At 37.4% G+C, this 72089-nt stretch overlaps 4 protein-coding genes across 6 annotated transcripts; 1 reads left to right on the forward strand and 3 right to left on the reverse strand.

The window, feature by feature from the left end:
• Window positions 1–6584: 6584 nt before the first annotated feature.
• LOC104088018 (uncharacterized) lies at window positions 6585–24860 on the forward strand. 3 transcript variants are annotated; one of them, XM_070175103.1, is made up of 7 exons: window positions 6585–6992; window positions 8901–9371; window positions 9492–9593; window positions 19843–21692; window positions 22007–23468; window positions 24097–24460; window positions 24615–24860. In XM_070175103.1, exons 4-5 carry the CDS (start codon window positions 21338–21340, stop codon window positions 22051–22053), a joined length of 402 nt encoding a protein of 133 aa, XP_070031204.1. In that variant the 5' UTR covers window positions 6585–6992; window positions 8901–9371; window positions 9492–9593; window positions 19843–21337; the 3' UTR covers window positions 22054–23468; window positions 24097–24460; window positions 24615–24860. The 3 variants fall into 3 exon arrangements, 2 of the variants coding, with proteins under 2 accessions (XP_070031204.1, XP_070031203.1); XR_011407950.1 differs by lacking the exons at window positions 19843–21692; window positions 22007–23468 and having other exon boundaries at window positions 6612–6992; XM_070175102.1 differs by lacking the exons at window positions 6585–6992; window positions 8901–9371; window positions 9492–9593; window positions 19843–21692 and having other exon boundaries at window positions 21757–23468.
• Window positions 10573–11385, reverse strand: LOC108944235 (uncharacterized). The gene is made up of 2 exons (XM_070176542.1): window positions 11153–11385; window positions 10573–11058 (listed from the first exon to the last, which is right to left on the reverse strand). Exons 1-2 carry the CDS (start codon window positions 11294–11296, stop codon window positions 10573–10575), a joined length of 630 nt encoding a protein of 209 aa, XP_070032643.1. The 5' UTR covers window positions 11297–11385.
• On the reverse strand, window positions 11384–12133 carry LOC138892802 (uncharacterized). Its single transcript, XM_070176544.1, has one exon. The coding sequence runs from the start codon at window positions 12131–12133 to the stop codon at window positions 11384–11386; it is 750 nt and encodes a 249-aa protein (XP_070032645.1).
• An 866-nt stretch (window positions 24861–25726) lies between the features above and the next one.
• LOC104088015 (defensin-like protein 1) lies at window positions 25727–26889 on the reverse strand. Its single transcript, XM_009592617.4, has 2 exons — window positions 26733–26889; window positions 25727–26088 (listed from the first exon to the last, which is right to left on the reverse strand). The coding sequence occupies exons 1-2, from the start codon at window positions 26785–26787 to the stop codon at window positions 25919–25921; spliced, it is 225 nt and encodes a 74-aa protein (XP_009590912.1). The 5' UTR covers window positions 26788–26889; the 3' UTR covers window positions 25727–25918.
• Window positions 26890–72089: the final 45200 nt, after the last annotated feature.

The following is a 72089-nucleotide window of genomic DNA, read 5'->3' on the forward strand; positions in this document are numbered from 1 at the left end:
CTGGGTATAACGCCCATATTTAAAGAGCTATTCCTCAAATAATTGTACCCCTTGGAATGGTTTTTGCCTTATTTAAAGAGGTTAAGAATTTTGTAAAGATCCATCCATAAATATTCTCAAGTCTTCTGAAATATTTCTTCGTTAAGTTATTTTGTATTTTTGTCATAATGTTTGAAGAACGAAGAATTAGGGTTTCATTATATTGGGAAGGTGAGGTTGTGGTGGTGAATAACTCAGTAAGCTATAGTTTATCTCTACAGTGTCATGTTAAGTTTCAACTTACAATGGAGTACAATACATTGGTATTGTTGTTATGTAAAAAAATGAGTTTGAGCAAACGTTCGGTGAATAATAAAGTAACCGGAAGATATCCGTATTCTGTCATTCCGCAAGGGGTTGCTTGTTCTGCTGAGTTTAACATCGAAGACGATGAAACTCTGAGATATTTTTTGAGGACTCCAGATGAATACCGAGAATTTCTTATGATAAAAATGTTGGAAATGTTCGTCAAGGCTGAAAATGTTCGCAATAATAAGGTTGCACAAAGTAGGGATATCCCTCAGTCATCAGGTGGTTATTTTGGAGCAGTTTTAGCCGAACAGGTTCCGGTGAAAGAGTTTGGCCTGATCTAAACTTATCTCCACGGTCGAATGAGGAGCGAGGAAATACTTTCTTCCCCAGTTTACATAATCCACAAGCCGAGTGGTAAACTTCAATTTTCCTTTATGTTACGATATTTATTTTTGATGTATTGAATTTGTATTAACACTCACATATTTCAGAGGGGGTACCGGCCACATATGAATTTTACAAGTTATGAACCAACACCCAGTTGGAATATGCCTAGTTTTGGTGTATTGGATCATGGTCCATCCGGGAGTCATCTCCAACAGGATAATTTCATCATGGGATATCAACACGTTATGATTTGTAAGTGAAGTGATAAAGCTATATGTAAAGTTTGGATCAATTTGAGTAACTCATTATTTTGTTGGTTGTGTAGTGAAAATGAGCTACTTGAAGGTCATGTCCTTACTCAATTGCCCGAAGACGATATATTTAATCGGGATCTAGCACATACGCAGAGTCAGGAAGAGAATAGTGTTTATGACAATAATGCCGATGTGTCTGGAGATGACACACCTTTCCCCGATGAGGGTGATGATGAGGAGGAAGAGAATGCTGAACCTGATTTGACGAGGGAGCATGCTCCACCTCCCATTAGACCAAGAGTGTGCAAGCCCCACATGTCGTTTCATTCAAGGGAGATTCCCTACTTTGATCATTTGCCAAGTATGCACGATGTGGATGCCCTCACAGGGGATATTGACGAAATTCGGACAACAATGTAGGATGAATCTAGAGCAACAATGCTTTCAAAGGGCATGCTTTTTCCTGATAAAGCGCGCCTAAGCAGGGCGATGTGAATGTACAATGTAAAAGAGTGTCGTGAGATCACGGTAGCAAAGTCATCTCCGGATATATACAAGGTTATTTGCCGTAGTTGGTTTACGGGTTGTAATTGGATGCTGCATGAGAGGAAGAAGAAAACAAATATGTGGGTTGTGGGTAAATACATTGGCACCCATAATTGTGAAATAAACATATTTAGTGAGAATCGTATTAACTTGAATGTTGACTTGATTTATCTTGTCTTGATTCCACACATTGAAGCGTCCATAAGGTACAAGATCAAATAGTGTATAACATTTGTCCACCAACAGTATTCTCTTTTTAGTACACAGGATGTGAATGCCCTCATAAGGGATATTGACGAAATTCAGACAACAATGTGGGATGAATCTAGAGCAACGATGCTGTAAAAGGGCATGCTTTTTTCTGATAAAGCACGCCTAAGCAGGGCAGTGCGAATGTACATCATAAAAGAGTGTCGTGAGATCACAATAGCAGAGTCATCTTCGGATGTATACAAGGTTATTTGCCATAGATGGTTTATGGGTTGTAATTGGATGCTGCATGAGAGGAAGAAGAAAACAAATATGTGGGTTGTGGGTAAATACATTGGCACCCATAATTGTGAAATGAACACATTTAGTGAGAATCATATTAACTTGAATGTTGACTTGATTTATCTTGTCTTGATTCCACACATTGAAGCGTCCATAAGGTACACGATCAAATAGTGTATAACATCTGTCCACCAGGAATATGGGTGTTCCATTACCAAAAGAAAGGCATTTTTCGGGCGCAAACGTGCGTTTGAAATTATTTATGGTAGCTGGGATAAGTCCTTTGCATCTCCACCCAGGTACATGGCCGCATTGCAACACCTTAACCCCGGGACTGTTGTTGAATGGAAGCTTGAGCGGAGTCCGGGAATACCGGAACATATATTCAAATATGTGTTCTGGGCATTTAAACCAGCAATTGAAGGTTTTGTGCATTGCTGCCCGGTAATATCCATAGACGACACTTATGTCTATGGAAAGTATGATATTAAGTTGTTGATCGTCGTTGCATTAGATGCTAATGGAAATATATTTCCCCTAGCTTTTGCTATTTGTGCCAATGAAAGCCAAGAGACGTGGACACTATTTTTGAACCACTTGAAGGCGCACGTTGTCAGACAACGTTCAGGTATTTGTCTAATATCTTATAGGCATGGCGGTATTTTAAGTTCTGTATAGAATTTGCATGCATGGCAGGAACCGTATGTATACCACTGTTACTGTGTGAGTCACCTGAAGGCCAATTTACAGAAGGCACATCCCAACAAAGATTTGCATGATTTAATATGGATGACTGCGACGGATCACAAAGAGTGTAAATTTAGGAGGCACATGGAATCGATCAGGCAGGAAGACCAAAGAACATATCGTTGGTTGATGCGACATGCGCTTGACAAGTGGACTTTGCATGCGGATGGTGGCAGAAGATGGGGAATTCTGACTACAAATGTGTTAGAGTCTTTCAACGGGTTATTGAAGTCTGCACGTGGATTGCATGTCACTGCCATGGTGTGTATGTCATTCAAGCTGATGTCGGAGAGGTTTGTTGAAAAGGATAGAGGTACATCGTCATTGATGGAAAGGGGTGTTGGATTTATGCCAATACCAATGAAAAGATTTGAGAAATACATGAGGCGAGCACATTGGCATTCATATTTACAATATTGCAACGAGAGAAATATTTTGGAAGTTTGCACCGCTATCTATCAAAATCGGGGGAATAATACACACACCATAAATGAAGCCAGAAGGTTATACTCTTGTGGGAAATGGTCCATCTACCACATGCCGTGCTCACATACCATGAAGTGCTTTCAACATACAGGTTTTACGGCAACCAGCTACGTTGATAAAAAATACAGTGTTGCTGCATACTTAAACATCTATAGTGGACAGTTGTAGCCAGTGAGTGCTTAGCATTATTGGTCGCTAGAACCATTTAAAATAGTGTGTAACAAGGAGTATTTGCGTCAACGACAAGTGTAAAAAAGAACGCATATATGGAATCAAATGGATGTTGGTAATATCGTTTATGCGTTTAAATGTGGCATATGCTCGCAAACAAGCCACGACCGTCATAAATGTCCTTCAGCTGGTTTGGGTAGCAGTAGTAATTTAGCTCCCGATGGAAGTTCATGCAATGTGCCCAATTATCAAGGATACCCGTAGTATTGTATTTCAATAATTTGTTGTAATAAATGTATGTACATGTTGATCTTGCAGAATGTATGAAATAAAATTATGTTTCCATTGGTGTTAAGTCTTATTGATATTTAGCATTAATACTTCAGTACAACAATTTAACATACACCTAAAGAAAAAAATAATAATTGGCATTCGCCATTATCGCCGATGTCTGGCACTATTTCATTGTCACTATCTTCATCTTCTCCGTTAACATCGTGTACGTACCCTTCGGGACCGAGGGCATCGTAATCTAGGCCCCAGTTGACACACATTTCTCGCATTTCATCGTTATCATCAAGAAGACCACTTACTTGATTTCTACAACAATATGAAACTCATACGTCTAACGTCTGTGGTAGAAACTTAGGTAGTCCCTCCCACTCGACAACTGTTGGGAAAACATGATAATCATTGTCCCTATGTATTTTTATCATTTTCTAATAAATCTTAGTACTGAGCCTCCGTTCCTCTCAGGAGTTAAGATCATCCATTGCATGATGAACAACTAGTGCCTTTTCCATCTCCAGAATCTCCTTCATCAAATGTCGAATCACTTCTGGTTCATCTTTGTGTGTGTTTGTTTGGAAGGTTGCAGACAGTGCTTGTGGCACAACAAGCCCATGCCAGCGACATAGTACTTCGTAATTACATTGTTTTGAGTAAAAGGGAACCCATTGTAGTTTTTCGCCCCTAATTCGCATATCTTCAGGCTTTGTAGAATGCGTTTCGCACTAAATAATGTGCCCTGCAACTTTGAGATTAGTGTGTATATTGATAGGCTTATTTTTCAAGGTACGCAAAACACCATACCACTTGTCATCAACCAAGTCAGTGTAGCAACCTAGCATATGTTTTTCAAGGTAGGGATCGATAGTGTTAAGACGTGTTCCATGGGGATCTATTAAACTACCTTCACCTTTTTGCCTCTTTTTGAACCACTTGTTAAATGTTAGTGACATTTTTTAAATGGATGTTGTAATGCTTATTCAAAAGGTCTTTGAAATACAGATGACTTGTTCAGTTTAAGAAGTTGTTTTATACCCGAAGGAATCATTATCACGCGAAACATAGCGCGGTGAAATGCCATGTTATGTGTATTGTCTTGTCGACCTAAAAACGCTGAAGGGGAAGGGACGATTATTTATGTAAGTATAGCGCCTTAGGTAAAGGCATTATACTATAGCGCCTTAAGTGAGGACGTTATACCTTTCTGCCCGTTTGAGTTCAAATATAACGCCTTAAAAAATGGCGCTATACTTAACTGGTCAAATGGCCGTTAAGGTATAACACCTTATAAAAGGGATAAATTGTAAAGACTACAAACAAGGATAAATATATATAAGCTATGAAGTACAATCTATCGAAGGTGAATCGCGTAAAATACCGATTCTAAGCAAATTCTAGACCCTCATGTGGGCAGAGGTTGCAATCCATGCGTAGAATGTACTTTACTTTATTAGACTAGTAAACCAAAATATATAAAAATTAATCCATACTTGAGGGCATAAGATAATTTTCAAACTTAAATGTTTACTATCTTATTCCAATTAATCTAACCAAAATGATTACTTTCCTGTGGGGTCGGATTACCATTGTAATAAGATAACTTGGCTAAATAGATGTCATCATAATATTTAATCACTAAACTTTAGGTGATTAAATAACTTAATTTCTTTTATATCAACTAATCAAAATACCGTGGCTATTCCTAAGTATATAAAAGAAAACTCAAAAATGATATCTAAGAGTAATTTCCTTAAATAATCAAACTTCTACGAATGTAGATTAGTATCAAAATGGGCACAACAATCAAATAAGCATAATGGTTATAAATTCCAAAGACAGAATTGATTCTTATAAATATAATCTGAATATCGTAAGAATAGTTTTAAACAGTAGTAAAGCAAATAGAATTTAAACACGATATTTACAAAGATAGTTTCAATTTACATGCACATCACTGTGTCTCTTCATCTTTATCTTATAAACTTGAAACAATTAAAACCCATCAAATTAAGTGTCCAATGCACCTTTAGACGGAAAAAAAGATCTTTAAACCAATCAATTGATAAACAACTTCGAGGATCCCGACAGTAGCTAGATCAAACTTTTTAAAGGAATCACAAGAAAGTTACATAAGAAAACAAGTATTGCAATTTAAAAGTAAGTGATTTGTGAACCAATTCCATCTAACGAATTTAATTCCATTGTCCACAAATCAAAGACGGTGGGTATTATATATAAAACTAAAAAGACGGATTTGTCCAAAACGAGATTTGCATCGTCACGAACACAATCTCGACCGGTGACGAATCCAGGATTTTGTGCAAGCAAGTTCAATCTTAAAAGTACATAACTTTAGTCGTAAAATAATAGTTGTCAAGTGAGTTCAAATAAAATATTTATACAAAATTTATGCAGCTTTATTCGTAATTTAGACATATACACAATCTTATTCTTTGACGAAGCGTGTTCAGTTGAACCCGCTTTTCACCATGTGTATCCGCCACTTATCTCGACACCTAACAACACGACTAAATACATACTCAACGAAATATTAAAAGGAACATACCTTCGGTCATGATTATTCAAGTGTTATAGAGTTATATTATAAATCTTTGACAGAAAACCTAGGAGTCTTCTAGCGTGTGCCTATCGTAGGGATACTAACCTGATAAAGTAACATGCGTTTATATACGTAAACTAGAAACTCTAGGTCATTACTTTAGTTCTAAGGACTTCTTCGTAAATTTCGATTGTCCGAGAGACTCCTAATAAAATATTTATTTCCATCAAAGAAACTGATATATGCATAACTATAAAATAATATATGATAGATAAAGTAAATAATTAATTATCAAATATATGGGCCACGTTAAATTTAAAGTATCTAGAGAGACGTTAACATTTTAACAGGAATACCCATTTTTGACTTGTCTTTGAAGGAAAAGTGACAATCGAGTTTGTACTTCAAGGTTAAGAACATAGAGTAATTGATAATCTATCTATAGCTGAAATTTTACCATAATTAGCATGTTTCCAATTGAATTTACATAATTTAGAAATTCTGAATACTGTATGGAACCTTGCATGTTTAATAAAAAGTGTTAAGAAATGAAAAATATTGACAGTTCTATTGAGGAGGTTAGGTTATTATTAAATCTAACAAATTGAAGAAAGTTTTACTAATCGAAAGTTAATATCCGAAAAAGAAAAGGCGCCAGTTTTCCTCCTTTTTTGTCTGTTACATTCGACCAAAAAAAAGCAGCAACAAAGCAACAAAAGAAACAAAGCAATTTATTTTGTGGAAATCACAGCTTACGGCGATTACTAAAGGTACAGTTTCATCATGTCACTGAAGATCCCCTTCTATTAATCTTGAACTGTGGTTCGTGAATTGCAATTTGTCTGTTATGTGTTGCATGTTACCTGTTCGATGTTACTTCACTAAGAACTTTGTGAATCTATTCCCACTTATAATCGGTGTTAATTGAGTATTTATTCCAATGGAAATTTCATGTGTTGATTATTCCGCTAAGGTAAAGTCCAGCATGTAACTTTCTTCTATTGATCCCTTTCTATGCTACGTTATTTTGTTAAATAGTAACATGGACTTGACGGGTTTCATTAATCTGTCAGCAATTTTCTGTTTCTTTTCTGGAGTGTTAATGGAATGAGTCTAGCAATAGAAACATGTTGCTTTGTTTAGTTTTCTCTTCAGTTTCTACTAATTTTTTTCTTCTACTTTATATCAATGCTTCTGTTGTAAGCCAACCTGGTACCTACCTATTTAAGTTTCTCCACCTTTAATTCTTTGATTTCATAGTGTAGTATAAGCAGCACCATAGTTACCTTGTTAGTAGCATAACCTCCGATTTTTCCCATTTAAAAAATCAATTTGAAACTTATGATTGTTCTTCGGACAGTTTTCATGATGTTTTGCTTCTGTTTCCATCCTTCTGAATGTTCTGTAGACAACTCTTATGATGTTCAGTGTTTGATGTTGCACGTGTGAATCTTTAATTCATGCAAGCACTCCTTCCCTCTCCTTAGAATTATACTAATCTTTGGTAGTACATCGTAACCTTTGATATTGCATGTGTAAGTGCAACAAACTGAGAGAAAAGAGCTATTGGAGTCAGATGTGGGGTTTCAGAGAAGAAGAACAAACATGGTGAGACAAACAAATTGGGTTTAAGCAAAACATTATGCGATTAAAAAAAGGATATGCAGCTTAGTAAGTACCAAAAGTAGTGCAGACCTTACAATTTCATTACCTCCCTCTCTTTTCTCAAGGCTGCTCTATCAACTCCTTTTCTTTGCTTTTGACCTTTCTAATTCCTCCAGTACCTCCCTCTCTTTCTCAAGGCTCCTTTATCAACTCATTTTCTTTGTTTTTGACCTTTCTAATTCCTCCAGTACCCAAATTACTAACTGAACACGCTTTGCATGAATAGGAATGCAGTAAAAAGACCGAACAAAAGGTTCTAGTTTCTACTTCTTATACTAGTTTCCAGGTGCACATTGTTGAATGGTTGATTAATTTTTCTTTTACAAATTAAATTCTGATATGCTTTGTTATTTTTATTTTTATACTGAAATGAATAATACTTGGTACAACCTTTCAGATTTCAACATGTTGAACCATGAAACTGTTGCTTATATCCCGCTTACAGTACATGATAATAATTATAATATCGTTGCACAACGAATATCTGTTTGACACTATCGAGATAGGGATCCTCCACCAAAAAGGCTAAAGTGCTCTTTTGTTTTACTCGCTGCTCAACTAGCAAGCTTGTTAATCACTGCAACATCACGTTGAGCTGCTCGCTTTACAATCACCTACTCTTCCGTGTAAATATATTATGTGCGATTTCTGCAATGTAATCCTGCAAAGAAAGAATTTATTTGACTACTGAGGCAAAAAACAAGTGAAGCAATGCTTTATATCTGTTGTTCAACATGTGTGAGTGTAGTGTATAACCCTTGATGTTGCATGTGTGAGTCTTCTTACTAACTTGAAGCTACTTCATAGAATTGGTCTTTCTTTCTGCTATAGGGAAGCAATGCTTTGTATATGTTCAGCATGTGAAAATTGTTAAATTATGAAAAATGAACATGTCTTTTTTTTTTTCTCTAGCCAAAACTTCAAGAGACAAATGTACATTTCTCTCCTTGCCTTCACGTTGTATTAGCTTATGAAATTGTTAGATGTGTCTCTAATCCTTATAACATTGACAGGTTACTGCATTCTCCCTCCTCATCAAAATCTTGTAGTTGATGTTGGAATATTGGATACTCTAGTTCTCTGAAGAGTCTTCATTGGTACACGCTAATTTGATGTTGGTTTATTAGCTCTGCTCTTGAAAAAAGATACTGTTCTTTAATACTTTACAATGGATAAATCCTGGATGGGAATGCCAAGAAACACAAAAATATTTGCTTGGTTTGAATCAATTTCTAGATTTTGCGTTTAAGAATGGGAGTGTACGAGATAGAATAAAATGTCCATGTCCGAAATGTGGTTTTGCAAAGTGGCAAACTAGAGATATAGTGTTCTGTCATTTGGTTTGCAAGCCATTCCCTAAAAATTATGTCACTTGGGTTATGCATGGTGAAAGGAATGTTTTGCATACTTCTAGAGGCGCTGAAATTCAGAAGAAACGGACAATTCCACACACTGGTGGCTCCAAACCTAACTTTAGAAGAAAGGTTGAAATGGTGGAAGTTGTTAATTATTTTATTTTTACTTTAATAATTAAACTTACTCATTATGTAACTATTTCTTGTAACTTAATTATTTTATTCATGAGTCATTCTTTCCATTTATAGACAGTGGAGACTGGAGAAAAGCCTGAGTGTGGACAGCTTTACCCTGCCACTCGTAAGAATCAAGATGAATCATATGTTAATGAGGAGACGAGAGGGATATGTGTAAGTTGTTATTTGTCAATGCTTCAACATGTTTTCTTTCTAGGGTCATATTCTTGTTTAATCTTTCTTTTGAAAGTATGTAACCTGTTTTGGTTTCATTAAAGTGAACAATTCTTATTGTTGAATGAGTATATGCTTAACAATGCCAATGTTCTCTTCGAACAAATTTTTTTCAATAGTATCTCAGCTGTGCAAATTATAGTTGCTGCTAAGAACAAATGATTTCAACCAATAAAGCACTTTAATCTAAATTGCAATATCTTGAGAATCCCGTGTTACATTTCTACTCAATAGTTTCTTTTGATGTATACCGAATGACTAAAGGAAAACGTTCACCAATACAGTACATTGATACATTGGTACAGAGATAAAGATTGTTGATTTCTTGATATTCTGTAAAGAGAAAAGCTTCAAAGTTATTAGTTGATTACTTCCCGCCGATTACTTGTTATATTCTGTAAAAGAGAGGCTTCAAATACATCACATTCGTTTGTTGATTACTTCCGCCGTTCTGAAGATTGCTGGATATATTCTTTAGAGGAGAGGCTTCACATTCTTGCTGGGTATTACAACTTCGCTTCAGCTTCTTAGCCGATTCCGATTCAGATTCCGGTCAATTCTCGCCGATTTCTTGATTGGTCTAAGTTCCAGAGAAAGCACAAAAATATTCAAAGTTTCTTCTTCCTATTTGAACGAGAAATACAGAGAGTATTGCTCCAGCTCGTCGCAATCCATCACCACCGGCCAGATTTCCGTTAATTTCAAGGGCTGCAATCCAGGTTCTATTGTTTCTCTCTTATGAAGAATTTCAAGGGCTTTTCAAGGGCTGCAATCCATCACTATGAAGAATTTTTTAAATATATATATCTAATATTTAGAGAACATAATAGACACATAAATAATAAATATATTGCTTATAATGAAGTAAAACTTCATCAAATCATCAACTTAAGTCTTAATAAGAAAAGATAAACTCATTCTAGATTCCACTTCTAATCACTAAAATAATATTCCTCGATATAATCTTCCTAATAGAGTGATTCTCATTGGTGTCACTAAAACTATAGCCTCCAATCTCCTCGTCCCCTGACTCATCAGAAACAATCTCATCTTCTATGTCAACAGACTCAATACGTGGAGCTCGGGAGCTTGAGGCATTGGCTACAATATCTCCTGACTGTCTCTTTTGTCGCCTTGTGTATGTCAACGCGTTCTCACTACCCGACGCTCTTGCAACATCACCCCAAGTCAAGCTATCATCACCAAACACCAACTCATCTTCTGCTTCCACATTAACACCCATCTTCCCAACCAGCCACTCATTACTATGATCAATGCTATACAATGAGATTGGATCAATAACACTACGCAAGTCATAACGGGCTTTTAAAGCACGATTATACTTGACATACACTAGGTCATTCAATCTTTGATGCTCCAATCTGTTTCTTTTTTTGGTATGGATATGTTGCATGGAATATCGTAACATTAGTGATATAGTCTAATTGATTAACTAAGCAAAGAAAATAAATAAGAAGTATACCATTACGAGTACTTACATGCTCAAATACGCTCCAATTACGCTCACACCCAGCAACACTAGTCGTTAAACCCGAAATTCTAATGGCTAATTTTTGGAGATGAGGAGTTGAATTACCATATAAATTCCACCATTCAACTATAAAAAGTGTTATGTTTACCATCGTTATTTCTAAGTTAATGTAACTATGCAAGTATTAAGTAAAATTTTAAATATAAACTAATAATTGAGAATTTAAAGGTTAATATTTTCAGTTACCAAGAGATCTTGTCGTTCTAGATCTTTTTGCAATCGGAAGGCCAAATTGTTGTTCAGCTTTAGTGTTCAGTGGTATCTCAGATATAATCTTGTCTTGTACTTCAGTGCTTGGAACCAATTTTTCAATACAAGCGTACAACCCATCTGTTACTTCTCTACAATTTTCAATAGCTGAATTTTGATAGAAGTACTCTGGATTTAGATAATGTCCAGCTGCATGTAATGGATGATGCAATTGGCATTGCTGTCTTTCATTAATAATCTTAAAGATATCTTTATACTTTGCAATATTCCTGTCAAATGCCTTTGCAATAGCCTCCTTAGCTCTATCCATGACTTTATAAATATATCCCATTGCAGGTTTTTTCTCATTATCAGCTAATCGCAACACTTTAACAAGAGGCCCCATTATTTTCAAAATATACACAACCTGGTTCCAGAATGTTGTCATCAAGACGGTATGAGCTACACTTTTTCCCTTTGGTAACTTAGACCATCTACTAATCACCCACTTGTCAGAGGTAAACATTGCTTGCAAATTAGTTTTTTGACAGTGCAATCGTTGCAAAGTCAGAAAACTCGTTGCAAATCGAGTAATCCCACATTTCACCAACTCTTTATTTTTTGTGAAATCTCTCATCATATTTAAGACTCCTGAGTGCCCGTAAATGAAACCGACAAGGGCAATTGCTCTTTGAAGGGCCTTCTTAATGTTTGGAATCTTCCCTATGTCTTCCAACATAAGATCTATATAGTGCGCTGCACATGGCGGAGTATATGTGTTTTTTTTTTTTTTTGTAAGAGTTGACCTATAGAAAAAAAATAAATAGATATGTTAAAGTTTAGGAATCAGAACCTTGAATCGATATTAGAAAGTAAAACATAAAACTTAAACATTTAAAGCAATAAATTCTTTCCGGCCAACACAAAGTTGCTACCATTATCACTTATAACTTGAACTACATTATGCTCTCCAACACGCTCCACATATCTATCAAGCAATTCACATAGTTTCTCTCCGGTCTTAACAAATGAGGAAGCATCTATTGACTCCATAAACACTGTTCCATGCGGAGAATTCACCAAAAAATTTATCAAAGTTCTTTGTTTTCTATGTGACCATCCATCCGCCATAATGGAACATCCATACTTCAACCATTCTTCTCTATGTTTGTTTATAATCTCATTGGTTAACTCAACCTCCTTCCTAAGTAACGGAACTCTTAATTCGTGGTAGCTTGGAGGCTTCAAGTTTGGACCATACCTTCCTATAGCCTCAACTGCTTCCTTAAAACGTTTTGAGCGAGCAACATTGAATGGGATCCCATTATCGTTAAAGAAACGAGCAACTTTTTGAATTGTCATGGCTCTTGCTTCTTTATCACATGAATCTTTGATATTTGTTTGCCCAAGTGTTCCTTGCTTTGTAGAAACACATCCATGGGTCCCTTTCCTTTGGCCAATTTCTTATGAGAGCCACTAGGAAAGCTTCCTCCGCCTCTTTTCTTATGAATGATCTCGTGGATTTCATCTTCTCCACCAACATCGTCTTGATAATCAAACTCATCAAATCCAGAAAATTTGTTAGTATAGACTTCCTTTCTTATTTTTTTCTCCTCCATGTAATTTTTCAATTCCTCTCTAACCTTCTGTGGGCATACTGCACACTTTGCTGCATTCCTAAAGTTCCCAATCAAATGTTGTTTTGCCCGATTAATTCCACCGGTGGTTGTTTTTCCACAAAAATTGCATGTGACTCTTGTAGTGTCATTAGGATCCTTCAAATGATTATATTTCTATCCAGGATCCCTTCGATTGCCTTTGGACAAGTCCAGGGGCTGCTCAACATATCTCGGGGCCTAAAGCGAAATCATATTCGGAGGCCCTTAATCCCAGTATAATCCCACTAGTGGGGTCTTGGGAGGGTAGTTTGTACGCGGACCTTATCTCTACCATGGAGTAGAGAGGATGTTTCCGATAGACCCTCGGCTCCCTCCCTCCAAGAACTCCCCACCTTGCTCTTGGGGTGACTTAAACTCACAATCTCTTAGTCGGAAATGGAGGATGCTCACCACTAGAGCAACTCACTCTTGTCAAATATACTAATTAATGAGGGAAGAAAATTATCATAATTCATAAATTTATTATATAAAATAACCTCAATCAAGTAACAAAAAATATACTGTAACACTTTTCTTATTCTAATTATTTATATAAATTATATAATATATAATAGTAACAATAATAATAAGAATTTAAAATAAATTTGGGGCCTTCAAAATTTGGGGGCTTTCAAAATTTGGGTGCCTAAGGCAATGGCCTTACTGCCCAAAGCCTTAGAGCCGCCCTTGGACAAGTCCTCTGCCATTTCTAATTCTAAAAAACAATTTAAAAAAATATATATAATGCATCTTGCAAGCAATTATAATTTTTAAAAAGTAATACATAACAAGAACACAAAGCTGGACAGTCCTCTGTCATTTATAATTCTGAAAACTTATTAAAAAGTAATATGTAATGCATTTTGCATGTAATTATTATTTTTAAATAATGATATACAACAAGAATTTTAAAATAATAATATACAACAAAAATATAAGGTAGACAAATCCCCTGCCATTTAATTCTGAAATAAAATAAATTAATATTTTGACATTTGCATGCAATTATGATTGTTAAATAATGATATACAACATACATCAAGAATATAAAGGTGAACACCGCTGGATCCACCACTATGCCATGACTTCTAAGAAAGTGTTTAGTCCACTATTTGTGTCTTTATTATTATCCTCTCTTTATAAGTGTTGCATATATAGTGATAGTTATATAAAAGTTAGACAACATCAATCATCAAACAAGGACAAGTGTCCCATTTGATTCTTCAAATTTTCTACAGAGACAAAAAGGACTAACTATAAAATTTCAGCACCAAACCCATTTATTTTCTAACTTTACCAATTTATTCACTTTACCAAAAGGAAAAATAACAAAAAACTTAATCACAAGAAAAAGTCAACTCAGTCAACTCATCTTTAATGGAGAATTCTTGTCTGTATCTCTTATTACAAAGGAGTAAAAGAAGAAAAAAATGAGTAGAAGAGAGAGAGGCATACAAAAAGTATAAGAGATAAAGAAACACAAAAGAGAAGAATACCTGTGATAAAGGCTTGTCCCGTTGTAGTTGTTCGATTTTGTCTTTTTCTTGCGGTCCTTCATCTCCTCTGGTCTTCTTATTATTCCATCATCTTCTCTTTTCTTAATTTTTTGGGAAATATGATTTGCTCCCTTAATTAATTTTTCCATATTTCCCTGGCTATTTGCCATAAATATGGTCTAGGGAACTGTGACGACTAACTTATTATAATTTTAAAAAAGGAATGTAAAGGTCTTCTGATACACGCGCCTCGCTTGTGGTTACAAAGTGTTTGTGTGCCTCGCTTTTGCGCTTAGGTGCGCTTTAAGCGCGCTTTTAATTTCACTGCCTAGCATTGTCGAATTAATCGCATTAGTGACAACTTTGCCTACTTGTTTATATTTTGAATCTTTACTTCAAATATCCCCCAGTAGTTCTATTCTAGTTTTGCACATTTTGTTTGTGACCTTTAGTTGTAGATTATAACCCTCTTTAACTCTTGTATTGTATTTCTTCACCTATTTTTTTTATCTTTTAGTTGTAGATTATAGTTCCTCTAGTTCCTTTGTTTTATCTCTTCACCTGTTTCTGTCACGACCCAATTTCATAATAGACCGTGATGACGCCTAACGTCGCCGCTAGGTAAGCAAGCCAACTGTGAACTAGTCTCGTGATTTCCTCTTTTTAACAAATTCTTTTCCAAGTAATTAAACTTTCCTTAAATTAAAAAGAATTCTAGAAATAACAGATCTAAAATAAATAGCACAAAAGCAACCGTGTGCAATCATAATCATAGAATAAAACCAAAACCGCAACTCTACTAGTGTGTGCCAAGACCTGGTGTCACAAGTGTATGATCATCTAGTAGAATATACAAAAGAATACTAGTCTACTGTCCGAAGTGAAATAGACAGAAAAATACAATCAAAAGAAAGATTCCGGCTGCTGCAGAACGGGCTTAGAAGGCAGCTCACCGTGAAGCCTCGAAGTGGTAATCAAGTGTGCGCGCCAGATTGATATCCAGATGCACCTGCCTCAGATCCTGCACATTTTAGTGCAAGAGTGTAGCGTGAGTACATAAACAACATGTACCCAGTAAGTATCCAGTCTAACCTCGAAGAAGTAGTGACGAGGGGTCGACTTTGACACTTACTATGGGCTAACAATAATATGACAAAATATTATTAAGCATGGATTACAGGAAGAATACTGAAAACCCAATAACAGGAAACAGTAAATAAACCCTTCACCAATATTAAGTCCCAAATTTATTTTTCATCATTTAACAATTTATATCTCAAGCCAAAGAAATAATATCAATTATAATTGGTTCCAAAGATTTATCATCTGCAAATTATGCCGAGGTCGTACGGCCCGATCCAACATAATATTTAAACTGTGCACTGCCGAGGGTCGAACCGCACGAACCATAGATGCATCTATCTGCTACCGAGGCGTTCGGCCCGCTCCGCAAATAGAAAATATTTTAAGGAAAACACAAATTCTCAATAACAGTCCAGTGTTCCATTCACAACTTCAAGTAAGTGAAATTTAAATCTTTTATCAGGTTTCAAAAGACTTAAGCAATTAAGTTAACAAGTAGGGTACAAACATTTGTAAGTATAGCATGATATGTGTCCTAGATTACCCGGACAATAGAATAATTAGTAGCTACGTACGGACACTCGTCACCTCGTGCGAACGTAGCCCCCCTCCCCCCCCACAAATAGAAGCATATTTTAATTCAATTCACCTATGGGGTTAATTTCCTTTTATAAGGTTAGAAAAGAGACTTACCTCGCCTCAAAGCCTACTTTTCGGTCCAAGATTATGCTCAAACCCTCAATTTGGTGCCGAACAATCCAAAACTAATCAAATAGTATATAAACTAATCAATACATGTTCAAAAGTTCATATTCCAACTATTAAAGTGATTATCCAACCCTAAATGTAAGATTCCTAAAATTCCCTTCGGTTCTTCTTTCTCATTTTTCTTTTTCATTTTCTTGCACTGTTTCAGTGATAAAAATGCTGAAATGTTGCCCATTTTTTCGTTTCAGTTATACTGCCCTTTTTCGTAGTTGATGAAGAAGAAGAAGTTGAAGAAGATGAGTAATATAATAATGATAGTGGAATACAAGAATTTGGCAATCTTGTAGAAGAATATGATGCTCATTTTGTGCTTTAATTGATGTTACTCTTTAGTTTTTACATTGAAGTATTGAACATTTGCTTACAGTTACATGTGTTGTCTATGCAGTATTTTTTTTTAAAATTCCGCTTCACTTCAAAAAAGCGAGTGCATCGCTTCTCGCTTTAAGCGAAAAGGGGCTTGTCGCTTTTCCTCGCTTCACACTCTTCACAACACTGCGGTAGGTGGGGACTCGGACCTTCAAAAAGCGAGCGCATCGCAGGTCATCCCTAAGAGAGGGAGTTTTAAGTACCTTGGGTCTATTATTCAGGGGGATGTGGAGATTGATGAAGATGTCACACATCGTATTGGGGCGGGATGGATGAAATAGAGACTCGCTTCAGGTGTTTGTGTGATTAGAAGGTGCCACTGAAACCTAAGGGCAGGTTATACAGAGTGGTGGTCAGACCAACGATGTTGTATGTGGCTGAGTGTTGGCCAGTGAAGATCGCTCGTGTACAGAAGATGAAGGTAACAGAGATGAGTATGTTGAGATGGATGTGTGGGCACACTAGGTTAGATAAGATCAGAAATGAGGTTATTCGCGACAAGGTGGGTATGGCCCCTATTGAAGACAAGATGCGGGAAGCGCGACTTAGGTGGTTTGGTTGTGTGGGGAGGAGAAGCACAGACGCCCGATGAGGAGGTGTGAGAGGTTGACATTGGAGGGCCTACGGAGAGGTAGAGGTAGGCCAAAGAAGAGGTGGGGAGAGGTGATTAGACAAGACATGACACAATTTCAGCTGACCAAGGACATGACCCTTGATAGGAAGGTATGAAGGTCGAGGATTGGGGCAGTAGAGTAGGTAGTCTAGAGTGTTCATAATAGTAGTATTGGCACGCAGTCTCGCTTTCTGTTTTTATGCCTAATCGTTGTTTTCTTTTATTGTTGATCACCTTACTGTCTTTTTGTTTTTATTCTGCTTTTATATGGCTTTTTGGTGCTGTCCCTTATCTATATTTTCATTAATGTGGTGCTTATGCTTTCCTAAGCCGATGATCTATTGGAAATAGCCTTTCTATCCTTACAAGGTAGGGGTAAGGTCTGCGTACACACTACTCTCCCCAGACCCCACGGTGTGGGATAATACTGGGTATGTTGTTGTTGTTGTAGTTTCTTTTGATGTAGAAGACAACCCACTTGCCTGTATCCTTGATGTTTCTGCCCTTCTTCTGTAGTCTAATGCAGAGGTGGTTTCTGTATGAAAATTCTGTAGCGCTGTAATAGGATGTGCAGTAAGCCCATATCATTAAAATATATACCTGTTGTATACTTTGGAGTGTATTTGCTGCATAAATCAGCTCGCAAAGTTCTGAAGCCAATTGTAGTTTACTGATACATCAGTTTTTATTGGCAAAATACTTTTAGTTTACATGTTTAGTGCTTGGAAAGTTATGCACTTGTAATTCAATTGCTATCTTGCGATGAATGAGATATCCTACATTGTCATGAAAGTGGTATGAATAATTCCGTTGTTGGCAGGGACTTGTTACTATGTCACTATTTCGTAATTTGGTTAATAATTAAATTTGGAAGTGTCAGGATATCCTGCAGTACTCTCTGGCATTAATGATGATGGTACCTGAATCTATTGTTTTGTTTTCTTCACTTGCTTTTTCCAGATGAGTTCCCCTAGGAGGGCTTAAATGAAAGAGAATTGTACCGTAGCCTTCCAATTATGATGCAAAGTTCGCAGTGCCTTTTTTCTTTCTATCATTTGTTTTATTTATATTTACTTAGTTCGGTTAGTGAATAACAAGTGAATAACAGAGTAGCATCCAAACTGTATATAACACTTGGTATAGGTTAGTGGCACATTGCAGTTGGCAAAGATGCAATTTAACTATTGTGCTTTTTCTTCCTTATGCTTTTATTTTCAGCGCATTGCATTTACTACTTCATACCTTTCTCTGCTTTTTTATTTTATTCCATAAATTGTAGGCTATGTAATAGATGGTCATGGAATCAGTAAAAATTATTAGTACCAAGCTTTGGTGTTTCTTGAAAAAAGTTTTTACATGTATTACTTTGTTGTAGTGAAATTAAAAGCGCGCCTAAGCGAAAAAGCGAGGCGCACAAACACTTTGCCGCTCCGCGTGACCTCAAGCGAGGTGTGTGTGTCAGAAGACCTTTACATTCCTTTTTTAAAATTATAATAAGTTAGTCGTCACAATTCCCTAGACCATATTTATGGAAAATAGCCAAGGAAATATGGAAAAATTAATTAAGGGAGCAAATCAGATTTCTCAAAAAATTAAGAAAAGAGAAGATGATGGAATAATAAGAAGACCAGAGGAGTTGAAGGACTGCAAGAAAAAGACAAAATCGAACAACTGTAGCGAGACAAGCCTCTATCACATGTATTCTTCTCTTTTCTGTTTCGTTATCTCTTATACTTTTTGTATGCCTCTCTCTCTTCTACTCATTTTTTTCTTCTTTTACTCCTTTGTAATAAGAGATACAGACAAGAATTCTCCATTAAAGATGAGAGTTGACTGAGTTGACTTTTTCTTGTGATTAAGTTTTTTGTTATTTTTCCTTTTGGTAAAGTGAATAAGTTGGTAAAGTTAGAAAATAAATGTGTTTGGTGCTGAGATTTTATAGTTAGTCCTTTTTGTCTTTGTAGAAAATTTGTAGAATTAAATGGGACACTTGTCCTCGTTTGATAATTGATGTTGTCTAACTTTTATATAACTATCACTATATATGCAATACCTGTAAAGAGGATAATAATAAAGACACAAATAGTGGACTCAACACTTTCTTAGAAGTCATGGCATAGGGGTGGAACCAGTGGTGTTCACCTTTATATTCTTGTTGTATGTTGTATATCATTATTTAACAATTATAATTGCATGCAAATGTAACAATATTAATTTATTTTATTTCAAAATTAAATGGTAGGGGATCTGTCTACCTTATATTTTTGTTGTATATTGGAGTATTATTTAAAAATAATAATTGTATGCAAAATGCATTACATATTACTTTTTAATAAGTTTTTAGAATTATAAATGACAGAGGACTGTCCAGCTTTGTGTTCTTGTTATATATTACTATTTAAAAATTATAATTGCTTGCAAGATGCATTATATATATATTTTTTTTTTATTTTTTTTTCAGAATTAGAAATGGCAAAGGACTTGTCCAAAGGCAATCGAAGGGATCCTGGCTGGAAATATAATCATTTGAAGGATCCTAATGACACTACATGAGTCACATGCAATTTTTGTGAAAAAACAACCACCGGTGGAATTAATCGGGCAAAACAACATTTGATTGGGAACTTTAGGAATGCAGCAAAGTGTACAGTATGCCCACAGGAGGTTAGAGAGGAATTGAAAAATTACATGAAAGAGAAAAAAATAAGAAAGGAAGTCTATACTAACGAATTTTCTGGACTTGATGAGTTTGATTATCAAAACAATGTTGGTTGAGAAGATGAAGTCCACGAGATCATTCATAAGAAAAGAGGTGGAGGAAGCTTTCCTAGTGGCTCTAGTAAGAAATTGGCCAAAGGAAAGGGACTCATGGATGTGTTTCTACAAAAGCAAGGAACACTTAGGCAAACAAATATCAAAGATTCATGTGATAAAGAAGCAAGAGCCATGACAATTCAAAAAGTTGCTCGCTTCTTTTACGATAATGGGATCCCATTCAATGTTGCTCGCTCAAAAAGTTTTAAGGAAGCAGTTGAGGCTATAGGAAGGTATGGTCCAAACTTGAAGCCTCCAAGCTACCACGAATTAAGGGTTCCGTTACTTAGGAAGGAGGTTGAGTTAACCAATGAGATTATAAACAAACATAGAGAAGAATGGTTGAAGTATGGATGTTCCATTATGGCGGATGGATGGTCACATAGAAAACAAAGAACTTTGATAAATATTTTGGTAAATTCTCCGCATGGAACATTGTTTATGGAGTCAATAGATGCTTCCTCATTTGTTAAGACCGGAGAGAAACTATGTGAATTGCTTGATAGATATGTGGAGCGTATTGGAGCATAATATGGTTCAAGTTATAAGTGATAATGGTAGCAACTTTGTGTTGGCCGGTAAGAATTTATTGCTTTAAATGTTTAAGTTTTATGTTTTACTTTCTAATATCGATTCAAGGTTCTGATTCCTAAACTTTAACATATCTATTTACTTTTTTTCTATAGGTCAACTCTTACAGAAAAAAGAAGAAGACACATATACTGGACGCCATGTGCAACGCACTGTATAGATCTCATGTTGTAATACGTAGGGAAGTTTCCAAACATTAAGAAGGCCCTTCAAAGAGTAATTGCCCTTGTCGGTTTCATTTATGGGCACTCAGGAGTCCTATATATGATGAGAGATTTCACAAAAAATAAAGAGTTGGTGAAATGTGGGATTACTCGATTTGCAACGAGTTTTCTGACTTTGCAACGATTGCACGGTCAAAAAACTAATTTGCGAGCAATGTTTACATCTGACAAATGGGTGATTAGTAGATGGTCTAAGTTACCAAAGGGAAAAAGTGTAGCTCATACCGTCTTGATGACAACATTCTGGAACCAGGTTGTGTATATTTTTAAAATAATGGGCCTCTTGTTAAAGTGTTGCGATTAGCTGATAATGAGAAAAAACCTGCAATGGGGTATATTTATGAAGCCATGGATAGAGCTAAGGAGGCTATTGCAAAGGCATTTGACGGGAATATTGCAAAGTATAAAGTTATATTTAAGATTATTGATGAAAGATGGCAATGCCAATTGCATCATCCATTACATGCAGCTGGACATTATCTAAATCCAAAGTACTTTTATCAAAATTCAGCTATTGAGAATTGTAGAGAAGTAACAGATGGGTTGTACGCTTGTATTGAAAAATTGGTTCCAAGCAATGAAGTACAAGACAAGATTATATCTGAGATAAGACTGTACACTAAAGCTGAACAACAATTTGGCCTTCCGATTGCAAAAAGATCTAGAACGACAAGATCTCCTGGTAACTGAAAATATTAACCTTTAAATTCTCAATTATTAGTTTATATTTAAAATTTTACTTAATGCTTGCATTAACTTAGAAATAACGATGGTCAACATAACACTTTTTACAGTTGAATGGTGGAATTTATATGGTAATTCAACTCTTCATCTCCAAAAATTAGCCATTAGAATTTTGGTTTTAACGACTAGTGTTGTTGGGTGTGAGTGTAATTGAGCATGTAAGTACTCGTAATGGTATACTTCTTATTTATTTTCTTTGCTTAGTTAATCAATTAGACTATATCACTAATGTTACGATATTCCATGCAACAGATCCATACCAAAAAAAGAAACAGATTGGAGCATCAAAGATTGAATGACCTAGTGTATGTCAAGTATAATCGTGCTTTAAAAGCCCGTTATGACTTGCGTAATGTTATTGATCCAATCTCATTGGATAACATTGATCATAGTAATGAGTGGCTGGTTGGGAAGATGGGTGTTAATGTGGAAGCAAAAGATGAGTTGGTGTTTGGTGATGATAGCTCGACTTGGGGTAATGTTGCAAGAGCGTCGGGTAGTGAGAACGCGTTGACATACACAAGGCGACAAAAGAGACAGTCAGGAGATATTGCAGCCAATGCCTCAAGCTCCCGAGCTCCACGTATTGAGTCTGTTGACATAGAAGATGAGATTGTTTCTGATGAGTCAAGGGAAGAGGAGATTGGAGGCTATAGTTCTAGTGACACCAATGAGAATCACTCTATTGAGGAAGATTATATGGAGGAATATTATTTTAGTGATTAGAAGTGGAATCTAGAATGAGTTTATCTTTTCTTATTAAGACTTAAGTTGATTTGATGAGGTTTTACTTCATTATAAGCAATATATTTATTATTTATGTGTCTATTATGTTCTCTAAATATTAGATATATATATTTAAAAAATTCTTCATAGTGCACTTTTTTTCATTGAAGGCCACGCTTTAAGTGCGCTTTAAGCTCCAATAGGGCTTCTGCGCTTTTTTGCGCTTTTTATGTTTTGACAACACTGCTTTGTTGTTTTGGCAGCAACTTTTGTCTCTGAAATTTCAATTGGCCTCTTTATCTCCATGCTTTTCTCCCTTCACTGTTGGTAACTCTGAAAAGCTGGTGGACAGACCTATCTAATGACATTAACTCCATATCAAACTGTAAAGTCCATGTAACACAAATGGGCAAAGCTTTCAAACATGTTTTTGTCCGTTTCTCCTGGGGCTATTGCAAAGCAAAATACAAATCTTTTTCCAACCCTTATGCCCTGTTTCCTAACTAAAAACCAGTTGTGCTAAATGCGTTTCCCTAATCATTATCTATAAGCATTTCTTAAACCCTCTTTTCAATCCTCCCCTATAGAAAAAGTTATAAAAGGAAAAATGAAAAGTAACAAGAGAAGTTATTTCTGATGGTTCAAAACACTTAAAACAAACATAGGGAATCTATCGACAATGGATTCTGCCCTTTGGTTCTATTGTAGCTATAATTTTTTGTTTTCCAGAGTGGATTTTGTGAAAGTCTAGTTGATACTCACAAAATAGATAAAACTCGAAACCACTCCATAGCCTGAAGACATTAGTAAACGAATCTTAATATGCTACTCTTACACGTGGAAAATACATAAGCAGGTAGAAACTCCCAATCTTGAGTCTCCCTTTCCTATCAAGTTCTCAGTTAAACATTAAGGAAACCACTTCTAAGATGAAGATACCAAGATAGACTTGAACATCGACTAGCTTAAGCATATACGCATAGAACAGGTTTGTTTTCCTTCAATGTTTCTGTGGAGTACAAATGTAAAAGTTTTTTATATTAGAAAAGATTAACGCAATAAGATAGAAGATTATCTAGCTGCTTCTCAGACTTCTAGTAAAGCCGAAATCTGAAGCTAAAGAAAATGAAAGCATATTTGAAAGCTTTGCCCATTTATGTTACATGGAATTTACAGTCTACCTTTATGTTGATGCCATAAGATAGGCTTGTGGTCGTCCATTTAGATTATGAGCCCGTTTGGATTGGCTTAAAAAAATGGCTTTTCAGCAGAAATAGCTTTTAAGCCAAAAAGCAATAAGTTGGGGTTGCGCAGCTTATTGCTTTTGGCTTATTTTAAGCAGTTTTTAACTTATTTTAAGCTCTTTTTAACTTTGCCAAACAGTGAAAAAAGCTAAAAAGAGCTTAAAAGCTTATTTGACCAGCTTAAAAGCCAATCCAACCACCCTCTATGCCCCATTTCATGATTGTCCTAGGCAGTAGGTATCTTCCTGTTTGTTAGTTCATGTTCCACCATTGTTCTTTTGTGTTTCAGCATAAAATCATAAACCTATATCTGCTTAGTAGTTGCAACTTTCTTTGCTCAAATTTATGATGGGATGTGAATGTTTTATTCAGGAATAAGTTGAGCTAGCTTTGAGACAAAGTACAACGGATGAGTATGAAGTGTCTTCAAATGATTCCGTTGGTAAAGTGCTAGGAAAAGAGCACCCTAGAACGGTGAGGTACCTAGGATTAGAAGCTGCTCCGAGCAGTAGTTGTAGACAGAAGACTTTGTCTTGGTGGTGTTAACTTTTCTTCCAATAATGATGGTTCATGTTTTCATGAATGCCAAGAGAAGTACAATCAATGCCAAGAGAGGTACAATCAATGCAAAGAGAAGTACAATCAACTAATGAATGCTTTGAAAGCATACATGATAATGAAGGAAGGGAAAATACCTTAACAATTTGCAGGGATTTTTGATTCTCCTCCTATAACGGTAAACACTCGAGTTCTTTAATGTTTGGGGTAGTGGTGTTGTTGGTTTAATTTTGTTCTTCATTTGTAAAAGAACTAAACAAATAAACTTACACTTTTATTTGTTACATAGTATTCAAAAGATTTTTATACCTTTCATTTTTCTGCATTTGCAGCCAAATGATGCAGCTACTGTTCCATCCATGGATGCAAGATCATCTGGTGGCAGTAATTCCAGTGGTAGCAGCCATTGAGGTTCATTACATTTTGAATTGGATGAATTAGGTGTGAATGAATGAATGAAGTGGGAATTGTGTTTAATTTAGTTTGATGACTATTAACGAAAATACCTTATGTGAATGAATGATTAACAGTGCTGATAATCCCATGGTAGCCCAAAGGTAGGAGAATCATCCATTCAACGATGTCTTCTCTTAGTTGTTGCTGAATTGGTGCCATTAGTATTAGTAGGATTAAAAAAGTATCATCAGGTTGTTGATGCTTAGAGAAGTCCATTGTGTTCTAGTGGAGATTTGTTTCAGTTTCTATCAGTTTGTCCTGATTTAGTATTTTGTGTTTTGTGGTCACGAGTTAGCTGCTCTCACATTTCTGCAGATTAGTTACGGTCAGGCTAAAAGCAGTGTAAAGCTGAGAATATGGATAGAAATTCAATCTGAAGTTAGGCAGACTAGCTTTATGGATAGAAATTCAATTGTTTAAACCTCCTTGCTAATTTAGGCTTAGAACTGCCTCTATGAAACAGTTCTTGAATAAGCTGTCTGATGATAACCCCTGTGTCCCTCTGTGCATTTTGAAAGCATCTATGATTCCTCACCTCCCACATGTGCTATATGCATCTTACTAGGGCCATCCTATACCCTGTAATTGTACTACTTTTCCCTCTAGTATTTACCATTGCCCAATTTATCTCCTCTTGCCATTGACATACCTGTCTGTGTATGCCTTGCCAACTGAGAAGTTTGTTCCATATAATTGCAGTGACTTTACATTCAAAGAACATATGATATATGCTTTCATCCTCTGTATTACACAAGAGGCATCTTTGATCAACAACCACAGCCCACTTTGCTAGTTTGTCCCTAATAAGTAATCTGCTAGTGCTAAAAGATGTCCAATACTGAATCAATCGGTTTTCTCCTTTCTTGGGTTAATTACCTTAGTTGGGATCAAACAACCATGTTAGAACTCAGAAACAAGTGAGTTGGGATCAAACAACATATCTTTGACATTTAGTAAGTTTAAATTTTAGGAACACACAGAATACGAATTACCGTAAAATAAGAACCGTTGAGTTTTTCACAAACTAAATAAGAAAGGGTAGAAAAGCATCATAGATGCTCTCATTCTACGAAGGGTACAATTTAGTCCCTAATGGAAAACAATAACAGAGAAAAGGACAATAACTAAAGATAGCCAATGACTTATGACATCAAATTTTGGCTGGCACAGATAGATCCAATTAGCAAAGCTTGGTGCAGAAACACCTCCGTCGCCAGCCAATGCAATCTCCGCCGGAGAAGCCTTCATTGCGGCAAACGAGAGCACAGTTATGGTCATGGACGCATGGACCGCGGTAGCCGTGGCTTTGTGATATGCACACTCTTCCCTCAGCTCGTTGGATTGCCATTTCTGCAAATGTATGAAATTACGAGTTAAGCTTTTTTCACACAAATACATTATGAATTTTTATCCAACTACGTACAAATAACTTTTGAGATCAAGAATGGATAAGTAACTTAGAAGAAGGTAAGTATCCTATTATATATAACATGGGTAAAACCATGCACGTCAATGGTGTAAAAAGTTTTTCACGTTATAAATGTATTTTAGTTAAATCTTATAATTACCGAGACATAATGTTTAAATGACAACAAAAATACAAATATCAATTATACGGTTGAACTTATAAAGGGGAAAGTTAGAGACCATTTCATTAACACGTTAGACGTTAAAGACATTTCTCTTTTAAATTTTCCAATGCTGAATCAATGTTTACTAATTTCTCCCGTCTTAATAGAATTTTCATCCTAATTAAGCGAATTAACGAAACGATACTGTAAATAAAATGGAACATCAAGATAATAAATAACAGACATAGTACACGTGCATTCTAGGTGTTCAATGGGAAGTAAGGATAGTTAGGACCAATGAATAGAGTAATTACACTACAAAATGACAATACCATTACCTAAAAAAAAGAAGATTGGGACTGTGAGCATTAGTCCTAAATCCTAAATATAGATTCATAAAATAAAATATGGAAAAAGACTTACGTGAGGCAAACACAATGAGAAGCAGGAAGATAAGCCCAAAAGTTTTTCTCTCCATTTTTCTTATCCTTTTTCAACTTGCTTAATTAAACTCACGAAAATGTTTTCAAAAATCTTTCGATGAAGCTGGCTAATAGAGACCTCTATAAATAGAGGGATAGGAAGAGTGTGCACCTGGAAAGACCAAACTACCCTTGAGTACTTAATACCATCTCTTTAAGTAAATAGTTTTTAAAAAAAATAATTTTTAATACTACCTCGATAAGATGAACGTGCATCGATTCATGCACGGGAAAACATAAATTTTAAATACTACCTCGATAAAATGAATGTGCATTGATTCATCATTTTGAGCACATAAATTTTTTAGCATTTGTTTTATAAAAACAGGATTTTGCATTTGTCGTTTTCAGGTGCTTACACTTTTGGCGTGATAATACTTTCTGTCTACAATAAGCGATTAATTTATTTTTTTATTTTGATCTAAGAGAAATATTAAATTATATAATCAAGAAAAAATTTAATTTATTTTTTCAAAATTATTCTTATGAACATATTCCTTAAAAAGTTTTTTACTTCTTATATTAATTATGCTGTAATATTTAATTAAAAACAGTTTAATCACACTGTGCCTTTTCTTTTCTTTTCTTTTCTTTTTTTGATCGAAAACTGTGTCTTTTTTTTACGCAATCTTATATTCAAATTTCGAATAGGATCCAAAGATAATTGAGGTATGTCATCAGGATGACAGCGAAGTAATAAATATCTTCAAAACCGAGTATTTTGTAAATTATTTCACTGTGCTTATTGTTTTTGTTCCCGTAAATTAATTTTCAAATCTTGTATAGGATCCAAAGATATACTTGAGAGCGTGTCATTGGCATAGAATCAACGAAATTAACTTCTACTTATTTATTTTCTTATATTAGTATAGAAAATAAGTTAGTTTGAAAAAATCAGCTACGTATTGCCTCGGTGTCAGACTCGAGCCTAATGATTTTTACAGTACCCAATCGAGCCCGAGTCGAATCCAATCGAACTTTACTATTCCCTAGTACGAATTTGTATGATGCATTTTGGGTTTTGAAACTCAAACGATTTTTTTTTTTATCGTAAATTTTTTATATGCCTTGTTAATATTTTATATTATTAATTATTATAACTTATAAAACTTTTAATGTAGTTTTTAAATTTTGTAAATTCTATTTCATAAAAAAATAAAAATTTTATATCCGAATTCGCAATCAAAATTAAAAAATTTAACTCTCGAAGTTCAAAATACATCAAACAAATTGGGGATACTGCTGAGTATAATTTAACCGAGCCCCTGTCCAGCCTGCGTAGGCTCCTCTGTTGTTTTTCCATACTCGGCAACATTTTTGGGGGATTTTTGTTAACAAGAAAATATAACTTACGTGAATTATTAAGTAATTTAGAATTTAAAGTTTGAATGCTTTGAATTAAAAATGTAACATAAAACATCATTTGTAAAGTACAGTTTTAAAAAAAAAAGAAGAAATAAAAACGTTTTTGTTAAGCCGAAATCGAATTGATTTGAGCCTAGACTCTCCATAAATGAAGCAGTCGAGCTAAAATGCAAACGTGCCGAGCTGAATTCCAAGCAAGCCAGTAACATCAACATCTAGGTTAATTCAAAACATAACACAAAAGATTAGTAACGTAACTAATGATTTATTTATTAAATATAAAGATTATTGCATTAAAGTCCCGATGATGGATTGATGGTCCTTATCCAGATTTCAGGAAACTTCCAAACAAAATAGTCTATAGTTTTCTTTAAAACTAGCCGTTATAAATGATGTAGATAATGGCTGGCTACAACTCCCAAGACCTAAGTACCGAACTACGGTCTCCCAACATTGACTGACCTAATAATGTCTCTCTTAGTCATCTCCTAGATTCCCATTGATGAATAATTTTATTTTATATACAAGGTTTCTGCTTTAAGTTGCAGTTGTCACTGTCCAGTCTTTGGCAAACCAACTACCATGATTTTATTCTTAGCTCAAAAAAGAAGAAAAGAAAGGAATCTCGTTCATGAATAATTGATGAAGCTTTGTTCTGCTGCGTTGACCACTAGCTTCCGAGAGAAAAGAAAGGAGCCAGAGTTTAGATATAGGATTTGGGTTAAGAACTTGGGTCGGGCAGGTTAGTCATTATAATGGGGCAGAATGATTGGTCCAATTACAGGCAGTCACGTGAATTTTTAAGATGTGTTGGAGTTTTTAACGGACGAGGGGTAAATGTAGACATGAAGTATAATAGTGGGGGTTGTTTTGATATTGTCACTGACACAGATTCCAATACAGGAGTCGTGACGACACCTAATCTCTAATACTAGTTAATTTTATCACTTAACAATATTTAATTTCACAAGACATGATATAATAAGACATAAATTAATACAAAAGCGGAAATAGAGGTAATACAAGTCAAAGTGGCGATAATCAAAACATCTCTCCAAAACTAGGTAGTATAGAGTCACGAGCTCTAACTGAATACATGGTAATATCTCAAAATACAATGTTGTTCGGATATAAAAATGACAGTATCTAAGTAAGGATAGAACTCGAAGGCACTGCGATGGTCAATGCAACTCTATCTTTAATCCTCGCGGTCAATGAAAGCTCTCACTGCCGTCTACCTAGGTCCGTTGCCTCCAAAACCTGAATTTGCACAAAATATGTAGAAGTATAGTATGGGTACACTACTGTCGGTATCCAGTAAGTATCAAGACTAGCCTCGGTGAAGCAGTGACGATATTCAAGTCATGTGATACTCACTAGTCAAATAACATGTGCAATATATCAAAGACTAGCAACAGAAATTATAATAGAAAAACAAAAATAACAATCTCTTCAGAACAAGTGATAACAATTCAATGCAAGTAAAGACTCAGCTTAAACAACAAGTCATCAAACAGAACACACACATATGGCACCTCGTGCGCACATTACTGTCACAATAACAATAGCCATCCTTATCACTCTGTCCTGACAAAATCACAATAGCCACTCGTATAACTTCGCCCTGACAAAATCATAATAGCCATCCGTATCACTCTGCTCTGACAAAATCACAATAGCCACCCATATCACTCCGCCTTGACAAAATTACAATAGCCACCCATATCACTCCGCCTTGACAAAATCACAATAACCACCCGTATCACTCCACCCTTGAAAAATCACAATCACAATCGCACGGTAAAAACCTTGTGTCAACACCCAAATAATCCACTCAATATGTACACATGTGCCACAATAATCACAAAATAATAATGTCAAAATTTCATCAAAGATATAAACTCATAGTTTATCAACAAAGTGCACAAGAATATGGAAACAGTAAAATATGGATGGTATTGGACATATAAAGCATTACTACAGCTAGAACAAATGTAGTGATCATGTTCACGTATCCCCAAAGTGATTAAACATGTTTCATATAAAATACATCCCCAAATAAAGGTATATTAATAGCCTAAGGTCTAATTCGGTCACAAGCCATACATAGCACCCGCGTACACGCTCGTCACCTCGTGTACACGTTGCTTTTCACATAATACAAATAGGCAAATAAGTCCAAATCCTAAAGGGTATTCCCCCACACAAGGTTAGGCAAGATACTTACCTCAAACAAGCCAAATTAGTACTCTATATTTGAGGGTTTTCCAGATTTGTATATGGCTAAGATATGAGATTTGTATTGGTTGGTGCCGAGACTTGCGGTATTTCTTTATTATTATTGATTCAACATTTCAGTATTAGATAGGTTAGAGAAATAACTTCAAATTCACAGAAGGTCTCTTTAGAGTGGGCATCTCAGTTGCAGTACTATTGGGTGCTTACGAGGGAATACAATAGCTTATGAGCCTTAGGACGAAGTGATTTCATGATAGGATCTCTTGTGGTGAGATTTGATTAAAGAATGTAGTGTAATGACAAGGAGAAGTGTTAACCTAAAGGAAAATCAAGAGGAATTTGAAGAAATAGGTCAGCTTGGTAGTGGTTTGGATCAACATAGTAATATAAGTGATCAGTTCCTTTGGTGTGGTGAAGCTTTACAGGTATTTTGTGGCAATACTTTTGGGTAAGGCGATATGCGTGACTTGGTTTAGTTAGAGGGATTCACTTTTGACGGCTTGGTTACGTGCAAATAGGTTTCAAAGAGTTCTCGATGGTGAGACAAATGTCTTCTACATGTATGTGGAGTATGCTGTGTGTTGAGATTTTTTCTCTTGGATGGGGTTAAGTGGAAGGTTTCTGGTTGATGGATTGTATATCCTTCTTGAGTAAGAGTTGATAATGAGATTCTCGTATTTTCATATGATGACATGATAGATACGGTGCACCATGTGGAATTGAGATTTGTATTTACAAGGTTGCAGTTCAGTTTCAAAGGGAAGGTTGTGAGTTCTAGATGGCATGGACGATTTAAGATGTTTAGAGAAATGTGAGCCCTATCTGGTATCATCTGAGAAGGGTGTGAATTTCAGAAGACGCATCGTGTGGTGACTTGCGGATGATGGACTAGTATTACTGTAATCGCTTGGTTGTTGACCGTTGATGTTCAAATTTTGTTATATGGAATAGAAGATTCATATGAGTGTTTCTCGTGAGATGATTGTGTATGAGATATGTGTCAGTCATTTGAGTGGGGGAGTTGGGATTGGATATGGAGATTCTTATATTCTTAGGATTTAGAGACTGGAAGTTCCTAAAGGCAGACTATTCCTTAGTTGTGGACTATAAAGCTATGGTCACGGTTAGACAACCAGAATTAATTTTGGGGCCCATTGGTAGGCCTAATGAGAATATGTATTCTACATCGGTCCAGGTTTGTTTACTCAGCATAACTATTATTGAGGAGTGTGTCATCGGCTAGTGTTGATATTATTAATGTCCTGATATATTCCACGTGTCATTCTCTTATGCTACGATGGGTTGCGAGACTGCTTAACTATTCACACCCAGGATGCGGTTCTGTTTAGACCTTATGGTGAGATTTGAGTGAGATGGCTCTTGGGGGTGTTGAGTTTCTTATTGCACCTTAGTCGTGATTTTCATGTCTGTGGTATATTGTGCTATCCTTTTCTCCATGGTTATGATCATGCACTTCGTATGCTTGCTGTTGATACACACGTGTTTGATGGGTATGGGAATTTTGGCAATGATATTCCATGTGGGGTGGTAAGTTTGGATCGGGTTACACATTAAGTTGGGATATTATCCTTTGTACTTAACTTGTGTGTTTTGTTTCTCCCTTATGGGATGGAGTCATAGCGTTGTGCCTTGGTGGTTGTATCTGATGAACTAGTTGGATGGTTCTCTTATTTGGTTCTCCTTTTATCCTTGGCTATATTCGAGTTGTTACTTGTTCGGTACACATATTGCATTGTATGTGGCACTAGGGGCAATTGGTGTGACCTGTCGATCGAGTTCTTCTTCTGGGTAAGATGAGGTTATTGGACCTGGAAATAGTGTATTCAGATTTGGATAAGGTACGCTTGGAGAGGAATGTCATTATTCAGCTTGGAATTTGGCAATAGTTCTTGTCGGTCTGGAAAGCTCCATGACTTGTTGATCTTATGAGTGGTTATGAGTCCCTACGTGTTTCTTTCATCATCGATAATGTATGAATGATTAGAACAAGGTTTTATTTGATATGAGATTTGTTACCTGTAAGGCCCCGTAAAAGTTTACCTAGAACCCGGGGTTTCGTGGTGTCGAGGTAGGCTAACGTGTTTGGGGGTTGAGGTACATACTTTTTGAGTTGTGCAATGCGTTGGGGAGTTGGAAGAATGATTTTTGGATAACATGGTATTTTTGCAGTCCACTATGCGACCGCAGAACCACTTCGCGGACCGTAGATCTGCTGCATAGTGCAATAGAAGCAAAGCCAATTTTTGACGGTCATTTTGCGGTCCATTATGCGATCGCTAAATCACTTCCATCATAGATTCAACATGATAAATTTTGGAGGGTGATTTCGTAGTCCATTTCGCGGCCGCATAACTAGTCTGCGGACCGCAGACCTAACCTGACCAACCTAGTCTTGGAGGATGATTTCGCGGTCTCTTATGCGGACCGCATACCTGTTCTGCGGTGCATTATATGACCGTATAGTTTAGTTCGGAGGGTCCATTTTGAGATTTTATAACCCGACCCTATTTTAATAAATAGACATAAGGGACCATTTTTGAAGGGAAATTATGATATTTTAAGAGAGAGGGGAGGAACTAGAGAGAGAAGGAGGAGCTTCAACACCTTCCACTTCAATTCCTTGCTCAAGCCTTGGAGAATTCACAAGGAAACCTTGAAAAATTGTCTACTAAAGAGGTAAGGTTCCATACCCTAGTCCTCAATTTCGAATTTGGGCAGAAGATGGGTAATTGAGAGTGTGATTCTTGGGAATGAGAGTTGTTTTTTGTGCATGCATGTACCGATAAAGGTGGTGGAGATGTCATTGAACTAATATGGGTAAGCTCTTGGTGTTGGATTGGTTGTGGGGTGAAGGAAATCTTATAAAAGAACCCTGTAATCAAATTGCACACCTAGTGCTTGATAAAATGCTTAAATGGGCTAAACCCATAAACCTTTCCCTAATTATGGTTCAATTTTATCATGTCGCTAATTAGATTGAAGTCGCTAGGAGTTTCAGAACATTGTATTAATTTAAGGAAAGCTCAAGCGAGGTATGTTGGCTAAACTTCTCTCATAGAATTGAATTCCATGATGTTCTCGTAAGTTTCAAGCGTGGTTGGCCCAAGTTCTTATTTTTTCATGTTCCGAGCCACTCCTAATATGTTCAGTTATTCCAAATAAGCATTGTGTCAAAAATTATATGCTCAAAATGTGTTCCAATTGCTCCTATCACATTATGCTCTCCTTCGAGAATGTATTCAACTATGACTTATGTATCAAAATGCTATGATTTCAATTCATGTTTCAATTGCAAGCTTTATTATGCCTTATTTTTGGGAGAAAAACTCAATGTGTTTAAGACTCCTATTACCCATATACATATTTAAAGTATTGATTTCAAAATTCTCTTATTGTTGATAACCTATGTTGATACTTGAATGTGAAATAAGTGAGTATGAAATATAAAATGCGGCCATCATGCCATGAGTGAAAATTTTACTTGTGGCCAATAGTGCCTATGAAATGAAAGGAAGTGTGAAAGATCATGAAATGAGTTGTAACTCCTTTGTATGATAAATGTTTTGGGAGTATCATTTAGTCATTGAGGAAGGGTAGGTTGAAATAACCTAACCCCGAAATTACACGTGCCGGTGTAGGAGTGATTAAGCGGTAAATTCCAATGCTGATGTGTTGAGATTATTTCCCTTAATTGGGATGAGATGACTGCTAGGGAAAGGTGATGTCGACCCACACAACTTTGTGGTGAGACGGCTTAGCCGATCGGGCAGAGATCGAACGCCATGCCGCGTACATGGTAGTGTTGTGTTTGATGTTGAGCCTCATACTTTGGGGCGAGACGACTTAGTCGATCGGGCCGAGATCGTACTCCGTGCTATAAGCACAGTGGTGTATCGGTACTAAAGATATCCTAACCTAAAACCTTGATTTTTCTTGAAGATTTACCCCACTCTTGCCTTGGTATTGTATTATTATTTGTTTTTTCTCATTGATTTTATGTTCCTCTCTTTTTGTACTGTTACTCCATTTCTTAAGAGGGTGTTTAGCCTTACATACTAGTACTATTCTATGTGTACTACCGACTTTTGCTGGGGGCATTGCATCATTAATGGATGCAGGTGGTTCTATAGAAGGTGGTTCCACAACAGGCAGTATTGATTAGTGATAGCGGTACACCCTCTTTTCATCTAACTTGGTGAGTCCCACTTCATATCTGGGTCTTGTGTCTTTTACTTCATGTGTATAGTGTTTTGAGGTATAGCCGGGCCTTATCGCCAGCATTATCATATTACTCTTTTATATCAATTAGAGGCTCCGTAGATACAGTGTGAGTTGTATTTTGATTTGGGTAAGTTAAACTAGAAATGTTATACTTGTAACACATGTTTCCACTTCTAATCTACGAATGTGTAATATATTTTGAAAATTGTGAATGAAGTAACTAATGGTAATAAAATTATAGTTGTACATTAAATCCTCTCATTGTCTAATTAAGGGTATAAAACTCACTTTATTCATGGGTAAGGTCGGGTATAAAGCGTCAAGTAGGCTTGCTTAACTGGAATATCTCGGCTGAGTGCTGGTCGCGCTCCCCAAGGTCAGGGCGTGACATTATCGGCACCGAATTTAGTCCTTGAATTAGAGTTTTGATGGTTCCATTAGGACCAAATGGTGATTTTGGACTTGGTCGTATTCCCGACTGAGTTCCGATGTTCCTAAATGATTTTGAGGCTAATTGTTGAAAGTTGGAAGTTTGAAGGTTTAGAGAGTTGATAAGTTAGAAACATAGTTGGCTTTGTGGTTATTGATGTCCGTTTGGGATTCCGACCTTGGACTAGGTTCATATGGTGATTTATGATTTGATTGCAAAATTTAAGGTCATTCCGAGTTGTTTAGTCATGTTTGATGTAAGTTCGGAATTTAAAATTTTGGATTAGTTCATTAAGATTGAATTGAGGTGTGATCCATGGTTTTGATATTATTTTGTCTGATTTGAGGCCTTGATTCGGTCTGTGTTATATTTTAGGACTCGTTGATATGTCCAGACGAGGTTCCGGGGGCCTCCGGCGCATTTCTGATAAGTTTTAGACCATTTCTCTCATATTTGGAGTTGCTATTTTTCTGGTGTTCTTGTGTTCATCATGATCACGGATGTGGAATCGAAATCGCGGAGTATGTTTGGTAGTTGGAAGTATTTTCTTCATCCTATTCGTGGTGGGGATGTCACAATTGTGGTACTTGGGGAGATGAAGCTTCGTGTTCGTGTTGGTTGGATGCAATCGCGTATGGTTTGTGTCAGGCTAGGGAGGTCAGGTGGATTGGCCTTCGCATTCGCGGGAAGGCATCGTGTTCGCGTTGGCTTAGGTGATTGATGAATCGTGATCGTGTCGTAGTGGTAGCGTTTGCATAAGGTTTTTTGGAGGAAACTATTGATTTGTGCTTCCCGATCACGAAGGGAATCCCTGAGCAGACTTAAGTACTCTATTTCAAGTGTTTGAGCTATTTTATCATATTTTGAGATCGGGAGCTCAGATTTGGGCAATTGTTGAGGGAATTTTCACAACTTAGATTGAGGTAAGTGTTTGTGCCTCGAATTTGATTATTATTCATAATTCCATCCTTGATTTTAGCGTTTGATTGATGAATTTAAATGAGGAAAATTGGGGATGTTGGCAAAACTTTTGTAAAGTGAAAATTGATGGTTGGTCGATTTGGATGAAACACATATATGTGGACTCGTATTGTAGTGGATGTTCAAGATTTGTGAGTTTTTTTCCAGGTTTCGGGGTGCGAATCCGGGTTGGACTTTTGGTTGACTTTGAGTATTTGATTAAAGATTCGACCTTTATCGTTTGGGTTTGATTCCTATGGCATTATTTGATATTATTGAGTTATTTTTGGCTGGATTCGAGCCGTTCAGAGGTCGATTCGTGTGAGATGACATTTTTTATATTATTGATTTAGCTTGCTTGAGGTAAGTATCTTACCTAAACTTGGTTGAGGCACTAGTTGCCTGAATTATTAGTGATAGCTACATGCTATGTGTGGCACACATATGAGGGGTTGAGCCTATGTGCGCGCACAAAAGTATTTTTCATGCTCAGGGTAGTGCTTATGCTACGACATTCCTTGAATTGATTGATAAGCCTCATTGTATTATATTTCTTATGTTTGTATCCCTTTGTGAGCTAATTGCATCATTTTAGAGGTTACATATAGGTTAATCCACTGATTGAACATGATAAATGCTGTTTTTATGATGAAATTTCTTGAGCTATGGTAGTACACTTCGCACAAGAATACACCTTAGCATATCACTTATATTAGTCCATGATTATGTAATTTGATATCTATTATTCATGTACATGTATTCTTGTATATATATATACTTTCTATGTGATATAAACCTGATAGCATGTGAGTTGTCTGTGCGGTTGTTATTATTAGCAAGTGAGTTGTCTGTGCGGTTGTTATTATTAGCATTTGAGTTGTCTCTACAACGTGCAGATAAGGATCTATCATCCTAGGGTCATCCTATAATGTTTCTCTCTTGATTGTGTATATACAGATTGTAAGAAACCGACGGGTTTCTAGTTGATGTGGATTTTGGTAAAGTCGATCGTTGGTTGGACTTTGCAACTCTTCCCTATTTGCAAACTCCTTTCATAATACATGATTTTTCTGCATATATTCTTTATATGCACTTGTTGAAAGATTAATTGTTATTTCATGCATATATTCTCTATATACAACCGTGGAAGGATTATTTTATAATTTACGCATATCTTCTTTCTATGCAAGTTTGATGATTTAATGATATTGGACGCATATCTTATCTATATGATGGATTGTTAACTGATTCAAGACTTAGCACATTATCTATTTGTTCACTGCTATGGTTTTATCTGTGTTATACGATTAGATGGAACCATTGTTGTGTACTTGTGAAATTCAGGAATTGAACATGTTATTAGTGAGTATCATTAATAATTCTTGCCACTATTACCTTGTCAGGGTTAGTTATGATACTTGCTGGGTACATGGGGTCTGTTGTACTCATACTACACTTCTTCACCTTGCGTGCAGATCTTGAAGCTGAGCTGTTGTGGATGACAGGAGTACCTGCTTTTCGAATATAGCTACCACTTGTCCTTGGTATCTTGGGATTCGTACTCTGTTTATGTATATTTCAAACATATGTTGTATTTATTTTCATACCGGCTTTGTAAATATAAATCTTAGTGGATCATGACTTGTACTACTAATCCATTAGATATTATATGGAAAGTTTATCTATTTCCTTTATTGATTATTTATGATCTTTATTATAATTCTGTTAGTGTTGTTTGGCTTACCTAGCGGGTTGGGTTAGGTGCCATTATGACTAGGTAAAATTTGGGTTGTGACCGTTATGATAGATGCGGTGAGCCGCATGATATTAGGAATGAATGGACAAGGTTGCTATTCGGTTTTGAAAAGTAGGTCATGAGTTCTAGACAATGTGAAAGATTTCAAATATTTGAGAGAATGCTAGCACTACTTTGTATCATCTGAGAAGGATGAGTTTTTTGGAAGATGCATTGTGACTTGATTTGTGTATGTTTGGCTTATACTACATAAGTTGTATGGTTATTGGCCATTGATGTCCGAGTTCTTCTACTTGGTGCGGAAGGTTTTGGGAGTATCTCCCGTGGGTTGGTTGTGTATGCGTGATGTGTCAGTCATTTAGGTAGGAAAGTTGGAGATCATGTATAGAGATTGGATTCTCTTAGAGGCGGACTATTCCTCTGGTTGCGGACCATGGAAGTGTGTTCAGGATTTATTAATTGGTTGTATATGTCACATATGGGGTCATTGTGGATCTTTGGAAGGCTATTTACCTATTTTGAGATGATCAGAATAAATTTGGAGGCCCATTGGTAGGCCTGATGAGAATACGTATTATGTACTGTACTGGATTTATTTACTCAGTGCAACATTTACTAAGGGTGTTTTGCCAGGTAGAATGGATGTTATTCATGCCCTGATCTATTTCATGTGTTACTCTCTTATGGCATGATGGGTAGTGATACTACTGGATTATTCACATGTATGCTATGGTTCTGTTTAGTCCTTGTGGCGATATGCATGCGAGGTGGATCTTTAGATGTTGATTTGTTTATTGCACCTTAGTCGTGCTTGGCCTTTTTTCGTAGCGTACTATGATATCTGTCTCCCCAAGGTTATTTATATGCACTTGGCGTGCTTGTTATTGATATACAAGTGTCTAGTAAGTATGAGCATTTTGGCTCGATGGGTATTTCCATGTAGATTATTATGTATGGATCGGTGGCACGCTGCCACAGGTATGATGTATGGTTCAGGTTGCACGCTGCAATAGAGAGAGGTTGGATACGATTCCTTGTACTTATTTTCTATGTTTTTCATCTCATATGTTGTATAGATTCATAGCAATTGTTTGGCTGTTTTATTCGTTACGCGAGCTGGATAGTTCTGTACTTGAGTTTCCTTTCCTTATTGGTCATATTCAAGTTATGGCTTGTTTGACGTACGAATCACGTCGTATGAGATTCTAAGTGGTATTTGTTGAGTCTTGACGACCAAGCAGCTTGTGTTGGGTGAGATGAAGTTGTTGGACCTGGAATCAGTGCATTCAGATTGGTATAATGTATGTTTGGACGAGGAGTGTCACTAATCAGTTCAGAATGCGGCAATTGTTCTTGTCGAGCAGAAGAACTCCATGATTTGTTGATTTGACGGTTGGTTATGAGTTTATACACATCTCTTTCACCATTGCAATATTGCAAGGGTTAAATCAGGGCTTTTATGTGTCATGAGGTATATTACCGATACTGGGTTCAGTAATGAGCAACTATGGTGGTTGGAAGATATCTCTATAGGCATATGAGCTGTGCGGTACATTGTGTGGTTACAACTTGGATGTATAATTATGTTTTGGTACAACATTTTGAGGTTGATACAGTATATGTATGCAAGAATCAGACTCTATAGGAAATTTTGGATGTTGGAATTTGGTTCTAAAGCTTGTGGGGTAAGGTCTCAAGAATGATCTTCAGTTGGGGTTATGCTAATGTGCTTATATGGATTGAGGTGGCATGAGTATGTGCATTATGAGTTGTACAATGATTTGGCAGCTTGGGGACAACTCTTGGCACGTTCAAGGACGAACGTATATTTATGTGGGGGAGACCATAACGACCCAACATGTCATTAGAGCTCTAGCATATTGTTCGATAGTTTGAGATATTGAGTAGCTTCACTTTATGCAATATAAATTGCATGTGTAGTTGGTTTTGATTTTCAAGAAGTTCGGAGTTGATTTGGAAGAATACATCTCAATTCAGATGTTTTTAGTTGGAATGGTTGACTAAGGTTAGACTTTTGAGTAAACGACCTTGAAATCGAGATTTGAACTTTTGAGTAAACGACCTTGAAATCGGGATTTGAAGGTTCCTATAGGTTCGTAAGGTAATTTCAGACTTGATCATTTGTTCGGGTTGAGTATCAGATGGTCCGGAAGTGATTCAATGCTTATTGTCTGATGTTTGTGTTATGAAAGTTTTTGAATTTGTTGAGTTTGACCTGGAGTGGACTTTGGTGTTATCAAACTCCAGGTGGTGTTCCAGAACCTTGGATAGGTTCATTTAGTTGATTGGAACTTGTGCATGAAGTTTGATAGTGATTCGGAATGTCAAGTGTGATTCGAACGCGTTCAACGCAGTTTGAGAGTTTGAAAATTAAGAGAATGATTCGATCATCGATTCTTGGTTTTGAAGTTATTCGTGGCATTTTGAGCATTTGGATAAGTTTGGATAAGGTATGGGGACTTGTTTATATGATTGGACATGGACACCGTGGGGCTCGTGTGTGTTTCGTACCATGCCAGTATGTTTTCCCTCTGCTAGGTGCTGATGTTGTTCTTCACGAATGCAGTATGAAGCATGCATTCACAATGAAAGAATTTGGGCTGGAGGCAATTTGTGCTTCGCGTACGCATTAGGTGAGTCACATTCATGAAGGCTTGGGGCAATGGTGCTTTACGTTCATGACAAAGAGGTATCGTTCGCGAAGAAGAAGCTGGGACTGGAGGTTTACCTTCGCGTTCGCGAAGGTTTGATCGTGTTGGGTAGGCCTGGCAAGACATCACACTCACGGTCACTCTCTCACGTTCATGAAGAGAACTTTTGGGCAGCTGCGGATTTCGCCTTCGCGATCGCATGGTCACTTCCGCGATCAATAAGAGGAGCGATTGGGCAGTGTATAAGATGCAAAATCGGGACTTAGCTCATTTTCATCTCATTTCTCTCATTGGAGCCAAACTTGGGGTAATTTTGGAGAGGCATTTTCATCATCTATCACAAGGTAAGTGATTTCTAATCATTCTGAGCTAAATACATGGATTATATATTGATTTAAATATAAAAATTGGTAGAAATTGTGAGATTTGGAAGAAAACCTAAAAATGACATTTTGGAGTTTTTACCACAAAATTGGGCATGTAATTGGGAATAAATTATATATTTGAGTTAGTGGTGCTATGTGTAATATTTACCTTCAAGAATTTTCAGAATCAGGGCGCGTGGGTCCGGGGGGTTGACATTGTTGAATTTTCGTGTGGAGTTGAGGATTGTTTCTAATTGTTGAATTGCAAGTCTTTGAGTATATTTTGATTGGTTTGCACGTTCCTTTGGCTAGTTTCGGATTGTTTGGCATTGGTTTGATATCCTAAAGAGGTGTTGGAGCTGATTATCGGACTTCGAAGCAAGGTAAGTCTCCTTCTAACCTTGTAAGAGGGAATTTACCCATGTAGGTGCTATATTTGTTACGTGATATGTTTTATAGGAGCTATGCACATACGAAGTGACGAGTGTCCGTGCGTATGTTAGTTTCTTGTTTATGATCGAGTAGATGTAGACTCACACTATGCTTTAACTACTTGGGTTATTCTTGGCTGTTTAATGCTTTAATTTACGTTTTAGCCTAAGACTAAACCTGCATAGAGTATCGAACTTTGCTATTTTAGAAACATGACGTGCTACTTGATTAGTTGCAAAAATGATACTTTCTCTTACAGATTTATCCCGCATTGTATGTATTTGTTCTAAAATTTCTTGATTTTATAACTCACACCCGTTAAAAGTTTCACCATTCTTATGGGATAGGGTTGAATACCTCAGCAGTACCATTATGGGATTGGGCCAAACGCCTTAGCAATACTATTATGGATAGGGTCATACGACCTCATCAGTATTATGAGTTACATCTATGGATCGGGCCGTATGACCTCAGCGGTATTATGGAATCTGGTTATACGACCATGATGGAATATTGTACAATCACTCTTATGGGATTAGGCCGATCGCCTTGGCAGAGTCATGCGTAATATTCTATAGGGAGTCAGCGTACATGTGAGTTTTCCAGACTTGGAATTTGACATTATATTTGATTTTGGTTATCTTTGTTTCCTTCGCAACAATTTATCATATTTGATGATTACATTACTATTCTTAAGTTGAGAATCGTGTTATATATATATATATATATATATATATATATATATATATATATATATATATATATATCGAACCACTAGTATTGTATTACTATTGTATTTCATACCTGTTTACTTTTATGTACATTATTATTGGACCACTAGTAAGTGTTAATGTCGACCCCTGGTCACTAATTCTTCAAGGTTAGACTAGTTACTTACTAGGTATGTGTTGATTTACGTATTCAAACTACACTTCTACACTAATTGTGCAGGTATCAAGACATGTACATTTGGTAGTCATCTAGGCGCGTAGGCACAACTGCTGAGGAGACTTTGTGGCGAGTTATATTCCATATTACGATCTGCAGAACACAGAGACCCTGTCTTATTCATTTACTCTATTATGTCTATTTTCTATTCTAGACAGTTATTGTAGTAGTATTGTATATTCTAGTAGATGCTTATGCACTTGTGACACCGAGTTTTACGAATTTGGATTTGTTTCTTTGTTGTATTCTGTTACGATGTTCGATTTTAATTTTCAACCACGTTCGAACATTTAAGATAATATCTATAATTATCTATAAAATAGAGAATTTTTGCTTATTTATTTCATCATCTGTACTAAAATATGTTATGGACTATCTATCGACGTGTTGATTTATTGTGGGATTTTCTAACGGCAGCGTTGGATGCTATCACGACCTATGGTAGGAATTTGGTCGTGACAGGGCGACTCATATAGAGAAGTAAGGAATTGAATTTTCACTTCCTCAGAAAGTTATAAGAATTTTTGTGGCAAATATTTTCGTATTAATGATCATGAGATTTTATTTTTTGGGATTTTAATTTTTGCCGTTTTGTGATGACCCAACCGGTCGTTTTGAGAATTTGCATTCCATTCAGATTTTTGAAGTCTTGAATAGCTTCATATGATGTATTATGACTTGAGTGATTCGAGATTGATTTGAAAGAATGATTCTCAACTAGGAAGCTTTAAGTTGGAAGAGTTTACCAAGTTTGACTTTTGTGTATTTGACCTCGGATCGAAGTTTTGATGGTTCCGTTGGGTCCAGATAGTGATTTTGGACTTGGGCGTATGCACAGATTTGCAGTTAGATATTTCTAGGAGGTTTTGGCACTATTTGGCGAAAGTTAGCAATTTGAAGGTTTGAAATGTTCATAAGTTTGGCCGGGAGTTGACTTTGATGATATTGGATTTGGATTGTTTTTTTGGGAATTGGAATAGGTTTTTATGTCATTTGGAACTTGTATGCAAAATTTGAGGTTATTCTGAGTTGATTTAGTATGTTTCGACACGAATTTTGGAAGTTAAAAGTTCATTAAGTTTGATTTAAGGTGCGATTCGTGGTTTTGATATTGTTATGTGTGATTTGAGGCCTTGAGTAGGTTTTTGTTGTGTTTTTGAACTTGTTGGTATACTCAAACGGGGTCCCAAGGGGCTCGGGTGAGTTTCGGGGTAGTATCAGACCTTTACGGAGTTTGTTGCATTGTTGTTTTCTGCTGTTATCTGGTGCCTCTGGTGTTCTTCGTGACCGCGAAGGTCTCGCTGAAATCGCGAAGTATAATTGGATCCTTTGGTGGTTTGTTCATCGTGGGCGTGACAAATGTTAAGCGATCGCCGAGGTTTGGATTGGCTACAGTTCGCGTTCGCGCATGGGGCATCACACATGCGTAGGGTTGAGCGGGAGCTGGGAGGTGGAGAATTATTTATCGCATTCGTGTAAGTAAGTTCGCATTCGCGGAGCTCTAGCGTCTGTGGTCATCGTGTTCGCATGGCCATTATCGCGAACGCGTAAAATATTTTGGTGGCAATAGCATTTGCTCTTCGCAATCACGAAAGATGTCCCGCGATCTCAAGGGGTATTGCTGTTCAATGATTACAAAGTAGTCTATTTCGAAGGTTTTGGTCATTTTATCATATTTTGAGTTATGGAGCTCGGATTTGGGAAATTTTGGAGCCGATTTTTACCACATGGATTGGGGTAAGTGTTTTCTACTCGGTTTAGATTATATTCCGTGATTCCATCTTCGATTTTAGCATTTGATTGATGATTACAAAAGAGAAATTGGGGTTTTTTGTCTAAACTTTTCTAAAGTGAATTTTTGAGTTCTGAACATCGATTCAGAGTCATATTTAAATGAAGTTAGTATGGTTGGACTCATAATGAATGGGTTGTCGTATTTTGTCAATTTTGTCGGGTTTTGAGGTGCGGGACTAGGGTTGACATTTTTGGTTAGCTTTGAGTAATTGAATAAAGATTTAACCTTTATTGTTTGGGTTTGCTAATTTTAGCATTATTTGATGATTTTGAGTTGCTTTTTTCTAGTTTCGAGCCGTTCAGAGGTTGATTTATGCAGGATGGCATTTCTATAGTATCGATTGGCTAGCTCAGTTTTGGATTTTACTTGTTCGAGGTAAGTAACATATCTAAACATAGATTTGAGAGTATATATCCCTGAGAACTATGATATTTGAGATGGGTTGCGGTAACACACTTGCTAGGTGATGAGCGCTGGAGCGTGCACCGAGGTATTCATGATCTGGGTAGTTTGTATGCTATTATATGCCTTGTTTTGCTATCATGCTTCTTTGATTTTATGTTTTCTCCATTTATGTGACTACGTGAGATATTATTCATGTTAGAAATCATGTATAAGACACATGCTTAATTGTTTGAGATATGATAGGGCTATATTTGTCACGTTGGGCTATTTGCCTCAACCGTAGTCATACTGTACAGTCATGATAGATACATCCACATGTTGTATATATGTATTTGTGCACTATTGATATGATGTCTCACATTTTATTGGTGTCCTTGTACGTGACACAAGTTTGGACTATATTCGAAGCATATTGTGATATTTCGTGTTATATAATTATATTATGTTTCTGTGAGACGTTTGCATATTGAGACTTGAGCGAATTGATGACTGATGTGAGCCATAGAGCCGTATTTATATTGATATTTAGATCGGGTTGCATACCGCAATGATTATATTGATATTAAGGTGACGCATATGCCAGACCCCACATTAGGCTAAGCTGTACTGATATGAGGCTATACGAGCACCAGGACCTACCATTTGGACTGAGTGATTATGATTAGCGCTTGGGTAGGATTCTCCCCTCCAGATTCTGACATGCCAGAAGTGAGCACAGGCACAATGTTATATACACGTGCTCGATGATGGGAAGTTATGCCAGGCACTCGTACAGTGCTAAGTGTGATTATTTTGATGGATCCACTATGATATTGTTTGGGGCATTTGAGCCAGGCACCTGGAGTGTGCTACGATTGTGTATACTTAATGATTCCTCTTTGAAAACTAATTTCTTGACATGTATACTTCACATGTAGGCATAGAGATACACCTTCCTCATACTAGATAGTGATATGCCATCTGATTACTTGACATGCATATTTGACATATAGGCATAGAGATGCATTTTTCTCATGCTAACTGGTAAATGAAAAGCCTTATCCGATGTTGTAAATTGGGAAGAACATAGTTCTTTTGATAAACTCATCTTTAATTGATTTCAGTGGTAGTATTTAGACTGGATTGTTATACTTAAAAATCATGTCTACTTTTCCATACCTGAGAACGGGTTGGGCATTACATTTACTGAGTTATATACCTTTACTGTCTTCACTGTACTATTATGAACTGTTATTGGCTATTGATGTTGGACTCCAACTGTCTTTTGAGCTCGTCGCTGCTTTTAACCTAAGGTTAGGTTTGTTACTTATTGGGTACATGGGCTCGGTTGTACTCATACTGTACTTCTGCACCTTGCGTGCAGATCTTGGAGATGATGTTGCGGTGTGTGGTGGGAGTTGGCATTGAAGATGTACCTGTGTTCCAGCTTTGGTTGCCACTTGTCCTTGGTAGCTTTAGATTTGTAGATCTGTTAATGTATATTTCGAACAAATGATGTATTTTTTTCGTACTAGTTTTGTAAACTCTCCAGTCCTTGGGTTGTTATATAAAAGTTCAGTTAATTTATCATTGATTTTTCTTAGTATTCTCATTTGAGTTGTGTTGACTATTAATTGTCTTACCTAGCAGGCCGGGCTAGGTTCCATCACGACTAGATAGATTTTGGGTCATTATAAGTTGATATCAGAGCACTAGGTTCATAGGTTCTACAAGTCATGAGCAAATATCTAGTAGAGTCTTGTGGATCGTTATGATGACGTCCATACCTATCTTCGAGAGGCTACATGGCATCTAGGATAAACTTCCCATCTTTCTTTCCTTATCGTGAGGTATTGATTCATCTTGAAGCGTATTTCTTGAATTCCTTCCACTCACTCGTATGTTATGTGAGAGATCAGTCTCAGCTGTGTATCGACGGCTTGTGATTTCATGGATGAGGTGCAAGATATGCTTTCTGTGCTTTGGTAATGGGCCAATCTGGAAGACTTGAGGGCAGGTTTGGACCGCAACTTAGGCTCTGTAGTTTCAGTTGTGTAAGCATGTGCTTTTGGATTTATATGTCCAATAGTGTCCCTAATAGTGGAATTTATGGATCGATGAGTGGTTGGATGGCTATATGATTAGTATGATGTGACTGCGAGATGTGTTCAGATGGATTTGGATGTGGCGAGAAGAGTTTTATTGGGATGTGAAAAGGACTATTGGGTGCTTGGTTTCTATCTATATGTGTTGTACAGTCTCAAGTTATGAGCATGTGGAGGGATCTTTCATGTTGTTCATTTGCGGGATGTAGTGGATTATTATATTTTGTTGACGAGTTTAGACTCAGGAAGATTTAGTGATTGCATAGTGGTGGTGGCCATGAAGGGGTATAGAGAAATGCTAGTTTGAGGCCAAGCAGGTGGGTTACCTCTTGCCGGATGTTCTAAGGTTGTATGATCCCTATGATGTTTCTGTGGAGAGTTTTCTTTTTACCAATGGGTTATATGTGTTGCGATTTGAGTTTGGATCACTTTAGTAGGTTGGCATGACTATCACAAGGATGAATGTGAGTTTAGTGGAAGATTTGAGGTATTTTACTATTTGTGTCACATGAGTTTATGAAGAGGTTAGTTGAATTACAATGTGAGATTATGGTCGTTATGGAGTAAGGGAATTTTGGGTCATCAGATATTATGTTCTACGTCTTCCAGCCAAGTGGGGGAGTCTGCTACTGACGATCAGATTGCGTGGTTATGTGTTATACTAGTTTCGATTTGAGGCATGTTTGTGGACCAACTATTGCTTAAGAGGTTGGTTTTGAGGATTGACTTGAGCAAGGATATTTCTGGATGCATGATGTATTACACCTTATGGATATATGGAAGTCTTGGAATGGTTTAGGTTTGATGTTCGCGATGGATGTAATTTACTAAGAAAAATGGAGTCACTCGGTTGTGTTAAGGCAGGATTACTTCTTTGGGTGCGGTGTGCTAATGGGGTACAAGTCATTTGGCTCTTATTGGCAGTACAATTGAGAGTACAGTGGATGACTCTCGAGAAGGTTCTAATGGGTTCAAGAATCATATGTTGTATTTAAGGAATTTTTGGAATTGTAAATGGTAAGATTTGAGATTAGCATTGGATGGTGTCGAGACTCGCGGTGTTTTTATATCATTATAGATTCAACATTTTGGTATCGTAAAGTCAAAGGAAACAGTTTCAGATTCACATAAGGTCTTTTTCAGAGTAGGCATCTCGGATGCAGGATTTTTGGGTACTTAAGAGGGGATACAATGGCTTTTATGCTTTAGGACGAAGTGGTTTCATGATAAGACCTTTTGTGGTGAGCTTTGGTTGAGGATCGTAATGTACTGGCAATGAGGAGTGCTAACTTGAAGGCAATTTGGAAGGAGCTTGGAGAAATAGGACAACCGTGTGGTAGGTTGGATCAGCATGGCAGTGAGTATGATTAATGCTTTTGGTTATTATGATGTGGTGAGGCTTATTGGTATTTTATTGAAATACCCTTGGGTTTGGCGACCTGCGTGACTTGGTTGAGTTAGATGGATTCAGTTCTGATGGCTTGGTTACGTGCATATGGGTTACGAAGAGTTCCCGATCATTTCTACCATGGCTTGGGCCGGATGTCTTCTACAAGCATGGGGAGTATGTCGCATGATGTGATTTTCTCATGGATGGGATCAAATGGTAAGTGTCTGGCTGATTGAGTTTGTATCCTACTTGTGACTCAGATTTGATAATGGGATTCTTGTGCTTTCATATGATGGTATGTTAAAGGCAGTGCATCGTGTGAGATTGAGATTTGCATGTGCATGTTTGCGATTCAATTTCGACGGGAAGGTCATGAGTTCTATAAGGTATGGACAATTTCAGATATTTAGATGAATGTTAGTACTACTTGATATTATCTAAGAAGGGTGTGCATTTAAGAAGGCACATTGTGTTTTTGACTTATGGATGCTTCATTGGTATTGCAGTACTCGTCTGGATGGTTGAATGCTAATGTTCATATTTTGCTATGTCAGACGGGAGAACCATGGAAGTATTCCTCGTGGAATGGTGGTGTATGAGGGATGTATCTATCACTTGAGTGATCGAGTTGGGATCAAATATGGTGATTCTGGTATTCTAGGGATTTAGAGATTGGGAGTTCACAAATGCAAATTGTTTCTTGGTTGCAGACTATGAGGTATGGACAAAGTTAGACAACTAATATAATGTATTATGGTTAGGCTATTGTGGACTTTTGGAGGGTTATTTATTTATTTGTGGTCGATCGGAATTGATTTGGGGGCCATTGGTAGGCCTAATGAGGACGTGTATTCTACACTGGGTCGAATTAGTTGACTCGACACTGCTATTATTGAGGGATGTGTCATTTGGCTAAGGTTGAGCTTGTTCGTGTTCAGATATGTTTTATGTTTTACTCTTCTATGATACGATGGGTTGTGATCTATTGGTTATTACATGTATGATGCATTTTTGTTTGGGCCTTGTGGTGAAGTTTGAGATAGATGGCTCTTGGGGTGTTGAATGGTTGATTGCGCCTTGATTATGGTCTTTCCTGTTGTGGTATATTGTGCATCAATTTCTCCATGGCTATGGTCATGCACTTCGTGTGTTGGTTGCTGAGTTGCGTATGGTTGTTGATTTTGAGCATTATGGCTCGAGGTATTTCATGTGGAGTGGTGTTTGGTTTGGGTCATGAACTACGTCAGAGTCATGTGAGATATGATCCTTTGTATTGATTTTGTGTGTTTTGGTTCTCCCTGTGTGTTGGGTTTATTGCATTGCGCTTATGGTGCTACCTGTTGAGCTTGCATGGCGGTTCTCTTATTTGAGTCATTTTCCATTTTTGGGTACATTTGGATTGTTGCTTATTGGTGCACGGATTGCACAGTTTGTGGCTTGAGGTTGTATTGGTGTGGCATATCAGTAGAGTAGATGTATTTGATGAGACGAGGACATTGGACCTAAACGTGGTGCTATCGAATTTGATTACAGTCTGTTTGGGAGAATATTATCGCTAGTCAGCTTAGAATTGGGCTATGGTCCTTGTTCGGTGAGAGAGCTCCATGACTTGTTGATTTGATGGGTGGTTATGAGTCTCTATGTGTTTCTTTCATCATTGGCAGTGTAGGAAGGTTTAGAACATGGTTTTATTTGATATGAGGCTTGTAATCGGTACCGAGTTTGCTATTAGGCAGCTATTATGGTCGGAAGTTATTGTTATAAGAAACTAGGATATGCGGTATATCATGCGATTATATCTTGGGTTATGATTATGGCTTGGTACATCTTGTTCAGACTTGCACGGTGTATAGATGTGAGAATCGGGTCTTATAATGAGTTCCAGATGTTGGTGATTTGATTCTAAGGTTTATGGTCTAAGGTTGAAGTAAGGATATTTAGTTAGGTTGTATTGTCAGGATTATATTGATTGGGGTGACATGGGATCACCCACGGGTATGTGCATGGTGAGTTTATACAGTGATTTGATGGCTTTGGAATGACTCTTCGCGTTCGCGCATGGGGCATTGCGGATGCATAGGGTTGAGCGAGAGCTGGGAGCTGGAGAATTCTTTATCGCATTCGCGTAAGTTAGTTTGCGTTCACGGAGCTTTAGCGTTTGTGGTCATCTCGTTCACATGGCCAGTATCGCTAATTTGTAGAGTATTTTGGTGGTAGTAGCATTTATTCTTCGCGATCGCAAAGGATGTCCCACTATCGCGATGGGTATTATTGTTTAGAGATTATAAAGTACTCGATTTCGAAGGTTTTGGTCATGTTATCATATCTTGAGTTATAGAGCTCGGATTTGGGCGATTTTGGAGGCAATTTTCACCACATGGATTTTGGAGGCAATTTTCTACTCGGTTTAGAATATATTTCGTGATCCACCCTCGATTGTGGTATTTGATTGATGATTTCAAAAGAGAAATTGAGGCTTTTTGTCTAAACTTTTCTAAAGTGAAATATTGAGTTTTGAACATCGATTCAGAGTCGGATTTGAGTTAAATTAGTATGGTTAGACTCGTAATTGAATAGGTTGTCTGATTTTGAGGTGCGGGTCCTGGGTTGACTCTTTTGGTTGGCTTTGAGTAATTGATTAAAAATTCGACCTTTATCGTTTGGGTTTGCTTCCGTTGGCATTATTTGATGATTTTTGAGTTACTTTTGGCTACTTTTGAGCCGTTTGGAGGTTGATTTGTGCGCGATAGCATTTCTAGAGTTATAGTTGGCTTGCTTGATTTTGGATTTGACTTGTTCGAAGTAAGTAACATATCTAAATCTAGATTTGAGGGTAGATATCCCTGAGAACTATGATATGTGATATGGGTTGAGGTGAAGCACTTGCTAGGTGATGGGCGCGGGTGCGTGCACCGAGGTATTCATGATCCGAGTATTTTGTAGGCTATTATATGCCTTGTTTTACTATCATGCTTCTTTGATTTTATGTTTTCTGCATTTATGTGACTACGTGAGATATTATTCATGTTAGAAATCATGTCTATGCCACATGCTTAATTGTTTGAGACATAATAGGGCTATTTTTGCCACGTTGGGCTATTGGCCTCATCCGTAGTCATAATGTACATTCATGATAGTTACATCCGCATTTTATATATCTGTATTTGTGCACTGTTGATATGATATCTCACATGTTATTGGTGTCCTTGTACGTGATACAAGTTTGGACTGTATTCGAAGCATATTGTGATATTTCGTTTTATATAATTATATTATATTTTTGTGAAACGTTTGCATATTGAGACTTGAGTAGATTGATGACTGATGTGGGCCATAGAGTCGTATTTATATTGATATTTGGATCGGGTGGCATGCTGCAACGATTATATTGATATTGAGGTAACGCGTATGCCAGGTCCCACATTGGGCTAAGCCATACTAATATAAGGCTACGCGGGCACCATGCCCCACCATTTGTGTTGAGTGATTAAGATTAGCGCTTGGGTAGGATCCGCCCTTCCGGAGTCTGACATGCCAGCAGTGAGCACATGCATAGTGTTATATACACGCGCTCGATGATGGGAAGTTATGGTAGGCACCCGTACAATGCTAAGTGTGATTATTTTGATGGATCTACAACGATATTGTTTGGGGATTGAGCCAGGCACCTGGAGTGTGCTACGATTCTGTATACAAAATGATTCCTCTGTGAAAACTGATTTCTTGACATGTATACTTGACATGTAGGCATAGAGATACACATTCCTCATGCTAGTCGGTGATATGACATTTGATTACTTGACACGTATATTTGACATGTAGGCATAGAGATTTATTTTTCTCATGCTAACTGGTAAATGAAAAGCCTTATCTAATGTTATAAATTGGGAAGAACACAATTCTTTTGATAAACTCATGTTTAATTTATTTCAGTGGTAAGATTTAGACTGGATTGTTATACTTAAAAAGCATGTTTACTTTTCTGTACCTGTGAACGAGCTGGGCATTACATCTCCTGAGTTATATACCTTTCTGTCTTCTCTATACTGTTATTGGCTATTATTGTTGGGCTCCGACTGTCGTCAGAGCTCGTCACTGCTTTCAACCTAAGGTTAGGTTTGTTACTTATTGAGTACATGGGGTCAGTTGTACTCATACTACACTTTTGCACCTTACGTGCAGATCTTAGAGCTGATGTTGCGGTGTGTGGCAGGAGTTGGCATTGAAGATGTACCTATGTTCCAGTTATAGTTGTCACTTGTTCTTAGTAGCTTTAGATTTGTAAATCTGTTAATGTATATTTAGAATAGATGATGTATTTTTTTTCGTACCAGCTTTGTAAACTCTAAGTCTTAGAAGATCATGATTTGTACTATCAGTCCTTGGGCTGTGGTATAAAAGTTTAGTTAATTTGTCATTGGTTTTTCTTAATACTCTCATTTGAGTTGTGTTGACTATTAATTGGCTTACCTAGCGGGTTGGGTTAAGTGCCATCACGATTAGATGAATTTTGGGTCGTGACACGTTTCTAATTCTCCTCTTTTATCTATGTTGACTATTTTAATTACAATTTTTGTGGCAGCTTTTATCTTTCGTATCGATGGTCATGATATTTTATTTATTGTGATTTGAATTTTTGTTATTTTTAATTCTCTACTTTTTCTCTATGTTGAGATTGTTAATTACAATTTGTTTGAAAGGTAAGTGGTGATCTAATCTTCACTTCTTCTTCATTTGTACAATCGTTTTCTTCATTCTTAGTATAACACAACTCTATCGCTGAGCTTCGTTCTCTATGGCTATAGTTCTTCTATGTGCTTCTATTTTTGGGTGCATGTTGGTTATCTTTTTTTTTTTTTACCAATTGCACTTATGATTTGATTTTCTTTACCGTTTGTTAGACAATTGATCGTTCCTTCCAACATGGCATGCATGTCCCTTCTGCTTGATTTTCCCAGAGCTAATGGTTGAGTTGACATTGGATGCCATTGGTGATTATTTAAGTTCTTTATTAGTTGGGAGAGTGAAAGTGTTACATGTTTATGTTGAGAAGAGTTTGTTGTGCAGTTTTTGAGTAGCAAAAATAGTTTTACAAGGTAATTGGTTTACTCTTGAACTTAAAGGTAAATGCAGAATTCCACTAGATACCTTGATGTCTTTGAATAAAACTTGGCCCATTCGTTTTATGTCAATGTTGACCTACTATATTCCAAAACTTGGCCCATTTGTTTTATGTCAATGTTGGCCTACTATATTTGTACCACCTTGGGTACCTTTTTTTTTTTTAATTTTTATTTTTATGTTAACAGAATTTCACCTTATAAAAAAAATACTTGGTTGTATTGTGTTAATATATGTTTTTTTCAAATGCAATAGATTTTACGTGCTTCAGTGATAGTTTTCTTTTCTAAGATAGTCAGTAGTTGCACTTAGTTTTAGAAGCTCTTAGCAGTGGATTTTATTTCTCATAGTTTATCATCTTTAACATGAAGAGGCTAGCTGGATGTGAATACTAGAGCATCAAATGATATTCTGAAATGCTCAAACATTATGCTACTATGTTGTAATTGAAGGAAGGTAAAGCTCTAATAGTGAAGTGATAAGATTGGGATAGAACTACATTTGCACTTATGGGTTTCTTTACTTAATTTCTATTTGAATGTGGTGATTTACCTTTGGCATGCAATATGTTCGATTTAATTTTTTAAAGAGATATTGTGTCTTCGACATTATTGATAACAAGGTTTATAGCTCAATAATGTAGCAGTAAAGGGATCTCTTAATTTGATATACTGAAGTATGTGCCATTGAGGAGTAAAATTCTTGTTTTATATACTTGTTAATGTTCTTGCAAGGTTTAGGAGGTTGTTTTTTGATTTCATAGAATTTGCTTTGTATTTGCGAACTGATTCATAATTTAGTGTCTTGGATAATGAATAGTTAGATGAAAAGCTAATTACATAAATTGAGACTCCTGAGAATATAATTTCTGGAAAACTAAGTATAAAGTTGTAGGCTTTTAGTAGTAGAATAGTTGAACCGGAGCAGTAGACCAAAATAAGGGGATTCAAAAGAATCAGGTCTAGAATTAAAATATTATTGTGAACATTTGAATTTTCATAGAAGATGCATGATTAGAATCTATATAGAGGAAAGAATAAACATGACCATGCATGAAGTATATGGATGTCACGACTCAAAATTCACCGTAGGCTGTGATGACGCCCAGCACTACCGTTAGACAAGCCAATAATTAAATCAATATGTCATTAAAATTCCAAAATGTCTTTCAATACAATTAAAGAAATAGAGAGCGAAAATCGTTTATTTTTAGTATAGATGTTACTATTTTAAATATTCGAATGTGGCTGAAATTTAAACCTGGAATCATAATAGAATACAACCACGAGCAAAATTAAAATTCCCAAAATCCGGTGTTACAAGTGCATGAGCATCTACCAGAATATATAATACTATGACAACAACTGTCTGAAATAGAACATAAACAAAATACAACAAATGGATAGGACGAGGACTCCGTGTGTTGCAGATCATAACATAGAGAACAACTCACCACAAAGTCTTCTCAGCAACTGCGCATGCGCGCCCAGATGACCACCAAAAGTACTTGTCTCAGTACCTGCACAATTAGTGCAGAAGTATAGTATGAGTACGTAAATCAATGCGTACATAGTAAGTATCTATCCTAACCCCAAAGAACTAATGATAAGGGGACGATATCAACACTTACTAGTGGTCCAATAAATCAAGTATAATAAAAGTAAACAGATATGAGGCATAGCAACAACGAAACAGATATATGTGCATAACACGATCCTCAATAGAAGAATAAACATGAAGTAATCGATAGCGGGATACTACCTCGAATGGAATACATAAGGGTCAATACCAGATAAAATGCCATATCTCAAGTTAGGAAAACTCAAGGGTACACTAACTTCTTATCAAATATTATACACGATTCCGCCGAGGCGAGCGACCCAATCCCATAAGAATAATGACATGATTTTCTGTCGTTAGCGTATGGTCCGTTCCTATAATAATCGTGTATACTGCAGAGGGTCGACTGGCTCGAACCATATATGCATCTCATAATACTGTCGTGGCGTACAACCCGATCCCATAATGGTACTGCTGAAACGTTCAGCCCTATCCCATAGGAATAGTAAAACTTGATAGGTCACTAGCCCCTCTCACGAATATATGTGTGAATTTTGAAATTCGAGAAGCTTTCGGGAAAATACGTACGACGCGGGATAAATCCATACAAGAAGGTATAAGTTTCACGACTAACCATGTAGCTCGTCAAGTATTTAAGGTAGCAAGGTTCGATACTCTATAAAAATCCAGTCTCAGGCTAAATATGATAATTAAAGCATGTAAGCAAGCGAGTATAACTCAAATAATACAATTAAAGCATGGTGTGAGTCTAAGTCTACCTGGACCTAATTCGGAATTCTAGCATACGCACGGACACTCTTTAACTCATATGTGAGTATCTCCCACAACATGTAGCACATAACAAGTATAACACCTACGGAGTAAATTTTTCCTCACAAGGTTAGATAGGAGACTTACCTCGCTCTGAAATTATATAACCGACTCCAACGCCTCTCTGAACTAATGCCAACCGATCCGAAACTAGTTAAAGAACGTGCAAACCAATCAAAATATACTCCAACACTCGTAATTTAACAATTAGAAACAATTCCCAAATCCTCACAAAAAGTCAACAAAGTCAACCCCGAGCCCACGCGCCCGAATTTTGAAAATTCTTGAAGATAAATACTACCAATAACACCATGAACTAAAATATATAATTTATTCCTAATTTCATGTTCAATTTCGTGGTCAAAACTCAATAATATTATTTCTATGTTTTCTTCAAAAATTTCACAGCTTTCATATATTTTCATGTTATAAAAATCCATATATAGTCCATGTATTTAACTCACAACATGTGGGAATAATTTACCTCATGATAGATGATCAAAATGTCTCATCTAAATCGCCCAAAAAGCACCTTAGCAGAGAGAAATGAGTTAAATGAGCAAATTCCAATTTTTAAATTCTTATACTCTTCCCAGACGCTCTTCTTCACTATCATGGAAATACCCTCGCGATCGAAAAGTCCAAATCAACCACGTTCAGAAATTACTCTACGTCAACGCGAGGACCTTCTCGCGATCACGGAGCTTTGCCTGCCAAGCCTACGCGAGTGCGAGTCCAGCTCCACGAAAGTGGAGACCAAAACCTTAAGCCTCAGAAATTACGTTACGCGATTGTGAACCAAGTCATGCAATAACGATGAACAACCTTTAGAACCCAGGCCGACCCCACTAACACATCGCGTTCACGACCCTCACCACACAAACATAAAGAACAACCTGATCAAGCTCTACGATCATGTCACCCATTTTCCGATCACGAAGAACGAAGTCTTCACCAGTCCACTCAACCCTTCGCGATCGCGACACTGTGTCCACGATCGCGATGCATACCAAACACACCAGATACCAGCAACTGCAAAAGATAGAGAATTCGCCCAAAACCACCCAAAACACACTCGAGGCCCCCCAGAACCCTGTCTAATCACACCAACAACTCCTAATACCCTGTCCAAACTTATCCAAAGACTCAAAATACCACGAATAATATCAAAACTACGAATCAATGATCAAAATCCTTTTTTAACTTTCAAACCTTCAAACTTCGTCGAACGCATCCGAATCACACTTATACATATCGGATCACGACTAAACTTCATGCACAAGTTCTAATCAACTAAATGAACCTATCCAAGGTCCCGAAACACCGCCTAGAGTCCGATAACACCAAAGTCCACTCTAAGTCAAACTTAGCAAATTTCAAAACCTTCAAGATACAAGCTTCCGTTATTAAGCGCCAAAACGCTCCCAGGCCATCCGATACTCAAATCGAACATACGCCCAAGTCCAAAATCACCTTATGAACCTATAGAAACCTTCTAATCTTATTTCTGAGGTTGTTTACTCAAAAGTCACCTTATGAACCTATAGAAACTAAAATAGCTTCCTCAATCTCGACGATTGCTTATTCATAGGCTATTATGAGTTCAAGACAGGCCGCTATGGTGAAATTGGTAGACACGCTGCTCTTAGGAAGCAGTGCTAATGCATCTCGGTTCGAGTCCGAGTGGCGGCATACCGTCTTCTAAAAAGGATAAATAGATCTTATAATGAATTCAATTTCCGATTTCCTTTTTAGAATTATGTAATTAAGGGACTCTTCTTTTTTAAGATTTTTTATGATATTTTCAACCTTAGAGCATATATTAACTCACATTTCCTTTTCGATCGTTTCAATTGTAATTACAATTCATTTGATAACCCTTTTAGTCGATGAAATCGTAAAACTATACGATTCATCAGAAAAGGGCATAATAGTTACCTTTTTCTGTATAACAGGATTATTAGTTACTCGTTGGATTTCTTCGGGACATTTCCCACTAAGCGATTTATATGAATCATTAATTTTCCTTTCATGGAGTTTCTCCCTTATTCATATAATTCCGTATTTCAAAAAAAATGTTTTAATTTTAAGTAAAATAATTGGCCCTAGTGCTATTTTTACCCAAGGCTTTGCTACGTCAGGTATTTTAACTGAAATACACCAATCTGTAATATTAGTACCTGCTCTTCAATCCGAGTGGTTAATAATGCACGTAAGTATGATGATATTGGGCTATGCAGCCCTTTTATGTGGATCATTATTATCAGTAGCACTTCTAGTGATTACATTTCGAAAAAACAGACAGCTTTTTTATAAGAGCAATGGTTTTTTAAACGAGTCATTTTTCTTGGGTGAAAATGTTTTACAAAATACTTATTTTTTTTCTGCTAAAAATTATTACAGGTCCCAATTGATTCAACAATTGGATTATTGGAGTTATCGGGTTATTAGTTTAGGATTTACTTTTTTAACCATAGGAATCCTTTCGGGAGCGGTATGGGCTAATGAAGCGTGGGGGTCGTATTGGAATTGGGACCCAAAAGAAACTTGGGCATTTATTACTTGGATTGTATTTGCAATTTATTTACATACTCGAACAAATAGAAATTTGCGGGGTGCAAATTCTGCAATTGTAGCGTCTATAGGCTTTCTTATAATTTGGATATGCTATTTTGGGGTCAATCTATTAGGAATAGGGTTACATAGTTATGGTTCTTTTCCATCAACATTTAATTGAATTCAAGACAAGTTATTACAAATACAAGAGCGGGCGGCGCATTGTATGAACCAGCGTGCGGACCGTGTGAATCATCAATACAATATTTGATTCACACGGTTTTCTACCATATGTAGTTCAATTTCATTGTTTTTACTTAACTTAAGAGTTAAGAGAAGAAAAAAAGTCTTCTTTTTTTCATTGTCCAAGAATGTTTTTCAAAACAAACATAGGTTTTTTTATTTCAGTCATCCAAATTATCTATAAAAGGTTTCGGAAACACCGCCTAGAGTCCGATAACACCAAAGTCCACTCTAAGTCAAACTTAGCAAATTTCAAAACCTTCAAGATACAAGCTTCCGTTATTAAGCGCCAAAACGCTCCCAGGCCATCCGATACTCAAATCGAACATACGCCCAAGTCCAAAATCACCTTATTTCTGAGGTTGTTTACTCAAAAGTCAAACCTTGATTAATTCTTCTAACTTAAAGCTTACGAATTGAGAACTATTCTTCCAAATCAACTTCGAACTTCTCGAAAATCAAAACCAATTACACGTGGAAGTCATAGTATAATAAGTGAAGCTAATCAAGGTCTAACCACCAAACAATATGCTAGAGCTCAAAACGACAGGTCGAGTCATTACATTCTTCCCCACTTATGCATATGTTCGTCCTCGAACGTGCCAAGAACCGTTCCAAAGTTGCCAAAATAACTATATAACTCTTCGTGCACCTACCCGTGCCACCACAAGCCATATGAGCACATTAGCTCAACCTAGACTCTTTATTCTTCATGATACATTAGCCCACAAGCCTTAGAACTAAATTTCCACATCCAAAACTTTCTATAAGGTCTGATTCTAGCATACATAAACTGTATCAAACTCCTCAAGCTGTACCAAACATACATATACAAGCAAGTCGTAACCACATGATCTACCGCATAATTCATATGCCCATAGTAATATCTTCCAACGAGGATCTCAAAGACCTCTGCAAGTAGTGTAATGATATCATCTTTACCTATGTGTATATGGAAGCAAACTTCCCAGCATATTCCCTATCTAAACTCAGCCATAACTTGACCAATATCACACATTTCCAACACATGACAGATTTAACACCACACATCAAAGCCCAAATACAACTTGATCAGAATAACACACCTTCCTTTAGACACAAAAAGACCAACATGATCCAATTTCAAGCTAACAGACCTCCCAGTTCTAACTCTCATGGATATGGTTGACAAATGCGTATTCAAGGGAGCTAATTCATCAGTCCAAATCCTAATCCTCCTGATAGATACACAGATGATCCATATGATAAAGGATATGTCTACCTACCGTTCTGCTAATAGGTTTCTCCTTTTTGAAAGTGACATTAACCACATGATACCTAATCTTATGGTTAACCTTCAGTGTGTGGTATTAATATCTTTGATATTCAACCTACTGAATCTTTACCAATGGATAGGTACTTGTTTTTACTTAGATCATAACATATCACTCACCATTATCAACAAGACATCCAGTCTAGGTTTCGATTCAGCTATACTGAACATAGTCCCACAACTCAAAACATTTCCATCACCCCAATACTACCACATACCATTCCAATTCCACCCTAAAATCTACACCAACAACCACTTCTCACACTAAAAACATCACCCCTTTTCTTTTACCACTTCCTCATGTCATAGAGTCCCCAGTTTTAGAATCCACAAGAACCTGAAAATAGGAACTTAGTCATACATCTTCACTAACTATTTCTTCTGTTTTGCAAGTACAACATACTGTCACATGTTCAACAAAAAGGCCTCATCCCTGTGTGTGGTATTAGTAGTTTTATGATTCATTCTACTATGGGGAACCCATTGATTGAAGCAATGCCAAAACTGTCCTATGAAACCCAACACCTTTGGTCTGTACCAGCACCAATAGACTGTCAGAAGAAACACAAACTTAAGCACCACAAATAACCACATCATCCGCATCTATAACTCTACCCAAAACTTAACAATCAGGAATCCAGCTTCAGACCACACTACCAATACAAAGTCATCACTGATCAGTGACCGAAACCACCCTCACTGTTTCCCAAAACCAAAACACCATCACCATATAAACACCCCTTCATGGCTCAGTAAACACAAGAATCTGGGCACAAATATCTCCACCTCCTCTCATTGCTTAAAAAGCAGCAACACACAAGACCTGCAACTCATACATGCTACTATCTTTGGCCGCAACTCCCCAAAAATGACCACTGATCAACTCAAGAACCCCCCATCTCTAACTTGTTTGTTACTTTTTTTGCAGGAACAAGAGACAAGCTCAAGTTATTGTTGCATTTGCAAAGTGTGGTATTAGCACCTCAAATGCTCAATCTCTTGCAAGTGCACCAATCGTTTGGGCCTGCCACAATGATTATGCTAAAATGGAATAACAAATAAACATCACTGGCAGAATCCATCAGAAGATATCCAAGCCTTACAACATACCTCTATAGCTTGCTACACAAGCATACAACTCTCCGAATGCAGCAACCTAGCACTTCACACAGATGATAATGTACAAATGTACACATAGCAACTCCCAGATACCCTCAGCCCAGCATGCATGCTCCCCTGTTTTTTGCCAACTAATCCTCATATATGGTAGGATCTAGGCGAGTTAGCTATTACGTAGCAGCTCCAAGTCCATAACCTCTCACACGTACTCTCAGAACCCAGCAGCTCAAGCTGGATGTCCTATTGATTCCATGACAACAATCCAAGGCTGAATCTCTCCTATCAATTCATCACTTAGACAACAACTTCAATACATTACATGGGGCTCTCTGATAACTGTCTTCAACTTGGGCCTTTCTACTCCCTTTGAAAAAGCTAAATTGAAGATAGTTTCCCACATGTATACACTCTTTTTGTCATACCCCTTTATGAGAATTTTCCTGCTTACTAGATGTAGGATTTTTTGTATAGGGGATGTAATATGTCACTTAAACTATCTAGTTGACATAGGATTTTATTTGCTATTTTATATAGTTGACCTAGGTTCACTCCACAAGTTTTTTGTATATCTAATTATCTATCACTTTAAGATAGATAATTGGAACTTCATCATAGGTAAAACTCCATATAGTTCTCAGGATACATTTGGTTGTTATGTTAGGATAACCAAATGCTTATCCACCATAGGTTTGGAGGTAAGGTCTATGTTCTCCTCCTCTGTTATTGTAACATTGTTGTTATTTATGAAAATTAACCCTAGGCACAATGCCTAGTGGATTTTGATAAAAAAGAAACCACACTAGCTGACATTCCCAAACTCGGTACTGGTAATATACCTCACGACACATAAAAATCCTATTCTAAACCTCATAATGTGGAACCAAGGAGAGAGATGTGTAGAAACTCATAACCACCTATCAAATCAATAACTCATGGAGTCTCTCTGCTCGATCAGAACCATTGCCGCATTCTACCCAACAACCTCGTGTCACCTAGTACAAGCTGCTCGATCGACAAGGCACATCAAAAACCATCTAAAATCTCATGCGACATCATCAATGTGCCAACAAGACACAACTCGAATATGACCAATAAGGAAAAGAGAACCCGAGTATAGAACTATCTGGTTTGCATAACGAATAAAACAACCAAGCCAATGCTATGAACCTATCTTAGAGATGAGAAACAAAACAAAAAAAGTAAGTATAAGGAACCATACCCAATATCTCGCTGTTGCGGCGTGCAACTCGATCCTTACATGATACCATTGCGGTGCGCAACCCGATCCAAACATCATACCCATAGCGACATGCCACCCGATCTTCACATAACAATAAATAAGGGAAATACACATCGATCCAATTGCTCATACCCACTGGACACATGCATATCAACTACAAATACGCCAAGTGCATAAACATAACTCCGGGGAGACGGATAGCACCATGCGCTACAAAGGCCCAAGAACGACTAAGGTGTGAATAATCAAGCTGTCTCACACCCACATAGCATAAAAGTAACACAGGAAATAGGTTATGATAGGAACAACATCCACCATGCCCAAATACTCATCCATGAACAATGTTGCGCTAAATAAATATATTTTATCTAGTGTAGAACATACGCTCACATTAGGCCTACCAATGGACCTCAAAGCCGATTTCGATCATAACCAAAATAGGTCAATAGTTTTCCCAAGATCCACAATGACCATGTTCATGACACATACGATCAATCATCATATTTGGAACAAACTTCAACAGTCTGTAACCAAAGTAATAGTGCATCCCTCAGACATAAACTCTTATATCTACGACAGTACCAAAATCTCCATGCCTGACCTTAATCCGTGCTACTTAAATGACTGACACGTAACACCTACATAATCATTCCACGGGAGATACTCCCAAAACCTTCTGCACCAAGTAATAAAATTCGGACATGAACATCTACCTACTATGTTATCTCTGTAGTGCCAATCAAGAATCCACAAGTCAATTCACAATGCCTCTTCCATAAAACACCATTCTCAGGCGATACAAAAATAATGCCAGTATACTTTAAACACTGGAATCTTCCCACGCTCCTCCGAGCTCATGAAATCTCTGCCATAACTGAACCACAACCTTAATCATTCAATTCAAATTCCACACCGCTCACTGCACCTATCATGCTATTACCGAGAGTATAAGAATTTTGTCATAACTCCTAAACCACCAGTAGAATCACATGTTATCAGCTAGAAACCTTTCACTCAACTCATTTCAGAATAAAGATCGCAAACACGTAACCATCTTCCCACAACCGCATAAGGCATAAATCGCAAATCGTGGTCGAAATTGTCCTAACTCTTCAGGACCCGTTTGCACATAACTGAACCACAGTAAAACTGAATCTTCTAAATTAACTGAGTCACGCAGACCTCCAAACCCACAAGTATAGTCATAAAACACTTGGATAGCCTTACCGAAGGAATCGATCATTTCCTTTACCATACCGATCCAAGACACTACTAGATTGACTCAACTCCTCAATTTTCTCTAGACTTACCTTCAGAATTAATACATCTCGTTTCCAGCACACAATGAACCTCAGTCGACACTCATCCCGAGTGACCCAAAAATCACAAGACCACGTCGTCTCAATACCCATAATCTATGTTATACTCTCCTCATGCACTCAACAATAGGACCTCTAACTATTACACCCGTCCTAAGGAGAACCTATGTGAATCCGAAGTTGTTTCTTTTATCTCTCTAATACTGCACTGCAGACATAGTGACAACATAGAAATACTCTAAGTGTCTTTTACAATCTACTGTAATACTCGATCCTTAGCTACACCAAGAACCCAGAAATCCTTAGGCACCACACTTTAATTCTTGTACCCACTAGAATCATTGTTGAGAGTCACCAACTCTAAACCAGTCCCGATTATATAACCAAACAACTAGTGCACCGTTAGCACTTGAATACTCCAAAGAAGCAGCAGAATGAATCTTTTTCCTTGCACATAACATCCAAAAAGAAATACCCAATCTGAGTTATTCCATGTTACGATCCAAAATCCACTAGTCGTGATGGCACCTAACCCAACCCGCTAGGTAATCCAACAACCATATAATAATAATGAAATCGAATAAACATGGTTTAATATATTGAACAGTGAAAACATCATGAAATATCTGACAATATTGACGAGCGTAAAACACACACTTAAATATGCTTCCTAGTCGAATATATTATAATAAAATATCGTATCCACAGGAATTAGAGTTAAACAATATTTTTGTAGTTTATAGCTTGATCGCTATCTAAGATGATCAATAATTTAGATTTGTTTGTTTAACACTAAAATTTAACTAAGAGTTTAAACTACTAACTAATGACAATAGCCGCAATGAGTAAGGAAGATATCAATGAGAGAAAATAGGGGTTGATTGGATAGGTGTAAGATATTTGTCTGGGATTTAACTCTAGCTAATTCACTCCTAAGTTTCAAGTGAGTCTCTCGAATTCACTCAATTATTAGTTCAAACGTTCAGTAGAAGCTCCTCTCTCGATTAAGTCTCAACCTCATAATATGAACCAATTTATGCTCGGTGAAGATATGCATGAATTCGTAGTGGATTGGTCTTTTGGAGAACCTCTTTCGATTATCCTCCTAACTAGGTCTAAACAATAATTCAACTAGCCTCTTTCGATTATTGAGAAGAATCAATGAATTTAGCCAACAAGATAATGTAAAAACATCACAAGATATGCCTCTTTTGATTACATGAACATGTGAAAATAGATGCAATAATTAAAACACCCAAAATGATTCAATACATAAAAACTAGAGTTAATATCCACAAACAATTCTCAATACACCAAATTCATCAATCCTTAAAGAGAACTACTACATAGATACAAATAAGTTTAAGTTAAAGGAAAATATATAACAATCCAAACCCTTGTGCTCTTGCTTCTCCCATTTCTCCTTAGCCTCCTTAGGTCTAAGGTATGTTAAAATTCCCCAAAATACCGTTTTCCCATGTATATATACCAAGTAGGGTCAGGCCTAAACAAACACACCTTCTCTTACGCGAAATAGGACTCTTTCCGGAAGGGGACGTGCGCGACCGCACACCTGGAGATGTGCTCGCGCACTTGGTCACATATTTTGCACATTACACTGCCTCACATTACACTTGGTGACACCCGGCTCGATTCTTCGTCTCTCTCTTTGAATGCACTAGTGTCTTTTGATCCCCAAACTCGATCCCAACTAAGACCTTGGGCTTTTACTCAGACTTCAAAGCTCCAAAATAGCGTGAATTCACCCCATAACATCTACATAGCTCAGAATCACTCCTACAAGGTATAAAATATATAATTAGTGCAAAACACTAGCGATTAAAGCTCAACTCAATTAAAGTGCAGTAAATTAGAGTGCGATAAGCAACTAAAACACCCAATTTTAGCCTACCATCAAATATAGCCATAATAATACTACAACCAACCCCAAAATCTAGTGTCAACGAGTGCATGAGCACTATTGAGTATCAAATTACAAGGCCATAATCCAGAATACAACTGTCTAAATAGTAAAACAATCATAATGATAAAGATGAAAGAGAACTTCAAGGTATGCTGATGGTATGGCAGCTACCTCGTAGTCTCCAAAGCTGAATGCGACAGAACTCTAGAGGTCACCTCGCACAAAAATACCTGGATCTGCACACGAAGTACAGAGTGTAGTATGAGTATAATTGACCCAATGTACTCAATAAGTAACAAGTCTAATCCTGGGATGAAAGCAGTGATGAGCTCAGAAGAAAATAGTCAGGGACCACTATAAACAACCAGTAATAGCTCAGGTCAAGAAGAAACATTATAAGTGAAAAACTCAGTGATATCATGCTCAGCTCCGACACATTTCAGGAATTTAGACATGCTTTCAAGATATAATCAATAAAGTCTAACACAGATAAAATATTCAAATTATTAGTTAACATGAGGAAAGTACATCTCTATGCCTTCATGTCAAGTATAGATGTTAAAATAACAATGTCACAGCGGATATATCAAATAATCACACTTAGGACTGTACGGGTGCCTGGTATATCTGCCCATTATCAAGTACGTGTATGAAACATTGTACTTGCGCCCATTTCTAGTATGTCAGACTCCGGAGGGGCAGATCCTGCCTAAGCGCTAATCATAATCATTTTGCCGAATAATGAGGCTGGTGCACGCATCTCCCCAAAACAATAACACTTATCCCAATATGGGCCTAGCATATGCATCACCTCAAAACCATTACCAAGCTTGATCTATGGCCCAAACTTAGTCATTTACCGTTCAAGTCTCAGATAACCACATCTTACAATATTCAGTTTAATAGTGTTACACATAAGAGACATGTACAACATGTGAGGAATCAAATAAGAACCACAAAGACAGAGACATTATACACAGATATGGCATCATGTCTGAGAGCATGTGTACAAGTAAGGCAAATAGATCAGAAATGGCAAGAGTAGCCATGTCAAGTCTTAAACAAATAGCACATAGCCTAGACATGTTTTCTAACGTGAATTATAGTTCAAATAGCCGAGCAAGTAGAGAAAACACGAATATAATCAAGGTATGATAGTAAAACAAGTTCGGTAATAGGCTAACAACAACCTCTAATCATGAACACATTGGTGCACGTACACACGTCTATCACCTAGCGCATACGTTACACCCTAATACCTCTCATAACGTAGTTATTAGAGTTAAATACCATCAAATCCAAGTTGAGAAGTGTTACTTACACCAAAGAGCACAAAACAATACTCAAAAAAGCCTTTGCCATGCGTATCAGCCTCCGAACGACTCGAATCTAGTCACAAACGGCTTAACACCATCAATAATAGCAATAGGTAACAATTCCAAAAGATAAATCTAAGGTCTAGAATCAAATATGCAAAGCCAAGCCAGAAAGTCAACTCCAGTCCCGCACCTCAGAACTCGACAAAATTTACAAATTCCGAACACCATTCAATTACTAGTCCAACTATACTAAAATCATCCAGTTCTAACCACAAATCGACCCCCAAATCATCAATTCTTACTCTCCAACAACATAGTCTAAAATCCTTAATTTCCACCTCAAACACACAAAACTTGGGTGTAATAATCAATGGGTAGTCAATATTTATCATTAAAAGTGATAAATCTTCACTTACTTCTTCAATAGTAGCAAAATCTCTCTCACAATTCGCCCTTAGTGGAGTCCCAAAACTCTCTAAATGAGAAAAAACCACAAAACCCTTCGAAAAATAACGCTGTCAGTCAATCTGCACTTGCGGCTCACTTAACCGCATTTGCGGTTCCACAGGTGCGGCCAAATTTCTCATCTACGAACCCCCTGAAAGCTCCACCCTTGTGCATCTGCAAACAAAAGCCTGCATCTGTGATATCGCTTATGCGGACAACCTTCGCACCTGCTCTTCCGCAAATGCGGCTCCCCGTCCGCATCTGCGAATTGCCCAGCAAACTCTACTTCTGCGCTCACTTGCCCGTACCTGCGAGCTCGTAGGTGCGGTAAATCCCTCGCACCTGTGTATCTTCCCAACACCAGCCAATCCCACATCTCCGCATAGATGGCCACTTCTGCGGCTCCTCATCTGCGGCCAAAACCTCGCAGGTGCGGTTGCACCAGACCTGAAACCAACAACATTTCTCTAAGTCCAAACCTCAATCTGAATCACACCCGAGGCCCCCGGGACCCTATCCAATCATACCAACATGTCCTAAAATAGAATACGAATTTAGTCGAAGTCTCAAATCACATCAAACAACATCAAAATCATGAATCACATTCCAATTCAAGCCTAATGAAACTAATGATCTTCCAACTTCTAAAACCAATGCCGAAACATATCAAATCAACTCCGAATGACCTCAAATTTTGTACACTAGTCCCAAATGACACAATGGACCTATTCCAAGTCCCAGAACCACAATCCGAACCGAGTATCAACAAAGACAACTCTCAGTCAAACCTCTCAACCTTCCAAACTTTCAACTTTCCAACTTTCGTCAAAAAGCTTCAAACTAACCTACGGACCTCTAAATCAATATCCGGACATACGCCTAAGTCCAAAATCACCATACAAAGCTATCAGAACCATCAAAACTCCATTCTAGAGTTTTCTATACAAAGTCAAACTCCAGTTAACTCTTTCAAGTTAAGCCTTCAACCTTGGGACTAAGTGTCCCAATTCACTCCGAACCATCCCCGAAACAAAAACAACCACCCTAGAAAGTCACATAATCAAAAATAAACATAAAAGAGGCAATAAATAGGGGAATGGGGGCTACAATACACAAAATAACAGGCCGAGTTGTTACATTCTCCTCTTCTTAATCAAACGTTCATCCTCGAACAGGTCTAGAATCATACCTGAAGTCTAAAATAGGAATGGATAATTGCTCCGCATCTCATTCTCATCCTCCCAGGTAGGCTCCTCGACCAACTGAACTCTCCATTGCACGTTCATAGACGCTATGTTTTTTGACCTCAACTTTGGAACATGCCGGTCCAAAATGGCCACATCCTAAGTTAAATCCCCATCTAACTGAACCATGCTGAAATCCAAAATATGTGACGGATCACCATAATACTTTTGGAGCATAGAAACATGAAATGCTGGATGAACAACTTATAGACTAGGTGGCAATGTAAGTTTATAGGCCACATATCCAATCCTTTAAAGCACCTCAAAAGGACCAATAAACCGAGGGCTCAAATTGGCCTTCTTCCCGAACCTCATCATATCCTTCATGGGCAAAACTCTGAGCAAAACCTTCTCACCCACCATGTATGCAATATCACAAACCTTTCTATAAGCTTAACACTTATGTCTAGACTGCACTGTACGAATCCGCTCTTGGATCAACTTTACCTTCTCTAAGGTATCACGAACTAAATCCATGCCCAACAATCTAGCCTCCCCAGGCTCAAACCAACCAACTGGAGAATGACTTGAAGCTATTATTATGGGCAAACTCTGATAACGGAAGAAATTGATCCCATGAACCCTCAAAATCCATAACACATGCATGTAACATATCATCCACGATCTGAATGGTGCGCTCATACTACCCCTCCATTTGAGTGTGGAGCGTTGTACTAAAATGAACCTCTAACCAACTCTTGCTGCATTTCTCTCCAAAACTGCAATGTGAGATACGTACCTAAGTAAAAAATGATGGAAATGGCCATGCCATGCAAGCAGACAATCTCCCGGATGTAGATACGAGCCAACTTCTATAAAGAATATGAAATTACCACCAGAATAAAGTGTGCAGACTTAGTAAACTAGTCCACAATAACCTAGACTGCGTCAAATTTCTTCAAGGTCCTAGGCAAGCCTACCACAAAATCCATAGTGATGCGCTCCTACTTGCACTCCAATATCTCTAATCTCTGAATCACCCCCCCCCCGATTTCTGATGCCCATACTTTACCTGTTGACAATTCAAACACCGAGAGACATAGGCAATAATATCTTTCTTCATTCTCCACCACCAATAGTGTTGTTTCAAGCCACGATACATCTTTGTGACACTTGGGTGAATGGAATAGCGCGAACTGTGAGCCTCCTAGTATCAAATCTCTCAACCCATCAACATTTGGAACACAAATCCGTCCTTTAAGCCGCATAACGCCATCATCACCAATCATAACCTCCTTGGCACTACCCCCTACACTGTATCCTTCAACACTAATAAGTGAGTATAATCAAACTGGAGATCTTTGATGCCCTCCAACGACGATGACTGTGCCACAATACAAGCAATAATACGATTGGGCGCCGAAACATCTAATCTCACAAACTGATTAGCCAAAGCCTGAACATCCATGGCTATTGGCCTCTCTACTACCGATAAATATGCCAAACTGCCCATACTCTCAGTCTTCCTACTCAATGCATCAGCCAACACATTGACCTTTCCCGGATGATATAATATAGTATTATCATAGTCTTTCAGCAACTCTAACCATCTCCGCTGCCACATATTAAGATCTTTCTTCTTGAACAGATGTTGGAGGCTCTGATGGTCAGTATAGACCTCACAATGAACACCGTACAGATAGTGCCTCCAAATCTTTAATGCATGAACAATGGTTGTCAACTCTAAGTAATGCACATGGTAATTCTTTTCTTGAACCTTTAACTACCAAGACGCATAGGAAATCACCCTACCATCCTGCATCAACACCGCGCCAAGCCCAATATGTGACAAATCATAACACACAGTGCAAGAGCCGGAACCATAGGAAACAACTACAATTAGCTGTAGTCAATGCAGTCTTGAGTTTTTGAAATCTCACCCCATACTTATTAGACCATCTGAAAGGATCACCTTGTTGGTTTAATCTAGTCAAAGGTTCAGCAATAGATGAGAAACCCTCTACAAATTGACGATAATAACCTGTCAAACCCAAGAAACTCCGAATCTCTGTAGTTGAAGACGGTCTGGGCCAACTCTAAACTACCTCAATATTCTTCGGAACCACCTTGATCCACTCACTAGACACCACGTGGCCCAAGAACGCCGTCAAATCAAGCCAAAACTCACACTTGGAGAATTTAGCATATAGCTTCTGCTCCCTCATGGTATGGAGTACGATCCTCAGATACTGCCCATGATCCTCCTGGCTGCGAGAGTACACTAATATATCATCAATGAATACAATGACGAAAGAATCAAGATACGGTTGGCACACTTTTTATCAGGTGCATAAAGGCCATTGGGGCATTGGTCAGCCCAAAAGACATCACAAGAAACCTGTAGCGCCTATAACGGCTCCTAAAAGCCGTCTTCAGAATATCTGAATCCCGAATTTTTAACTGATGATACCCTTACCTCAAATAAATCTTCGAAAACACTCTAGTACCCTAAAGCTTCAAATAAGTCATCAATGCGCAGTAGTGGGTACTTGTTTTTTATTGTGACTTTGTTCCGCTGCCTGTAATCAATACAAATCCACATAGTACCATCCTTCTTCTTCACAAATAGAACCGGAGCACCCCAAGTGACACACTAGGCCTGATGAATCCTTTGTCAAGTTGCTCATAAAGTTGTTCCTTCAATTCTTTCAACTCTGCTGGTGTCATACGATACAGAGGAGTAGAAAATGGGTTGAGTTCTCGGCACCAGGTCAATGCCAAAATGAATGTCCCTATTAGTGGCATGCCCAACAGGTCTGCAAGAAACATATCTGGGAAGTCTCTCACTACTGGAACTTACTCAACTATAGGAGCATCAGCACTGACATCCCTCACGAAGGCCAAATATGCCAAATATCCCTTCCTAACCATCCGTTGAGCCTTCAACTATGAAATAACTCTACTGGGAACATAGTCTAGAGAACCTCAACACTCAACCCTAGGCAACCCCGGCATCGCCAACATCACGGTCTTAGTGTGACAATCCGAAATGGGGTGACATGGTGACAACCAATCCATGCCTAAAATCACATCAAAATCAACCATGTCAAGTAGTTAAAGATCGACTCTCATCTCAAATCCCTCAATAGTCACCACACATGACCGAGATACACAATCACTCACCGGCATAGATACATGAACAAGTGTAACTAAAGAATCACGGGGCATATCCAAATAAAAAGCAAAGTATGATGACACATATGAATAAGTGGAACCAGGATCAAATAATACTGAAGCATCCTTATGCCGTACTGAAACAATACATGTGATCATAAAATCTGAAGCAACTGCATCTGTCTTCTCAGGAAAAACATAGCATCGAGCCTGGCCACCACATGTCTGTCCTCCCCTTCTAGGGAGACCTCAACTCGCATGACCTCCACATCGAGCTGGCTAAGCGGGTTGTGTAAAAACTAGTGCAGGTGTCATATACTGGCCTCCCTGCTGCACTGGACTTCTATAATGACGGGGACAATACTTCCTCACATGCCCCACCCCAACTCTCCACAATCATAAAAACCTCGAGCCAAAAATAATGCTGGGGCCTAAATCGAACCTCGAGAACTAGAATAACCACTGCAAGAACCCGGTACTGATGAACCCTGATTTGATGGAGCATGGTATGATCTCTGAGCTGGGAGGGTCTGAAAGATGACTGAATTGGACGAGTGATGTAAGAACCGTGGCTAGCTGAGGCACCACAAGGAACCTGATGAGCCATCTGAGCGGATCTGTAAGGACGACCTCTGCTATGATGTGACTGACTTCTAGATGAGGTACCACTAAAAACACCTAAAACATGGGGCCTTTTGCCCTCGTTCTCCTCGCTCTCAAGCCTACGAACCGACTCCTAGCGCCTGGCAATCTCAACCACCTGGTCAAATCTAGCATCCATCTCAACTTCTCGAGCCATACTGTAATGTAAACCATAGTTGAGGCCATCAATGAACCTCCTGATCCTCTCTCTCTCTGTGGGAACCA

This window comes from Nicotiana tomentosiformis, chromosome 5 (genome assembly GCF_000390325.3).
Source record: "Nicotiana tomentosiformis chromosome 5, ASM39032v3, whole genome shotgun sequence".
Classification (NCBI taxonomy): domain Eukaryota; kingdom Viridiplantae; phylum Streptophyta; class Magnoliopsida; order Solanales; family Solanaceae; genus Nicotiana; species Nicotiana tomentosiformis.

Bases quoted from the DNA above. Each gene is read 5' to 3' on its own strand.
- LOC108944235 (XM_070176542.1), bottom strand. From the start codon at position 11,296: ATGGTAAACATAACACTTTTTATAGTTGAATGGTGGAATTTATATGGT. The intron at 11,059-11,152 runs GTAAGTACTCGT...TCCATGCAACAT, and splicing joins ATTGGAGCGTATTTGAGCAT to ATCCATACCAAAAAAAGAAA.
- LOC138892802 (XM_070176544.1), bottom strand. From the start codon at position 12,133: ATGTTGGAAGACATAGGGAAGATTCCAAACATTAAGAAGGCCCTTCAA.
- LOC104088018 (XM_070175102.1), top strand. From the start codon at position 21,983: ATGTTACGATATTCCATGCAACAGATCCATACCAAAAAAAGAAACAGA.
- LOC104088015 (XM_009592617.4), bottom strand. From the start codon at position 26,787: ATGGAGAGAAAAACTTTTGGGCTTATCTTCCTGCTTCTCATTGTGTTT. The intron at 26,089-26,732 runs GTAAGTCTTTTT...ATACATTTGCAG, and splicing joins TCTCATTGTGTTTGCCTCAC to AAATGGCAATCCAACGAGCT.